The following is a 72,089-nucleotide window of genomic DNA, read 5'->3' on the forward strand; positions in this document are numbered from 1 at the left end:
AACAGTGTGGGCACGGCAGAACCCATGCTGTCGATGACCGTGGAGGGTACAGAACTACCCTTCCTGGTGGACACTGGAGCAACCTATTCTACATTGAGAGACACACCTGACTGTGCAACACTCTCAAGTAGCACAGTTAATGTTGTGGGTTTTTCCGGGATTCCAATGACTCTGCCGCTGACTGATCTAGCCTTGACGCAGCTGGGAAAACAGACTTTGAAACACCAATTTGTGGTGTCACCACAGGTGCCTGTAAATCTCATGGGCAGGGATCTGCTTGTGAAACTGGGAGCAACTATTATGTGTTCGGCAGACGGCCTGACGGTCACTCTGCCAGGAGGAAAAGAATTCCCGTGCCTGGGATCGCCTTCAAAGACTCAATATCTGGTCAGAGACTCTGAGCAGTCCACAGCAGACATATACTGGGGACGGCTGGTGGAGGAAGGCATTCTGAGAGCATACCAGCAATGGAGACCCTGGATAATGAGCTTGGCCGTCTACTCTGAGCCTAGAGATCCTTACCACGTCACCCTTTTTTATGATAAGGAAGAAGACGACACCTATAGGGAGCAATTTGAGAGTGATCTAAAGGGAGAAACGTGGAATGTGAAAACACACAATATTTATATTGGACCAGAAGGTGTCGCCACGGCTGTCAAATTAACGGATGAACAATTGCCCTGGTACAATGTGGGAGAGGATTCAGCCCCTCACATTACTTTGGCGGTCCATGTTGGTCATGAGGCATGAGAATTAGGGCCAAAGGTCAAGCGGGCGCTGGACAACTCTTGGTGGCAAGGTACGCAAATTCCAAATGTTTGGTATGCTCCTAAATGTAAAATCTATCGTATACTTTGTTGTTCTAACGATGCTGTGATTTTAGAGAATAAAGAAATTTCCAGAACACATGGCAGGGAGAAAACAGATCATCCAGACGCGGTGGCTGAACTCCCTAAACTGCCTGACACATTGTGGTCCAGAGGGCCAACGGATGTGGGTTTGGCTTCCTGTTCGCCGGTTCTTTTCAAGCTGAAATCGGATGCACCCATTAATAAACCACAGTACAGGCACAAACCGGAGGCTGACGCAGGTATTGCAGAAACCATTGAAGGGCTGTTGCAGGTAGGGGTGTTAGAGCCATCACACTCATACTGGAACACACCTATTTTACCAGTTGAGAAGCAGGGCACAGGGAAATACAGAATGGCACATGACTTGAGAGCTATTAATGCCATACTACGTACTGAAACTGTTCCTGTGCCTAATCCTTACACAGCCCTCACGGCAATTACATGGGACCAGAAATGGTTCACGTGCATTGATTTGGCTAATGCATTCTTTTGTCTTCCACTGCACGAGTCACTCAGAGACATTTTTTCATTCACATACAGAGGCAGACAGTTCAGATACACACTGTTGCCACAGGGCTTTGCACTGTCACCAGGCATTTTTAATCAGGTGCTGAAAGAAGCCCTGTCACCATGTCAACTGCCTGAGGGCTGCACACTAATTCAGTATGTTGATGACCTCCTAGTTGCAGCTCCTTCCGTGGCGGTGTGTACGGCAGCCTCGCTCGCAGTGTTGAACCGACTGGCAGAATGCGGCTTCAAGGTCAGTAAGGAAAAACTCCAGCTGGTCCGACCAGAGGTAACTTTTCTGGGCCGGGTGATTGCACACAGATCCGTGGGGTTAATGAACACACACAGAGACCAAATTCTCACACATCCTAAACTACGAACTGTGAAAGAATTGCTTTCTTTTCTAGGTTTGACAGGTTACAGCAGACAGTTCATTCCGAACTACGCAGGTAAAACCGCCCCTTTAAGGGACCTGATTAAGAAAGTCGGCGCTCGAAACCTGAAGGCTGAGTTGTCTTGGACGCCGGCCACGGAGTCCTCGTTCATTTCGTTGAAGCAGGATTTGTCAAGAGCCACTGATTTGGCCACCCCAAATTACGACGAACCGTTTTACCTAGATGTTTCTGAAACAAATGACATTGTAAATGGTGTATTGTTTCAGAAAAAAGGGGGGAGTAGAGATGTGCTCATGTATGTCAGCATAAAACTGGGCCCAATAGAAGCAAGACACCCAACATGCACACAACATGCAGCAGGGGTCGCAAAAATCATCCAGAAAACAGCACACATAGTAAGGGAACACCCACTGAAAGTGCTCACCACACATAGTGTAGTGGCTTATGTGAACTCACAGGCGTTCACAATGACCCCACTGAAACAACAGAGGTTGAGCAAAATTCTAGATGCACCCAATCTGACATTCACACATGAAGGGATTAACATGGCAGATTTAATGGGGTCAGGGGAACCACATGACTGTGTGAAAAGAGCCCAGGTTGAATAGAAAGTCAGAGAGGATCTAAAAGCAGAACCCATAGCAGGAGCAGAGGAGTGGTTCACAGATGGATGCTGCCACAGAGATTAAGAGGGACTTAAAGCAGGGTATGCTGTAGTTCGCAGAGTAGGACAAAAGTACCAGGTAATAGAGGCAGGAAGGATTGAGGGACAGCAGTCAGCCCAGAGAGCTGAAGTGATAGCTCTGATCCGAGCTCTGCGGTTGGCCAAGAACCTGAAAGTGAACATTTACACGGACTCAGCATATGCGTTTGGAGCCGCACATGTGGAACTGGCTCAGTGGAAGAGAGCCGGATACAGAACTGTGACCAACGCACCTATCTGCCACAAAAAGGAGATGGAGGAACTGGAGAAGGCCCTGGAGGATCCGGATGAGGTAAGTATTGTAAAATGCAAAGGACATTCACAGGGAGACAACCCGGTGGTAAGAGGAAACCGGACAGCTGATGAAGCTGCAAAAAAGGCCGCAGGCTACAAAGGACAGAGACAAATGGTGCAGGTAACGGCAGAAGAGGAGGTCAACACCAACACTTTGGAGGAAGTCAGACAGGCTCAGAAGGAAGCAGCCCCAGAGGAAAAGGGGGTGTGGCAGGCTAAAGGAGCCTGGCAGGAGGAAGGTCTGTGGAGGAGCCCGGACGGGCGTCCAGTCCTGACGACCAAAATGGCAAAGCAAAAGGTAAGTGAAGCTCACGGACTGGGCCACGTGGGTATAAAACAAATGGAGAAAAACTTGTGTCGGTGGTGGCACCCGGAGTTAAGGAATATGGTACAGGAAAAGGCCAGAACATGTTTAATCTGTGGAGCACACAATCCCAAACCAGCAGTGAAACCAGAGCCGGGTAAGTTTCTGACGCCTGAGAGACCGGGAGAAGAGATTGTTATTGATTTCACTGACATGATTGAGACAGGCCCCGGTGGTGTGAGGTATCTGTTGGTGTGTGTTGATGCCTTGACCGGCTGGCCAGAGGCTTGGCCAACCCGGAAGGAAGACGCAAAAAGTGTAATAAAGTGTTTGATCAACCATTACATTCCGCGACACGGGTTTCCTCAAAGGATTAGATCAGATAATGGTACTCACTTTAAAAACCAGGATCTGCAAGAGGTAGAGAGAATGTTGGGAGTGCAGCACAAATTTGGGACAGTGTATCATCCCCAGTCTCAAGGAAAAGTAGAAAGAATGAATCTGAATTTAAAAAATAAGATAGCTAAAATATGCGCACAAACAGGGTTAGGTTGGGTAGCTGCACTCCCCATTGCTTTGATGACCATACGATGTTCTGTGACTCAGTCAACAGGCTTTACCCCGTACGAGCTGCTGACCGGGAGACAGTTTCCAGCCCCTTGGACAGTGGTCTCGACGGAGCAGCCCCAGAAAAGGAACAGGTCTCATGCTGAATATTTTAACGAGTTGAAAGCCCTTGTGTCCAGTTTCACAAAACAGGTGACGTGTGAGAACCCCAGAGAGAAAGGAGAGGTCCCTGACGCCAAGGCGGTGTGGCTAAAGGTCATCAAACGCAAGTGGAAGGAACCCCGTTGGACCGGTCCATACGAGGTGACAGCCCGGACGGCTACAGCGGTCCAGCTGAAAGGAAAAGGCGACACCTGGTTCCATTGGACGCAGTGTGCGGCAGCAGACGAGAGCCTAGTGGACGAGGATCCGACTCTGCCGGACACGGGGGGCAACGAATCTAAGAGGCAGAATAAATCCTCTCCCCTGTGCAACGGGCCGACTGGTAGTCCACCCAGAAGGCCGAAGAAAGAAGAACCGCTGAAGAGGAGATCGCCGCGCCTGCAGAAAGGAGGGACCACAGACTGAGTGGCCAGAAGAGGGTGGCTGAAAAAGAGAAAAAAGCAAGCAGCAAAAGAGACACAGGAAAATAACGCTTGGCATTCTTTTTATTCCTTAGTCATTAAATACACGCTGAAAATGCCACGTCATGAATTAGAACCTCGTGAAGAGAGGGCACAAATTAAAATGTTACTTGTTATAGTGAGTTTGATGTCTGTGATGATATTAATTATGGCCGTATGTTTGCTCGTTTATACTTTGCAGAAAAACCCAAGTGAACTGTCCGGAACCGGAGGCCAGCCCACTCCAGCACCACAAGAGGGATCGTTCACCGAAACGGGGCCGAGGGTGAGAATAAAGCGTGAGATCTCGGTCACAAAGGATGGGTGTCTCAGCAGATATAAGGGGCTAGAGTTGGACTACGTTAAAGGGTCCACAAGTGCATATACGTTTGACTTATGTGAAGTGATAGATTGCGAAGGGGTAAATAGCACCTGGAGGGGATATGATGTGTGGATTTGTAGTCACTCTTACATATGCACGCGGAAAGGGAGCCCTCACTCTAGCCGGGGAAGTCACGCTGTGCTGGGGTCTTATACTGCAGGGCAGTGGTGTATTCCTGGTTGGGGGAATGTGGTAGGATGGACCGGAGTAGGGTGGCAGCCGCAAGTGCCTGAGGGGTTAAAGGGGATAGCAATTCAGAGGGATTTTTCTACTTCTCAGAACCCCATCACCCTTTCCTTGGGTCCCTGGAATGCTCTCCCTAGGTCAGAGAGTCCGGGGGGGGGGGGTGTTCTACCTGGTAATCGGAGTAGATATGGTAGGAACAGATCCCACAGGGGTAATTAAAATAAACCTTGTCGACCCAAAACCCAAGCCAATAGGAAACGAGTCGCCTACCGCAGCAACAGAGGAACGGGAACCAAAAGCCAGGCAAGTCCTCACGGTAGATTATACGAGGTTAAAACCGAAGGATTTGATAGAACGCGGCACCGGGTTCAGTGACAGCAACCTGTGGCTGGACTGGATGGCACAAAATGCCAGGGAACAGCAAGTGTCAGATTGTGTGGCTTGTGCGTCAGCTAGACCACGTTTGTTCACAGAACCTGCACCACTACATCCAGAGGATCAGTGGGGCTATGACTGTATGCTGCAACTGACTAGAGAAGCAGTGAGCACTGGAAACTGCACGGTTTTGTCCAGTTTATTTCCCCCGACCGATAAACAGACGAGGGCAGGACCATTTATGCCAAAAAAAGATAATTATACGTGTTTTAAGTTCTCCACAGATCACGTGAAATATAAGGTGGGAGAAATTGACCCAAGTTGGTGTTCAGTTACCAAAACGGGGAGGACCACAAACAATGTAGGTGATGCAAACACGTTAATTGGGACCTGGGCTAGAAGTGGGCTTTATTATTACTGCGGACACAAAACTCTTTTGGCTCGTGTTCCTCTGGGAAGTGTGGGGACGTGCGCAATGGTAAGGCTAGGGGCGTCACTTATGCTAATTGGAAACCGGGTAAAGGCAATCCCACAGCACGACACACGCACACTGACAGCTAGGCGCAAGAGACACGTTTTGGTGAAGAGAGGGTCTGAGGGAACACATGCTTATGATCCTAGGATGGACTCGCCGACCTGGATTGACTAAATAGGAGTGCCCAGGGGAGTTCCAAATGAGTATAAGCTTGTGGATCAAATAGCAGCAGGGTTTGAAAATCTACCAATAATCGCTGCTCTCTTTCCAGTGACCCCAAATAAGAATGTGGATAGGATTAATTATGTTCACTATAATCTGCTGAGACTCTCTAACCTTACCCGAGATGGGATGGAAGGGCTAGTGGAGCAAGTGGGTCTGACCTCGTTGATGGGGGTGCAGAATAGAATGGCTCTAGACATGCTGTTGGCAGAACGAGGCGGTGTATGTGCTATGTTCGGTGATCAGTGCTGTACTTTTATTCCTAATAACACGGCTCCAGATGGGTCAGTCACCCGAGCTTTGGAGGGACTGAAAACGCTCTCTAAGACCATGCACGAACACTCGGGAATTGATAATCCGCTGGAGGGCTGGATGACCTTGGTCTTCGGACAGTGGAAAGGGGTTGTACTTTCAATTATGCTTTCATTAGCTGTGCTGGTGGGTATTTTGGTGACCTGTGGCTGTTGTCTCATTCCTTGTGCCTGAGCTTTGTTAGAAAAGGTGATCACGAAGGCGGTGGATTCGGGAGCAGAAGCCCACATGCCCATGATGCCCTTGAGGGACATGGGAGTCGCTGTGTGGAACGAGGAGTGATGCACCTGAGAGTATGGTGACCTCTGGTCAGCCAGAGGTCAAAAGGGGGAATGAGGGGTCTGACAGAATGTTTTTGCCATTATGTAATCTGTAACTTCCACATTGTATGCTGATCAGTGTAATTTTCACTGATTAAACTGTAGTAGAGACGAGCAAACAGATTGGCAGATCTGAGAAGGAAAACCTGTGTTATGAGAATGATTTTAACCTTTTATACATGATTGCATTTGAGCATATTAAAGAGCTGTGGCTCCTGGTCAAGTGAAGGTCAGAAACTCTTGGCGGGCGTTATGATCTGCCAATACACGGTGAGGAGGACAGGAGCTCTGAAAGGAATTGCAACACACCTGCTTACATGACATACGCCTGGAGTTATTTTTATCTTTTATTACTTACATTCTTTAGAGCTAAGATTTAAGTTTGTATCATTTATCACTTATATCCTTTGAAGTAAGTTTTAAGTTTCATTTATGTTTATTTTAAGTAAGTTCCTTCATGGTTTGAGTATCATCATTTGAGTGTGACATTTAGTCTAGAAGCCACACATAGTTCAGCTGTGTATGAGCGCAGGCCTTATGTCTGGGTTGGGCGAGAGGTGTGAGGTGAGCCGGGGAGCAGGAGAGGTCATGACACATACATAGCACACACACACACTCACGCACACACATATACACCATAGTAGATTCACTTTAGTAGGTAAAAAGTTAAGATGTGTTTTTGCTGCAAGTGCAGAATTGTGCCGGCGTACTGTCAGATGCTTAGAGGAAGTGCACCTGATGTTCTGGGAGATAAGAAGGCGTACGTGGTGCGACACCGGGATGGAGATGAGACGTAATGTTCTTTAAACTATGTTAGAAAAAGTTAACGGAACATTTTGTGGTTTGGGTTGACGTAAGCTGTACCTTTGTCTGTTTTTGCAAAAGAGGGGGCTTTGTTGTCTTACCCCTATAAAACCTTTGTCTAATTATTTTAAGTTCAGTTCAATCGCTGACCTTGCCCAGCGTTGAGCTCCACGCGTGTAAACAATAAATCTTCGCTTTGATCATACCTTCTCGACCAGTGTCATCATTTGATGTTGAGAACCTCCGTACTCTTTTCTCCAATTTTTGAACCTTAACATGTCTCACACCCAAGGCTTTTCCCGAAGTTTTAGGTTAAGGTTTCACGGCCGAAACCCGGTTTCTTTCAGTCAAACAAGTGCATAAAATCGTCCCGGACGTAAGAAGTGATCCTGGACCACTGGCTATTAACGAATGTCCCCAGTTTTCGCGGTTGCCAACTGAACTATTCTTCTCGCCAGAGGACAATGTCCCGCGTCCGGGAACAGAGTGGAGGCATAACCCTCTGAAAAATTGCACTTCTTAGGGGTCCCCGCCCCAGTTCTAAAACAATTTAATGTCTTTAAAAACAGCACACAAAACCCCACAAACAGTTTTGTTGATGTTCGAGCCCGGCTCTATACTCAATCAGGACTTAAAGCCCACAACCAGAAGACGAATTACCTATTATCCTATGTTTCTTCAAACACAAAACTTTTTCATTTCATTTCTCTCTTTAATTCAGTACTTTCATTCTCGAAGATTTCTTCTTATTACTTCAAACCTTTACTTTATTCTCATCAATTAACCAAAATCAACACAAACATTCACCAGCAATCTACTGAGCAGACATTTAATTTTGTTTTCCAATCCAGCACATTTCGGATATTAGTCAACAGGTATGTGCTTACCTTTTCTCTCAGGGCTCAGTACACTCAGTCGAACCACTGGATCGTGTCCGTCCATCTGACCACCCTCGGGCCTCGGATTTCTCCGTCCGAACCTCCAAAAACTCTTTCCTCAATATCCCGGACGAGCTCCCAAAATCTGTCCCGAATTCCAAATATTGAGGATGGAGGACAGAGGACCTCAATTTCTCAAGGAAGAGCCCTCACACACTTTCAAGACTGTGAAGGTTAGCATTGTTTCTTTTAGTACATTTAATAATTACAGCACCACAGTGGATTTTAAATGAAAAAATCAAATGGTGATTGAAGTGCAGACTTTCAGCTTCAACTCAAAGGGTTAACTCCCTTCTCCCTGTAGATGCTAACGTGTACTTTTTCCTCACCAGATGTATTATTACAAGATCTTTGACACTAGATTTGGTCTGGGGTTCAGAGAAACTAACTGGCAAGCTAGCATTGATATTGTTAGTTTCTTGTGTTTATTCATGTCTTCACCAGGGTCTTTGACATTTCACTGCTGTACTGTTCACTACAGCTTTAAGTTTGATTTCTCACATTGTATATTGTAATGGCAGAGATATTAGGATATTTAACACTAGAATTACTGAGCCTTTTTTCCCTGGTGCAAGTCCCTACTACTAGATTTACTGGCCTGCGCAGATTTGCGTAAATTCCCCCCGACCTTAACACCTCTTGGCACCCCGCTGAGATTTTCACAGGTCGTCAGCTCCATTGTTCTCCTGCTTTTGTTGTGCAAACACACACTCCCCCAACCCCTAACCATGAGAGATTCAAGTTTTTCCTTCCCTGCAAGGCTACTTTCCTTCCTTACCTGCCTGCATGCCTGTCCATAAACATATATACACAGAGTTGTACATATATTTATATATTTATATAGCCACACCTTATATAATATGCATAAAGTCTAGTTATACACACAGACACATCTATATCATATATACACACACACACATATATATATATATATACATACACATATATGTGTGTGTGTGTATATATGATATAGATGTGTCTGTGTGTATAACTATGTATGTATGTATATATATATGTATATATATGTATATATATATATATATATATATATATATATATATATATATATATATATATATATATATAAAATGTTTGTATAGTGCACTTTCTATACTGTGCTCTGTCCACTTTTTTGCAATGACAATGCAGATTTTCCACTTGTGGGACAAATAAATGCAGATTTGCTGTGTGTGTGTGTGTGTGTGTGTGTGTGTGTGTGCGCAACATTGGCATTTGTTTACTCAGATCCAAGGCAGGCCAAACCTCTGTGTTACAACCTACATACAAAAGACAGACATTCACAATATATGGGTACACAAGTCTGTTTTATTTCAAAGTGTTTCAAACTTTACAGCGTTTGCAGACCCAGTGTCCATCATCCCTGCATTTGGCACAGGTGAATTTCTTACATGTTGCACAGGTAAATCTGCTGCGATTCCTGTTGTAGCTCTCTTGCACCTGGCACTGTGTTGTCTTTACAGTCCCTGGCACAGCACCTGCCTCTGTGCTAAGATTTCCTTGTGCTGCATGAATCGGCAACGAAGTTGCTGAGCTAGAAGACGCAGAAACAATCTTCTTTTGCCTGTCCACCCTGTACATGCCTTGTACAAAATGTAGGCATTCACTGCCGCCAGGTCCAGCATATTGTAGAAAACCGCTACTGGCCACCTGCGTGTTGCTGATTTTACAGAATACATCCGTGCCATTTGGTCCAACACGTCTACACCACACTGTAAAAGCAGAGCGAGAGAGTCATGAGTATATGTTTTTTTCTATAGGCCTGTATAGCACACATCAGAAAACATTGTAGCACTGGTGTAAAATTGTACAGACATTCACATACCTTCATGTGGTTGTAGTCTGTGATCGTGTTGGGTTTCCTCTTTCTGCCGTCACCGATCGTCACGTCTTGGTGCATGGAACTTAGAACACACACAGTCTTGGTTTTTTTAGGTGCATAAATTGTCAAGGAGACACTGCCACTTCTAAGCACTGAAGTGGAGAATACCTCTCGCTTTGCAGTATCTTTTGCAAGTTGAGGAAGTTCACGCCGGACTTTATTCACCATGCCCAGTAATGTTGTTTTGTGCTGCAGCAGTCTGTGCGACAGTGACAGTGAAGTAAAGAAATTGTCCGTTGTGACATTTCTTCCATCATCCAAAAACGGCTCCATCAGTTTCATGACCACGTTCTCTGCCAGCCTCTCTCCCTTCTGACGACTGGGGTCCTTTCCCAAGTAAGGAGATGCACTGCAGACATATTTGGTGTCCAAATCCGTGGCCATCCAGAACTTGATCCCAAATTTGTCTGGCTTGGTTGCAATATACTGGGTGAATGGACAACGAACCTTGGTAGGGAACAGCTGTTCATCTATGGTCATGTGTTCCCCTGGAGTGAAACTCTTAGCACAGTTCTCGTTGAAGCGTGTCCAGATGTCGGAGATCGCTGCAAATTTGCCTGTTTTCACCCGTTCTGCCCGCGTGTCCCTGTCATCAAATCGAAGGTGTTGCATAATTGAAATGAATCTATCTCGGGGCATTGTCTCTTTGATTAGTGGCACCAGAAAACTTTCTGACCAGCAATCCACAATGGCACCAACAGGACACATGATTGCTCTTACAAACAGGATTGAAATGAATGCCATAAGTTCATGAACTTAAAGCATAAAGTCTAGTTATACACACAGACACATCTATATCATATATATATATATATATATATATATATATATATGTGTGTGTGTGTGTGTGTATGTATATATATATATACATACACACACACACACACACACACACACGTAGATAGATATGTGTGTGTGTGTGTGTGTGTGTGTGTATACATACACCAATATTTTTGAATACACGTGTCCATATTTATGTTTCCAGATTGTTTGTATAGTGCACTTTCTATACTGTGCTCTGTCCACTTTTTTGCAATGACAATGCAGATTTTCCACTTGTGGGACAAATAAATGCAGATTTGCTGTGTGTGTGTGTGTGTGTGTGTGTGTGTGTGTTTGTGCAACATTGGCATTTGTTTACTTAGATCCAAGGCAGGCCAAACCTCTGTGTTACAACCTACATACAAAAGACAGACATTCACAATATATGGGTACACAAGTCTGTTTTATTTCAAAGTCTTTCAAACTTTGAAACGAACCTTGGTAGGGAACAGCTGTTCCCTACCAAGCATTTCTTGCAGCTGGCAACAACGGTCGTGCATTCAGTATAGTTGTGACTTCCGCAAAAAATGTGGTCAAAATCTCATGAGTAAGTTGAAGCATTTCTATCAGGCATTTCTGAAAGTTGTAACACAGAGGTTTGGCCTGCCTTGGATCTGAGCAACTCTGAGTGAGCAAATGCAAATGTGCCAGGCCTCAAGGACAATGGGTGGTTTGCACAACAAAAGCTGTAGGAGAAACAAGCTGACGACCTGTGAAAATCTCAGCAGGGGTGCTTAACACCTCGGGACTTGCACCAGAAAATAAAAAAGCCAGTAATTCTAGGGGGTATTGGGTTTAGGGAAGTTACGCAAATTTGCGCAGGATAGTAAATCTAGTGTTAAGGGGTTGCAGTGGCTACTACAGCTGTGGGGGGCAATACTTTGGTGAAATGTCCTGGACCCTGGAAAAGAGACTGTGTAGACTGCGTAAGCAATTAAAGGTTACTGGCCCAGAATCATTGGGCAGCTGGGTAAAGGTGGATGTTGATATTCAGTGCCAATTATGCAACCTGTTCAGCCATGTCTATATGCTCTTTTTTCATGCTGTTAATATAGGGGGAAAAATAAACTCTTACTGATTAAAGAAGCATTGTCTGTGGAGCCACAATCCGATCCTGTAGTGTAGCTCCAGTTTGCATATTTCATGTATTCACAGCCACATTTGGTTTAGAGCACAGCCAATATTTAGCATAAGTAAATTTAAATTGAAATGTTTGTTTGCATTTTGCAATTGAAGACATGCTCAGTTATTTATGAACAAGGTCTTTGTTTAAAGCAATACCTGGATTGGTAACATGGGGGTGCATATCTCATTCTGAAAAAACTTTAACAACTAATAAGTATGGAAGAAATATAGTATCATCAGAATCCAACTATTTTTAGACATTGAATTTATAACACTGAATTTTTATCCTCATAATTTCCCTGCAAAAATATTCACCTGCAAAAATTCACCTGCAAAAAATTCAACTGCAAAAATTCACCTGCAAAAATTCACCTGCAAAAAATTCACCTGCAAAAATTCACCTGCAAAAAATTCACCTGCAAAAATTCACCTGCAAAAAATTCACCATCAAATATTCACCAGCAAAAAATTCACCTGCAAAAAATTCACCATCAAATATTCGCCTGCAAAAAATTCACCATCAAAAATTCGCCTGCAAAAAATTCACCTGCAAAAATTCGCCTGCAAAAACTTCACCTGCAAAAATTCAACTGCAAAAATGATGAACTTAAATGACCCAAGCCAGAGCAATCAGCACTAGATCGAGTCGAGCGGCTCTCAGCCAATTAAATTACGCTGTTTGATCACATGACATCGTTAGCCGGCAGTGTGTCTCGTAGAAGAGAGCTGTTTAGAGGTGAGTGATTAAGGCTGTATCCCAATTCAGGGTCTGCAGCCTTAAAGTACGCAGCCTCAACGATCCTCAAGGGCCGCGTACTCAAAGACCGCTAAGGCCGGAAGTGCGAGGCTCGTGAAATGGGACAGTCTAGCTTCCGTCGCGCTTCCCAGGTTGCCTAGCAACCATAACACCAACCGCTGGAAACATTTCATACAGCTTTGTTTAACAGAAATGAAGGAGAACATATTTTGTTCGCGTGTTTGTTTCTACACGAGCTTTGTGTGATTTAATAAGTATCTGAGGCTGAGACCACAGGACTGTAAAACATGATTGTTGGCCTTCATATCTGTACTGAACAGTCATTTAAGATTAGCTAGTAAATAACAATTAGCTAATGTTGTTCATGAGACTAAAGTCAGTGTAAATATGATATGGCCAATATTATAGTTATTATATTAATTATAAGTTATTACAGCAGTGAGTTTGAACTCTCAAATCAAATCACTTCTATTGTCACATCACATGTGCAGGTACACTGGTACAGCACATGTGAGTGAAATTCATGTGAATGAACTCTGTGTCTAATACTGAGCTTCAGTAAAGATTCAAGTTGCAGTTATTTATATGTCCTATCACCTTAAATCTTCACTCAAAGACAAATATCTTTGACAGTACATATGTAGATGTATTATATAAAAGAGACAAATGTTGTTCGTTTAATATGTTGGCATTATTACATTTGGCTCAGTGCTTACATATATGTGTAAAAACAAAATGTACGAGCTGTGATAACCGTTTCTGATAGAATGAAGAGTAGACTGATATATGAAATATTCCTTTATTGGGTGAGAAAATCAGACCATGTCATAACTGCTTTAAGTCACACAGAATAGATATCAGAGCCTTAAACAGGCTGACTTCTGCTAAATGGGTCAAACTGGGCAGAAAGTCTACAAACACATAACATCCTTATAGAATATGATGTAACACTATAGATCAACTTACCTCAGAATATATAAAGCATATAAACAATTACAGCAATATGATGCAACAAACACAGCAGTACTACTAATCCAAAATACTCAAAGCTTCATAGAACTGAAACAAACATTTATTTTTAGCTCCATTCTGCTGCTGATACATACTTTAGGTTTCTGAATATTAAACTTGTTGCTGCCTTTCATAGTGTGTAACTTGAAGGCCCTGAGTACTTTCTCCCACACTGAAAACACTGGAATGATACATTATTTGAACATTACCTAATAAGACTGATTCAGGACAAACAATTAGTGATTTTAAATTTTTCTAGCAGTCCTTCATAAACAGGGAACAGTCTGTCTATTCTCTCCATCTGTCAGCTGCTGCTGGCTCTTCCTCCTCCTCTTCCTCACACACTGCTGAGTTTGTCCTGGTGGATCATCAGGGGTGCAAAGCCTCACAGATGATGTGCAGCAGTGGGTCCCTCAGTCTGTCCTCACTCTGGACACTTGCAGTTGTCACACATGGAAATCAAATGTGTGATAAGCTGCAGGATTCAAACACAAGTGTAACTTATAAATACATGTTCATACTTTTATTCCACAATCAGAGAGAAAGAAACAGAGAGAGAGTGCAGGACAGACAGACAGGTGACAGTCTCAGGTGTATACACTGCTACAAAACAGCACAGAGAAGGAGGATTTAGTGTTTGTGTTATTACGAGTGCTAAACAGATGGTACAGTGGACACATGTGTGACTCCTGTGATTAAAGCATCTTTCTTTCAGCTTAACGAGTGAACCGTCAGCTCGTTCAAACACACGTTAAAGTCCGTTTGGCTCGACACCACCGAACAGAGGCAGCCATATAACGTAGCTAACATTAACAGTGCAGTGAATTCTGCTTGTGCCGTGATATTCAGGACTGCAAACCGAGCAGCATCACTGACTTTCAGCTTGTTGTGTTTGTGGATTTATGACTGACTTTAATTATCCACAAAATCATCACATTCTCTGTAAGAGAATCAATGAGTACTAAAAATGTGCACCTTTACCTGTGTGTTTTCTGGAACAGGAACAGGGTGACCCAACTCCCACAGCTGGTTGCGACTCATGTTGTCCCATCCACTGCAAAATGTATTAAAAATCATCCTCCAGTCGAGGAAGAAAGACGTAATGGCAGCAAAAGAGGTGTGCAGCATTTGAAATGTCAAGAAGGCCTTCTTCCTCAAGGTTCAATTCAATTCAATTCAATTTTATTTATATAGCGCCAAATCACAACAAAAGTCGCCTCAAGGCGCTTTATATTGTACAGTAGATAGCACAATAATAAATACAGAGAAAAACCCAACAATCATATGACCCCCTATGAGCAAGCACTTTGGCGACAGTGGGAAGGAAAAACTCCCTTTTAACAGGAAGAAACCTCCGGCAGAACCAGGCTCAGGGAGGGGCGGCCATCTGCTGCGACCGGTTGGGGTCGCAGCAGATGGAGAATGAAGAACATCGTAGTAAATGCATGTAACGGCCACCCAGAGGTCTCTCCACAGTCGCTCTATTCTGAAATAATATATAAAAAATATTTAATTAGGTATGGCCTTTCTTTGGTGTGTATGAGAAATTCCCTGCTTGTTTCTAACCCTACATGAAATGTGTGCATGACAACAGTAATAATACATTATTAGGGCATGTAGGAAGGACCCAGGCATATCACTTAAAAGGTGCCAAAAGGGTTGCAATGATCAGTGGCAACACATGAGATGACAACCAGACCATTAACACAGAATGAACATTCAGGGAAGGAAGTAACAGACTGGAAAAGGTGTGTGAATAACTAAAAATAGGGCAGAGTCCTGAAGGCTCTTTGGGGTTTGTAGGACCTGTCCAATATTTTCTTCCTTGAGGGGTAAATAATGGAAATTGAAAGAAAAAACAACAACTACAAAAAACACCTGACACATATCAGACAATATATCCTGCTGGATAGGGCACTGTTCTCTAAAGACATTTTACTATAAAACTTTTTTCAGAAAACTATACCCTTTAAATGTTTATGTATTTTTAAATAATTGAAATAAAGCTGCAACACCTTCCATCTTATGTTAGAAACATTTGAGGTTGACAGTATTTTATGAGAACAAACCTTTGATTGTGCACACTCATTCGTGAAATGAAGCTGCCTCTTCCTGTGCCACGAACAGTAAACATCAGCCGTGCAACCTCCACATTTTCCCATCCGTGGTTGCCACGAACCCTGAAAACAAAGAAAATTACCCCAAAACATTCAAAGCTTTAAACAAACTTAGATCTGATAATAAAGAACAACATATGCCTTAATCAAAGTGTTTTTTTTTAAAAAAATGTAAAAGAATCCTTAAAATCTTTGATTGCTACTGCTCTAGAAGGCATTAAAAAAAAAATTGTCTCATGAATGCACTTTCCAGCATGTGTCAGTATGAAGTTTAATTTAACACAGCTGTTAAAACATTTTTCAGGATTTAACAGGATAGTAACAATTATTTAGATTTATTGAATTTGTAGGAAATTACACAAGTGCCATCTTGTATCATTATGATCTGTGTAAAGAGACAATTTTAAGAATATTTTTGATAAAAATACGTTTAAGTTGGAAGTAACTGGCCGATGTTCCACTCTTGAAGATCAGCTGTGCCCATTTGTTGCACATTGTGGGAATGGAGAAGTTGAGGCCCTTGCAGGCTGCCCACAGTTTTCCCTAAACTGAGCGACCCAGCTATTTCAACACCTTTACCAAGCAGTGCTGTTATGTAATTGGATACAAGGGGTGAGATAGTAATATTTTCCCTCCTTGGTTGTAGCTCCCTGACATTACAAGGGTAATCATTTTATGATGTTGGGTTCAGTGTTACACCAGGATTTCAAATACAATATCATCATCAATAAGAATTAGTATTATCATTTCAGAATTGTAGGTAACCACTTTTAAATGCCATAGACTACTTATTTGTTTAATTTGATGTATTCTCTCTAGGAGAACGCAGAGGGAATATCCCGTTTAACTTATGCTATCTGTTTAAGTTTAGATAGTATTTGTAAAGATATTGACCATATCCTTTTATGAAAGTGTGGATATATTGGATGGGGTAAGGTACTGGCATGCCACAACTTTATAGTTGTTAAATTCTGGGTACAAGTATACATGCCCATCTTGTACATGTTTTTTAATATTATTATTATTATCATCATCATCATCAACATCGTACCCAATTACATGTTTCTTTTAATCAGGTTATGCTGTTTTAATGACTTTACAGTATAATTTACATTGTGTTCCTTCAATTTTCCCTAATTGTATGTTATATTAATCCTATATTTCCGTTTTAATATTTCTAATGTTTGTCTTGCTTTCTTCACTGCCTGTTCTGCCTGTCTCGCCTGTATGGATGCATTTACACCTAAATTTCCCCAACAAATGATGTTTTAATTCACCACTATTCCAGTAAAACACGAGTCTCCCATCTTTCTGCTACCGGTCTCGAGTTTTTGTTCACCAAAGCACACACCAACTTCATACTGACGGACATATCACTGCCCTATTCCCGCCTTGTCTGACCGTGTTTTGTGGCTTTGGTTCACTTCACCTCACACTTCCCCATTCTTGTCATTAAATCAGGCCGTTCTGCAACCATGGCAGCCATTCACTCTATGGCTTTATTCATGGTGTATTTTACCCCTTCACCAAATGCCGTTCTCGTTTCACACATTATATTTGCACTGTTCGTCTATCTATCAATATCTGCGGAGTATGGTTTTGTACCGAGTATCCTATTTTGTAGAGCACAGCATGTAAAGGTTAGCTCGGTTAGCAGGATGCTAGCACGTAGCGCTTAGTGAGACACGCCTCAGACGAGTTGAGCAAAGACCCCGTCTGTGTACTTTATACGTGACCAACGGATTTAAATAAAATTAACGTTTCAAAAGACAAACTTGAAGATAAAACACAATATACTTACCGGAGAACCGCCGGGGTTTGCCGCTGCCATCTTGCCGCTCCTAAATTCAAAACTGCCTCTGCAGACAGGCAGGGGAGGCGCGGAAATTTTCTTTGAGTTAGTCAAACGTTTTCCTCAGTTCGAGTAGATGATAAAATAAAAGAAGAATGAATGCGATTTTAAGTAGGACTAGGCGTTCTGTAATGATCTCTATTTAGGAGAAAAACTTCATCACCTCTAAACAGATCTCTTTTCAGGAGACACTGCTGGCTAACGGTGTCATGTGATCAAACAGCGTAATTTAATTGGCTGAGAGCCGCTCGACTCGATCTAGTGCTGATTGCTCTGGCTTGGGTCATTAAAGTTCATCACTTTTGCAGTTGAATTTTTGCAGGTGAATTTTTTGCAGGCGAATATTTGATGGTGAATTTTTTGCAGGTGAATTTTTGCAGGTGAATTTTTTGCAGGTGAATTTTTGCAGGTGAATTTTTTGCAGGTGAATTTTTTGCAGGTGAATTTTTGCAGGTGAATTTTTTGCAGGTGAATTTTTGCAGGTGAATTTTTGCAGTTGAATTTTTTGCAGGTGAATTTTTGCAGGTGAATATTTTTGCAGGGAAATTTGTTGGATAAAAATTCAGTGTTATAAATTCAATGTCTAAAAATAGTTGGATTCTGATGATACTATATTTCTTCCATACTGAGGGATGTCTCAAGTGCCATTTCCATGCTGATGGGTCTTCTTTTTGCCCTCAACATAGACTATCCAAAGGAATTTAAGTACACCTTTGAAGTCATTCAGAACTTCTGTCCTGATTCGTGTTTGAGGTGAGAGACAAAAGACTACAGTCCAAGTGGGTCAAAACAATGATTTTATTAAACACACACGTGTGTGGGGAAGATGAGCTCTGGCATACAAATAGCGTCGATCTCCCCCGAACAATAAATGAGCAGTTGTATTTATAATATCAGGATATCAGGAAACATAACGACCCTTGTGCGTCAAAGCAGATAGATAACATGCATCAGTTACAGTAATCCCAACCTTGGACACATTCAAGAAGAATAGTTCCTTCCTCCGCCAGATGCTTCCTGTTATTTCACTTATTGCACTTCACTTATTTGTGGAACTAAACTATCACTTATGCAGGTACAACATGCCGTTTACAAGCAAAACAAGTCTATATACTGTGTATGTGTGTGTGCAGGCAAACTATGTGTGTCTTGACCTCAGTGCATGACCTCACTCGACAAACAAAGACATTTCAGAAGTATACTTCCTGACTTATTCTGAGTCATCTGTTACCAGGCAAACTCCAATGCAGCAGGCTGCTGAACACACAGGCCTCTATTCTGTTTCTATATTATATGTGGTGCATTGTAAGCATGTATGCAATTCTTCCATCACTCAAGGTCACTTTACTCAATAGATCGGCCGGACATCGCGCCGCCCGAAGCTTCCGACCATCAATTAACTGACCGAGCTTCAACTTTTAATAAGCACAAAAATGCAATGTGTATAACATGATTACATCAACAGCTTCAATAAATGCTTTGATGAAATGATAATTAATGCAATATGAATAGTAACAGCAAAATAATTTCTAATCTCCACACTTCCTAATGAACATTGGTGGAAGGCAGTGCGTCTCACTAGTGCATGGTCTAAGAAACAGACTCTTGCGGAAAGCCATGCAGAACTGCAATTGTATGCTCACAGCATACAATTCCCTTAGCATTAAGGACAGTTTTTATTTTACTGTTTGTTTTTTGATACTTGCAAGTTCTCATGTTTCACTTTTGTATGTCACTAAATGACTACACTTTACATTCCAGATTAGACAATTACTCATTTGTTCATGGTTTAAGAAACTTATGTGAACAACAATATAATGGTGGACTCTGCAGATGCTTATCTCATGCAAGTCAGTAGTTTTTCCTTTGTTTTGCAGTTGAGCAGACTCAAACTAATGTTTCTGAAATATCCATCTTATCAAATGTTTCAGAAGCATGCACTCATTTTCAGAGATATTGGTTCTGTGGAATTTGTTGCAATTGTAAATGAAGACAAATACAAGAGTTTGAAGCCTTTGTTGTTATGAACTGATCTTTACTGTCACTCAGTAAAGGTTTTGTACTATTTTAATATTTCAAGTTTTATGCTAACAGGTGTGACTGAGCACAATGAAGTTTAAAATTTTGCAAATGTAATGAATAACTTTTCTAAAATAGCAAGTGTCCCGTTGATACATTACATTAATGCAGACTTTATATTGTCAATTTTAACACAGCAGTTTTTATCTCATCCTGTTAAAGTCTGATAAACACATGCCATGGTGACGGTTGACCAGCTGTCCACAATTCACAAGAATCACTACGGCTCCTAGAGTATTGGTCAGAATTTAATCTTCACCCAAACTGGGCTCAAGACCAAGTTCAAATTTATTGTTTCACATGGAGCAACTATGAGTTTTGATGGATTATGAGCCTGATGAGCTACATCACTGATTTGTCTGTTTCTCAGATGACTAAGATTGCACAATAAATGGTGAATGTTGGGTGCTCGTGAGTAATTGTCTTGTCATGTTCTTGAAACAAACTTTCTGCCTGAAATGATCAGATAGACTTTAATGGAATCTGTGGGGTTTTATTTTTTTCTGTAAACAACAGAAAATTAATTTAAAGGAATGTAGATATTTAAACCTGAGATCTCAGATAAACCTAACAGGTAGTTTTGCTGAAATGGATGTTAGAAAGCTCAAAATAAATACTTAAGATAATCAATACCCATTTTTTTTTTACATCCAGTCAATCAACTCTGATAATTAAAATGAAACTGATTTATGGGTTCACACAGCTACCTTAAGGAGCTCATTTAATTAATGAACTTAAATCAACTTAGCTAACAGATTATGTTAGTTAAGCTAAAATAGATTCCTAAGTTAAAAGAACGACTAAAGTATTTGACTTATCTAAAAAACCCAAGTTAACTGAACTAGGACGAGTTTAAACAATAGATTATTTAAATTTAGCTGAAAGAGTTTTCCCAAGTAAAAATGACTATTAAAGCAGTTGAACTGACTAACAAATCTCAGTCAACTAGACTAAGACAAAAGTTTAGAGAACATGTGATTTTTCATCAACATAACATTTGGTTGTGTTACAAGAATAAACTCTATTTCTTGACTTAACTTAAAATTTTAAGGCAGCCCTTTACCTCATATTTTTAAGTTGAAACAAGTTATATTTTACAGTGTGGGTTAACTTAGCAAGTTGATAATTGTTTATCCTGATCATCAGTGTTAGGGTAACTCCAGATAATCCAGAATTAACTGTGTACATCAACTTTCAGTGTTGCAACGTTGGAGTTTGTCATGCTGGATTTAACAGTAACATCATTGACTGTGTAAGTCAGATCATTAACATCAGCTTTTCCTCTGACAAACCCTCTCTCATCACTGTAATACATCTTTACATAAAGATCATAATCACATTTTGTTTGCCTGTCAAAGCCTCCGACTGCGTACCAGTTAGAGTACAGGCTATAGTCAAAAGGTACCGAGAACATGACGGCTATTTTCTTATCAGCTGTGTTTTTAGATTCATCGTAGAGATCGTAGGTGAAGACTCCAACAGAGCCACACGCTGTGCCTTCAGTCTTACAGAACAGAGCGACGTCACATTCAGAAGGCCCAAGTGATGTTGGCAAAGGAGTTAGGCAATATCCACTGAAAAAATAACATCTAGTCAGAAAAATAGAAAAGTATGAATTAATATTAAATTGATTATAAATTATAAATGAATATTCTTATTCAAATAAGATCTGTACTCCTCATAATGAGTGGAATAAAAAATATGCACAGAGGTATTGCTGCTGTTAGGGTTGAAATTGATTAAATAACGCTTTTTTAATTATGTTTTGTATACACAATGCAGTGTGCTCATAACCGAGTTGGCGTTCCGTGTTTGAGGGTCAAAAGCTTCGTCCAGCGCTATGTCTGGGCTGAAATATTGAAGGGTAGACGTAGTAGCGCAGAGGGATTGGCCGCATGGTTACACATCACTCGATGATGGTTATAAGGATATTGTCTGGGCCAAAGGGAGTGCGAACAGAATGTCCTAAACTTGTTATATAGAATCAGTAATATTAAAATGATCAAGGCTTAGGCCGGGGTTGTTTGTGTCTGTCTTTGTAATTCCAGGAAAAAGGAGCAGAGAGGAGGTCAAATGGAGACATCAGGATGGTTTCCGGAAGAAGACGGACATAATAATCATTTGTTAATGTCCCAGTATAAAAACTGTATGACCCGTGTTATCCTTTGTGTGAAGACTGTTGTGTTCATTTCAAGGTCAAGTGCTTTAACTTGTAATTTCAACTGCTGAAGCAAATTAAATCTTTTTAAATTACAGATATTTCTTCTGTACTTCTTCAGAAAAAATTGAACATGAAAGTGCTGAGATCATCATGTCTGGAGTTCAGAAGAAATTTACTAAACTGATCATCTGATTCCTTCTCTTACTTTTATTAATGATATCAGCGAGGTGTCAGGTGACCTGCAGGCAGCATCTCGGTCACAGTAAAAACTGATTCACAGAGAAAAGTGCAACTTAAGATAAACAAATCTAACTTCACCTGCAGATGTGTTAAATGTGTGTAATTATTACAGCTTCCTGTGTGTTCACTGCCCACAAACACAGGTGTGATGCTGCTGAACTCACTTATGTTTCATTTTCGATACATTTTTCTTATTTTTATTCATCAGCTCTCTTCAGCAGCACTGACATGCATGAAAGGTCAATATGGATGAGTTTGTAAAATAAAGTGAAAAAAAATATGCTTTAAGATTCATGCAGTATAAATTTGCAATGCGTGGAAACTTGCTGTACAGTTAGAGATAAATCCCACCCACTTTAGAAACCACCGAACACTGAAGAGCAAAAGTGTGGTCACCTGGGGTTACGAAGGATGTAGCCTTTGGTCCTGTTTGTAATATGAATGGTGGCCAGCCGAGTAACCATGGTGTCTGCAAACTGAAGAACAAAAAGAGAGAGAAGAATGTGTTTCTGTCTGTGGAAGCATCTCTGTTTGTACATCAGTGAGCAAAGCTAAAGAAAGTAAACATGATGCAAACGCCATCACAGTGTCCACTGATCATGTTAAAGTCCCTGCGCTCGGTCCTGTGGGATGTTTCCAATTAGACACTTTTATCTAACAGTTTTCTTTTAAACGGCTCTGCAGATTTTTTTTCTACTCAAACTTCCCTTTTCTCATTTCATGCCTCAAACCTTTTAAAAAATGTTTTAAACATGGACCCTCAGTTTGTGTGAGCAGCTGTGACATCACTCATGTTTCCACGGTGAGCGCTCCAAACACAGTGAGCAGAGAGTCAGGCTGAGGGTCAATCACAGCCTGGCCTTGTATTAAAATGTTTTTTACAGAATTTTTTATTAATTTCAAACTTACTTTCACACTTGCAGAAATAAAAATTCATCCTTTAACCTTCATCAGGAAGTAGGTCCACAGTAAAAATTCTGCTACTCACTCTCATTTATCTTATTCTGATCACACACACACACACACACACACACACACAATGAACTATGGAGGGTTAGGGTTAGCCCTCAAAGGGCTTCCACACTATTGAGTTCCTGTTTCTCTTTATTCTTTATTCTTGTTATTATTGTGTGGATGCCCTCAAAGGGCATGGAAGAAGTGGAAAAGAGGGCTTTGCTATCCTACCCTGGAAAACCACCAAGCCATTGGTTCAGATATGTGGATGACACCTGGGTGAAAATCAAATCTCAGGACGTACTACATTTCACGGATCACATCAACTCGGTGGACCGACACATCAAATTCACCAGGGAGGATATAAAAAGTGGCAGGTTAGCCTTCTTAGACTGTGAGATTTCCATCAGTAATGGGGGACATCTAAAAGCTGACGTGTACCGTAAACCTACGCATACGGATCAGTATCTAAGATTTGACTCTCATCATCCACTGGAGCACAAAGTGGGTGTCATCAGGATGCTACAACACAGAGCGAACACCATCCCCACTGACACAGCAGCCAGGGAAGCAGAAGAACATCTTGGAACGCTGGTTTGAGCACGGAGTCAAGGAGGCAATTTACGTGAAAAGGGAAAGACCATCTCTGAATCGAGGAGGGGGCCTAAGGGTTCATCTTTCGCCATCTTACAATGCTGTGATTGCAGCCATTCCCCAACTCTCTGTGAATGGTACTCATGGCCATTGATCAGTGGTCTTTGATCAGTGGGTTTTGGTAAGTGGTTGTTGATCAATGGTCATGAGAATTTGCATAATTATGATTAAGGAACTGACCTCCCAGCCCATTGTTCCTTCAGTGGGCTGGTTTCAGTCATTATGCAAATGTACTGTTTATAAGATTGGGGAAACCTGCAGTCAGCTGAGACTGAAGAAGTCACTTGGATAAATGACGAAACATTTCACCCATCAAACGCTACGTCCAGATGAACAGAGTCAACTTTTGGAGATAAAACCAAGAGTGTCTCATGACAATGACGTAAGCGACAGCTGTGTGTAGATCAACAATAGATAATATATCGAGTGTGGGAGAGAGTATGAACGTGCAGTGTTTAAAGCATGGAAGTACTGACCTTACATAGAGTTTGATTCCGTAAAAAGTGCGGCACACCTTCACCAGGGCAAACATCCGCCTTGCCCACTCCTGCTATACAGGTGAAAATAGAGCAACAGGACCGCTAGTCTTTGATTTCATTTATTTTCTGCTGTGTTTCACTTGCATCTATTTGAAAGAATGAGTGTAAACACAAAAACCTATTTTATTTTATATGTGGGAATGTGCAGAAAATAGGTTTAAGTGTTAAACAAATTTCATCCAGTCAGAGAATGTTGCATATAATTTAATGTTTGCTTGATGCATGAAGTTAAAAGATTAAAACTAACAAAACAAGTTTTAAAAAGAGACTTTTTTCCATTTGATTACATTTTATATGATAGATTATGCAGAAAAAGTAGAATTGGGCTGAAAGATCTATCGCTTTAAGGCCTATTCAGGTTGTAAATCATGTTTTTAAAATGTAACTAAGTAAATATGTAACTAAGTACCTAATTACTTTTGAAAATAAAGTAACTGGATTACTTTATGGGGAAGTAATTAGTTACTGATTACTTTTTTCAAGTAACTTGACCAACACTGGTTGACATTGACCAAATATAAAGCTGATCAAATCCCTAGGAGTAGTTTGCAAAAGTACAAGGTGTCACAATACAGCTGTGTGCAGGCGAGAGTAGGACCCAAACGCAAACTCGCAGAGACAAAAAGTAAACTCAAAAAACACAGCTTTATTGCTGGCGTGGAGTGGGACACAAAAAACAATACAAAACTAAACTAAACTGGTAAAACTAAAGCACAAGGAGCCACAGGGGAAAATCACACAGCTATGAGGGAGGATGCAACACTGACAAAGAGAAACACGGGGCTTAAATACACAGCGGGATAACGAGGGGGAATGAGCCACAGGAGGAGAGCACAGCTGCGAGTAATTACACAGGACGAGACAAGGGAAGCAAAACTAGAAACATTAACATAGGACACAGACTGTGAAAGTAAAACAGGAAACACACAGACTGACTCAAGACATGTAAACTTAACAGACTGGGGAGACAGAACATAGGGACCTGAAACATGGGACAGAAAGGCACAGTAGACACAGCATGAACATAACAACGTCACAGGGGAAGAGTGAACAAAATGCAGGAACACAGGACCTCTTTCAAAATAAAATGGGAAGTATAATGAAACGCAAACATGACAACATAAGAAACACAGACATGAAACAAATGAAGGACAAGGGAGACTTAACAGGGGTTGGATACACAAGGGGAATCTAATAAACAAATGAACTTAGATAACCTAATGAACAAAATAAACTCAAACTTAAAACACTGGGTCAAAAGACCCAGGATGTTCGCACTAAGTACCGCAGCAATTTCCTAATGTTGTTAACCTGCTCAACATTTGGCAATAAAACCCTTTCTGATTCTGATTCTGATTCTGATCATGACACAAGGCCTGGAAATGGCAAAATAGGAGCCAAAATATTAACTTCAATTAAAAGTGCCAGACTTTGTTAAGGTTCAAAATATATTGAGGAGGAATTCAAAATAACCACCACTGATCCGGCCGGTGCAATTAGACGGCATTTTAATGAATTACACGCGCGGAGTCCAACAGCCCAATGAGCGTTGAACTACCTTACAATAGTCAGACAAAGGTTTTATAGGGTCGGGGGTGATACTGCTCCCCCCCCTCTCAGACACAATACAGCATACGTCAATCCAAAACCACAAATGTTCTGTCAACAACTTTTAACATAGTTTTTAAAAAGAACATCGTCTTCGGCTCGGTGCTTCCCCTCAGCTCGTCTTCGCTGTCGCTTATCTCTGGGACATCTGGTGTACTTCCTGGAACAGACTAACACGTACGCACCCCAACTTTGCAGTCGCAAGCAAAACATGATTAAACTCTTACCTACTCAAAGGAGTCTATCTAATATGTGTGTATGTATATGTCAGCTTCTGCTGCCCTTTGTTTCACCCTTCACTTCATCAGCTACACCTTGTAACCTTTCCACTAGACAGAAGGCCAGCACAACTGAAACTATGTGTGTGTGTATGTGGGTGTATGTCTGTCTGTGCGTGCACAGAGTGTGCATCTGCTCTCTGCACCTTAGTTGACCTCAACTTAGGCAGCCAGGCTAAGGCCATCCTGTGTGTACTGATCTTGACTTATATGTAAAATATATAAAACAAATGTTTCAATCTAATACAACTACTTAAAGTTTAATCAAAGATATTAATGCATAATAAAACACCCTACTCTTGGCTTGCACTCAGACTCTGCTTTCAGTTTCACTTTTGCAAAGTCTGCAACTTCAAAAGCCTATAACTTCCTGTCTCATTTTGGAGTTACTCTACGTGGGGCCTTTTCTTTCACCATGCAGTCTGCATACAAACATTTAAGATTATAAATTCAACTCAACAGCTTAAAGTGGTTATAACTGCTCCTGTAATAAAGACTGATATGATACCAATATATTTGAACATCTGAATGCATCTGAATGCAACATCACTCTTAATAATGAAATGATAATGATGATTATAAAAATAGCAGCAAACAATAGCAGCAAAACATTTCACCACTCTGGACAACTTCCTGTTGGGTTTCCGTCGAACACTGACTTTTGTGTTTGTCTTGGCATGTTGCACTTGTGTGTCAGATTTCATAAATGTAGCTCAAACTAAAAAATGAGTTTTTGAGCATGTTAAAGGCAGAGGTGGGTAGTAACGAGTTACATTTACTCCGTTACATTTACTTGAGTAAGTTTTTGAAAAAAATGTACTTTTAAAGTACCTTTTTACTTTTACTTGAGTACATTTTTGAAGAAGAAACGGTACTTTTACTCCGCTACATTTGCAAAATTCAACTCGTTACTTTTTAAAAAAATAATTAGTTTAACACATTAGATAACATGCCGCCAGTGGAGTTTCCGGTTATTTTTTTACCAATGAGATGTGGCCATGCAGTCACATGACCAGTTTGAAACTGTGGCAGGCAGAGCGGCCCGAGCGTTTCAAAGTAGCGGACACACGGAACGATGTGAAAACATGGCAGAGCCAATTGTCTACGCTAGAGCTGAAGAGGATGAACAGCCTTGGCCTCATATACAAAGAATGTTTCGTTTAAAATCAGCACAAAAGAACAGCTATGTCTGCAGTGTCGGTGTCTTCAGTCAGAGCCAAAACAAACCAACTTTTCAGCTTGAAAAAAACTCAACTCGTGTAACCTGAGGAAATGGTAATTTTTCTGTAAATACCTTTTTAGCTGTGGTTAGCTGGATATCAGTCTTATGTTACAGCAGCTGTGTCGAGCTGCGAGTCATATTTCCGGCGCTACGCTGTAGTGAGATAAGTTTGTGGGTGTTTTGTGCAGCTTCAGCTGTCTTTTTAACTGCTCGCTGGTTAGCTAGCGTGAGCTATAAGCTAACAGCTAGCCTGGTTAATGACGCTAGAGTTCCACAAACATGCAAACAGCTCGTCTTTACTGCTTTAACTGTTAAACACAAGGCAATACTGCGGCTGACAGGGTTTATTATGTGAAACAGCAGCTTGTTTAGTTTAAACAGTCTGCATTAAGCTGGGCAAACACTGCAATTTTTTTCAGTCACGTTATTCAGCTCCTGCTCAGACTGTACAATTGAATCTCAGGGGTTAGAAGTTCATAGGTCACGATGCAGGGTCTCACACTTTACGGCCTGATGCTCTGATGCGACCTGAATGCTCAAACTGTGCGTCCATAACATGAAGCTTATCATACAAAATCTGTCCCTCGCTCTCCCTCTTTGTCTTTCACTCACACAGACACACACCATCAACTTTGCTAAATTACTAATGAAAAACATTGAGCAGCAATGTCCATCCAGCTCTTTCCATGGTTGTTGTAGTCGTGATAATTTTGTGAGGCCACATTGAAAAGCCTCGGATACGTATTGTTCTAACAATATGCCTTTCATGTTTGAACAATATAATATCACGTTATTACAATATACATAATTATCACGTTCGTACAATATAAATATTATATTGTACAAACGTGAAAGGTATATTGTTAGAACAATAAACTGTTTACGTTATAACGTGATATAGCTCTATTTTTCTTTTGCCCCGGTGGCAGCTCTACGCTTACGTACTCAGATGAGCTTGCCTCATCCTACAAGTTGTGCCTCCATCTCTTGTGTCCGGATCACACGCTGCACTGCCGTGCTGCTCCACCTTTTCACTTTCATTTCTGTGTTTGTGCGTTCACAGTGTTGCGTTGAGGGGCGACAGGATTTCAAACAGGTTTGATTATCTTGCGACCAAACAATTGATGATTGGGAGCTGGTCGTGAGGTGTTAACTGCTTTTCGTTACCCCATGTATACTACACGATGCACACACGATTAAGGCAAAGCTCGGGCCGATCCCCAAAATGGTTGGACTGAAAAATTGTTTCAAAATGGGCCAAAAATCGCACAGTGTATGGGCAGCTTTTGGAGGCTAGCTCCAAACAAACATCTGCAGCTTGGCAGTGTATACAGCACTATAATGACCAGACCTAATTCTTTTGAAAACCATACATCTTTCCACAGATCTCCACTTCATCAGACATCACCTAGACACAGAGCTGGATGAGACCAGCAAAAACAGCAGCCTAGACGACGAAGATGATGGATCCATGGGGTCAGGAAAGCCAGAAGCAGGGGAACTGGAGAGGTACCTTTCATGTCCATTCACTGGAGGTGTGGAGCTATTGCATGGCTTTCCTCACATCAAGAACCTGTCGATCAAAGTCAATACAGCTCTTCCTGCATCTGGAGTTTGTGAAGGACTTCTCAGTCATGCAGGACTCCTGTTCACTGCTGAACAGTTACAGCTTCACAGAAAGAACCTTGAGAGCAAACTGCTGCTGAAGCTTAACCATCACCTCACTGACTGAAGAAATGGCACATTTTTGCTAAATATGCAGAAATAAATGCACACTTATACAACTTCTGGTAAACTGAGCTGCCTTGTATTTACATATGTTGAAGATGCCTCGTTCTAATGTTTTCTCTGAGGCTGCTGTGCCATTTGGAGCAAAAATGAATGTAAAGTTTACAGCATATCTTGTCACTGGAAATTGTTTGCACTGTTTATATATTTATATTATTTACTGTAGGTATTGGTGAAATAGGCTTTATGTTGCGAAAAACTGAAATCTGGAAATTAGAATTGTTGTGCCTTATTTTGTTGATGCTTTTACATGTATTTTCCTTTTGAAAATACTAAAATTTGTATATTTATTTATTTTTGTTTCTGATAGCATTTATTTATAAAATAAATCGGACATTTCAAACAGTTACTCGCTACTTGAGTAGTCTTTTCGCCAAGTACTTTTTTACTCATACTTGAGTAACTTTTTTGACGACTACTTTTCACTTTTACTTGAGTAATAATATTTTAAAGTAATTGCTACTCTTACAATTTTTGGATACTCGACCCACCTCTGGTTAAAGGCCTCAAAAACCCACTTGTTTTGACTGAATAATTGTAGTGGAGATATCAAAGATAGGCACGGCTGTGGCACTGTTTCAGTCTTTGAGCACTACGGTCACCCCGGTGTGTCGGCCAGAACACCGCTTAAGGCCAAATTGTCCCAGAGTATGAAATAAGAAGGGAGCTTGAGGTTCCATTTGAGGCACTTTATTGTCACCACTCAATTTCTGGGGCTGTAAACACAGCGGGTGTACATATGTGTGTGTGGTTTTCTACAAAGGAAATAAACAATACAAATAAAGGATAAATAAAGAAAATAGACAAGTGACATACTCAAATATAGAAATAATACAATATAGTTAACATAATCATATATAGAGATCAGAACAATCTATTACACTTCAAACTGCTCACACTATGCAACTAAACAGCATTAGTGCGAGGCTAAGTTACCGTGGGGACATAGGAGACTTCCGGTAGTTGTACAAAATAAAAGCTTCCCCATTATAATCAGCCGTAATGCCCTTATTGTGAAGGGCAAGCGGGAACGCGATCCTTTCGGTCAAACTACGATCCCTATTTTATTAATCCTCGTACCTAATTGTACACTTCAAATTCCGTACTTTAACGTAACAATCGCAAGCATCACATACAACATACAGAGAAGGTTTGATACCACAGGAATGACATTATGGACATACGAGCGACCGTACATGTGTCAACAAAGCTAAACCGGGGTAAGCTAGCAACATAAATTAGCATATGAAATGAGGGTGAACTCACACGTTGCATGCGTGGCCTACCGCTCCAACTATAGACTACATTAGCTCCTAAATGGTAAACACATTACAGTACCAACACAAACAAACGCAAAATACAACACAGGTCAATACTTACTTGTCATTTATTCATTTATACATAACATTCCCCAGGAATCAGTGAATCCCCCCCCCAGACCAACACTGCTTATCCGACATTAAACCTTACTAACCGGATGATGTCACCAGAAGGGGGGCTGGCCCAAACTGACAGAAGACTATATTAAATGAACTTATATAAACTTATAAACACCAATAAAACTATATTATGAACTTTAGGGCCTTTTATACAATAATAATAATAATAACAATAATAATAATAATAATAATAAGCGGAGGGATTCCAATAGGGCCTTCACACACTTTAGTGCTTGGGCCCTAATAAAAAGAGTGTGAAACTTAAGTTGGGCTTGTGTTTGTAAATGAACTGTCCCTTGATGTATAGTTTTCTTGAGTTTATACTTACTGGGCTACATACTTGTTTATTACCCAATTTCCTTTGGGGTCAAAGTTCAGGATCAATAAAATTAAATTGAATTATTTAGGCTATACAGTACATAAAAAGACAATTCACATGTTTTATCTAATTGAAATTTTTAATTATGTGGGATAAAGAAAATACAGTTATAGACTATATTTATATGAAACGCGTACACTTACTGTATTTTATGTAATTTAACCATATATAGTGCAAAATTAGGCATGGAACACCAGCACAGCTGTAAAGAAATGCTTTTGATTTTACCACCCCATTTTATTTCCATGCCACTGTAAGAGCATTTCTCTAGATCTGCCACCGGTCCCTTTGGCATGTTTTCCTTCTCTCACTGATTTAGTGAAATATTAGGAGAATTAACAAAACCAGGTTCTTCATTTTCAGTACAAAAATTTTTCTCTCTCTAATTTTAAATCTCTGCATATAACGTGATCTTACCTTTGTTGTTAACTTCAAGACGTTCTGTGATACTCAGGAAGCAGAAAGAACAAAGAGAACCCAGAGCTCTGCAGTTTTATATCCACCAGAGGTGGGACTATTAAGTCACATGATTTCTAAGAAATCACAGACTTAGGAGGAACTCTGACAAAAAGCCATGGTACTTTCCAATGTGAGTTTGCAGTTTTGGTTTCGGTTTGAGTTTCAGTTTTTGTCCTTACGGTTTACAATAGTTTCTTTTCACTATTACAAATTTTTTTTGTTTCATTTTATTATTTCTGTGATAATGCCATGTGTGCATGTAAGTGGAAAAAATCTTTGAGAGACATTTTTCTGTGCATTGTGAAACAATGAAGTCAATGACTGTTGAACATTTTCATACCCGAAAGCACAACTGCGTTTAGATAAGTAAAGTAATATTCATACTAGTGGTGTCCAAAGATGACATCTTAGTCAATAAGTAAATCTAAAGAATGTTTGAATTACTTTTGTGTGGTTATCTTTTGTACAATATTTGAACATTTTTATTCAGTCAAACCAACAGTTTCAAAGACTAATAGACCTGCTGTGTTCTGTCGCTGCTCCTGCGTCAGTGTATCAAAGTTGCACAGAAGGCTCAAGATCTCCTAAATGTGATGCAATGTGCATAAACTGAAACCTTGCCATGTATGGAGGGACAGGAGTGACAAAATGATTGTTTTAAATATACAATTAAATAAATATTAAAATGTTTCATTAATTAATCAAATATTAATTAATTGAATGATTAATAAATATTTAAATGTCCATTCACTGCACTTAAAAAATTATTATTATTATTATTATTTTGGCCCTGCGGCTGTCTTCATGAATTTATTCTATCTGTCAGCCTCATCCATTAATGTTGTTTGAGGGGGGTTGGGGGGTGTCTCATGTCTCAGCCAACATGTCTCAGCGCCAACAACAGACATGTGGAAACTAACTACACTTTACTTTTAAAAACCCTGTTTGTGCTTCACCGACTCTATAGCTATCACAATTACTGTCTGAAGGCCAAGGCAAATGCCCAACAGATTTACTTTCCCAAGTGGACCTTTTGCTATACTGGTCTGCTTGATTGTCATAATTTATTCGATTTTTATCAGTATTTTGTATAATTTTTTATTTTAAATTATTACAATCAGAACGGGCAGGACCAGGGGATGGGAAAGAGAAATAAGAAGAAAAGAAAAGTTGAGAAGAGAATTAACAGAAAGAGAGGGAAAGAAAAATAGAGGAGAAGAGGGATAAAGAGGAAAGACACTGAAAATCTGTTTGATTGCCTTGTGAATAAAAAACAAACAAAGAGAGAACAACACAGTATGGAAAGCTGAGTAACAACCAACATATGCATAAGTAACAGCATGTAATAAATATTGAATGTTACTGAGCAGCAAACAGGACGGCAACAGCCAACCAAGATAGTTTGTGTCTATGAGTACCTGTTTGTACACCTGTGTGTGTGAGTGCGCTTCTATTCAAAAGGTTCAAAAAGTTCCTCCATGTAAGTGTCTATTAGTGGGTGTGGGGATCTATAGCTCCGCCCCCCAGTACATGAAGCATGCAATGGAGGAGATCCAGGCAGGTCACTCAGCAGCCACGGTGCAGTCGCCAGGGTGGGCTGCAGGAGGGTTAGGTGGTTAGGGTTGAGGAAATAGAGCCTGTCCCACCCGAAGGAGGAAAAGGGAGTGCACCGTCCATCAACCTCAATGGCCCCAAGCTTCACGTCCCTCTCCAATTCAGGTCAGTCCCCCAGTAAGTATGAATGTCTTTTATTCTATTTCAAAAGGTAAGTTTTTATTTTCTATGTTGTTTCCAGGTTACAATTGTTACTAGGTAAGTATTATTGGTTTTCTTTTATTTTTGAAAGGTAAGCATATCTTTTGCTGGTTGTCATTTTTTTGTGTCTGCTACTTTTGACTTGTTTCTAATCTATTGTTTTCAATCTGTTTCCAATGAACTGTTTTTAATCCCAATTTGTTTTCTGTGTGTAATTTTTCAAGTTTAGTTTTAGATTTATCTCTGATTAGAGTTTTTGAGGAAACTCAATAAAATATGAATTAAAACAAAATAAAATAACTAACCAACACAAAGTAAAAAAAAAAAAAAAGCCCTTGTCGCAGCGTTTCAAAGGTGTTGCTTCTTCCTCAGGTGCCGGCATACTGAAGAGCTCCGTGTCTGCAGCTCCTATTTATACTCTCCCTGTCATGATTCGACTGCGTAACAGAAGCAGGTGAGGACCCAAATGCAAACTCACGGAGACATGAGGGATAAACTGAAAAGCACTGCTTTATTGCAGGAGTACAGGGACAACAGAGAACTAAAATAAAGTGGGAAATGTTTAACTGAACAATGAGGAAACAGGGAAACACAGCCATGAGGAAGGACACGACACGGAATGAAGGGAGATGCTGACTGAGCTGAAATGACTGAAGTGAACACACGTACAGAGTCGAGCACATTAACATCAACAATGACGCTGAGCAGAGAGAAACTGAGGGTTTAAATACTCTGGCTGATGATGATGATTAGGGACACACAGCTGAACAGAACTGAACTAATAACACACAGGAAGCAAACATGGAAACAGGAAATGTGAACAGGTGAATAAACATGAAACAAGTGCAAACACTGGGCGAACACCAGGAACCCTGATGGAGGCCAGAGGCTGAACTTTTCCTCTTTCAGCACATTCAGCTCTCTGAAAGTGAATGGAAATATGAACTGGATGTCCTGGTTGGCTTTGTCTTCAGCCCAGTCCAGGCTGTATTTCTGTGTTAAGACTGTTTTCCCAATGCCAGCCACTCCCTTTGTCAGCACTGTTCTGATTGGTTCGTCTCTTCCAGGTGAGGCTTTAAAGATGTCTTCTTGTCTGATGGTTGTTTCTGGTCTGTCTGGTTTCCTGGATGCTGTTTCAATCTGTCTGACCTCATGTTCATCATTGACCTCTGCAGTCCCTCCCTCTGTGATGTAGAGCTCTGTGTAGATCTGATTCAGAAGGGTTGGGTTTCCTGCTTTAGCGATGCCCTCAAACACACACTGGAACTTCTTCTTCAGGGCAGATTTAAGGTTACGATGACAAACAGCAGCAATGTGCTCTGAAAGAGAAGAAATATGTAGAACATCATTTGAAAGTGGAATCAAACACTTAATTCCAAAATGAATCTTTAAAACATGTTGCTCCATCTCATAAGACATTAGAAAATATTCATTTATCCAAACCTTAGATAAATCCTCTTACTGCTCTGCAGACGGTCAGCCAGCTCCTCCTGCTTCATTCTCCTCAGGAAGTCCACTGTGATCTTCACAAATGCCTCTCTGCTGCTGCTCCTCTGACTCTCTAAGCATTCTGGGTAATCTGGACTCAGAGCCTTCTGGATCTTCTTCAGCTCGTTCTTCACAAAAGTGAAGATGTTGTCCTCCAGCAGCTGGAACAGAATATTTATGAATGAGCCAATCAGACTGAAATCATGGAGCCAAACATCAGATCCATGTTGGACACACTGACAATCCACTGGTCTACAAAGAGCAGCATGGAGATGACTGTGAACAGAATAGATGTAACAGTAGTTGTTGTTCATGTACAGACCATAAATATGGAGTCCAGCTGTGTTTGATGCTGCTGGGCAGCAGACTGACCACTGGGAGCCTCTGAGCTCTGCTGGTCCACTCTGTGGAGGAACCATGAAGAATTAGACCAAGCACAGGATAAAGATCCAGGAGTTTCTGCTCAAATAACTTCATCTGAATCAAGTCTGTCAAGTTTTAAACTCTCAGATTGTGAACATATCAGTAATTTTCAGTCTGTTTTCATGGACGTCCTTTCAGTGGTGATGTCAGGGATGATTTTGAAGAAGCTCATTAAACTGAACCATCAGCAGATGACTGCTCCAAAACCAGAACATGATCCGAGGTCTCTCCACCACCAGAACACCAGCTTTACTAACGTGGTAGATCAGTGTAGTACAGATCAATAACTGATGAGTCATTTGATCAAAATCACTGAGTGCTTCACATCTGACCCTCTGATGCTTCTGTAGACATTTTGCATATTTAATGAATGTCTGACAGTTTTACATTCATTCTATGAACACAGTGAAATGTTGTATTGTAGTCATCATGTTTTTTCCAGCATCATAAATTCTTAAGTTCAGAAAATTAGATTCTTTTTCACAGCTGAAAAACAACAACATTTATTCTCTATTGAAATCTGCATCGTCCACTCCAAAGGTCACAATCTGAAGGTAACATCTGGTTTTGTTCCCTGTGATTAACTCTGAGCATCAGTATGGTGGGATTTATCCACTACATCCACACCACTGTGGTTCAGTGTTGTCCTGATGGAGTAACAGCAGCCAGTATGATCCAGGCTTTAGCTGCTGGGTCTCTGTGTGACCTCTCAGACTGTTTCACAGATCAGACACAAAGAGAATCAGAGCAGCTCTTTAAAGACAAACATGAACCCACTCAGGTCACACTTTCCCCACAGATATGAGCATCACTGTCCTCAAACAGCAAATGACCAAGTCTAACATTTGGATCTTTTCTCTTTCATTGTTTTCTTTTTAATGAATCTTTGTAACTATCTGAGGATGTTTCAGGTCAGATTTATCCAGGAAACACAAACATGTAAAGGAGTCATCACAGCTCTCTGACCTCATTGGTCCAGGTTCAGCACTGAAACGTAGAGGTGGATCTTTGGACCGGTCACTCCTCACAGACGGACAGCTACATGCACTCTTAGAAAAACAAACATTAGCAACACACATGGACAATCCTGGAGGTCAGGCACAAATTGACAGGGTCCAGAGGTGCTATAAAAAGACCATAAAGTTAGCCATCCATAGCTGTGGAAAGAAGTGACACTATCAACCAGCTATCCTGGTATAAATCACATGATCAAATCACATGAAAAACTGTAATGCTGTAGAAATGTTAGCGCTGCGCAGGTGTATACACACTTTCTCACAGTTACCTCTGTGAGCAACACAAAGTAGTGAATAACACCCCTGGTAGATGCACAGACACAGAGAGTGGCATTTAAAAGGTTAAATCATCATGCAACCTCAAATGTTGTTGTCCTCTTTCTGCTCCTGTAAAAAGAAACACACATAGATTCGTCTGCACCTTTGTCAGGTGGGGGTTAACTTCGCACAGTGATGTCAGTCAGTCTGTCAGCTTCTGTCTGCTTTTACCAGTCAGTCAGTTTTATTTTCTCTCACTCATTCATTCATGCATTCATTCATTCTTTCTTTGCTGATAGTGGAAATTAACGTCGCATTTTCATTTCCACTTCTCAGCAAAATGACGTCATTTCAAAAAGAAAAGAAGAACTTTATATTGGATTTTCTCGCTTAATCCTTTTTTGGGTAGGGACCTATTTTCTAATTGTCCCATATAAGTGGCTTTCTCCAGAGCCCATTGTAATGTGGAGAAACTCACTTGCAACAATTTTCTCGACATGTCGTATAGCGCTTCTGTTCTAATCGTGCAGATCTGCTCAAACAGAGATCATCAATAAAACTTTCAGTGCACTGTGAAAGTATCAAAATAAAAAGGCCTCGTTAAGTCATGACACATGCTCCTCATCTCAGGAGGGTAAATCACACCATTAGCATGATTTATCAAACCATCATACTAATTGGCAGGCTCAACTTCACAACAAAAGAAAAATCATCAGCTAGATTAATTCAAAACCAACCATCAGCCGCACAACACACAACATAAGCCTCATGTCTCATTAGCTATGAATTTTAATCCCCGGGACTGTCCTTTTTTCCCCGTCATCATAAAACATGTGACATGTTGTCATGCATTTCGCAAAAGAAGTTTGTTCTTATGTATTCAGAGTTGTGTATTTGGATGCAGGAGTCACTTGCACATCACAACAGGAAACTCAGTGTTTTAGAGTCTCCACTCTAACAAACTCCAACACGTCTCATTCACTCGTACTAGAATTCAGTCACCTTTCATTAATCTAAGAACCATCAACCAATTTGCATATCAGCTATCAACCCACTAAGTTGACAGGACAACAAAAATGCATGTTCAAAATATTATCACAAAAATAGAATTTCCCTCATTCAGTAAAATATTTTGTGCTGCATCAATCAGGCAGAAAGCATCTCCCAATTTACTATATTAACAACTAAATTTATTGTCTGATCACTGGTTGGTCAAACCAGAATCTTTTTTTTCCCATAAAAATTAAACTGTTGTCCTGCAACCCAGAGAGTTAACTGTCAGCATTGGATAAATTCAGCATTTGATAGCAAGTGTCTGTTAAACTGACACTATTTTAACACTGATGAGAGATAACAAGCTGATTTTCATTGCATGTGTGTTTGTGTTCTTAGGCAGGTTCAATCAATGTCTGTGGAGCTGCATCTCCAGCAGGGCATGTTCTTAAAGCTGCCTTTCCTACACAATTCTCTGCTATTAATTGATCATCATTTTCAACTAATGTGCTATGAGTCCACTGATCTTTGCATCACACGAGGTGATAAACAGACTCACATGCTCAAGATGGTGCCTAATCTTCATGAGCTCTCTTGTGTTTGTGTTAGTAGGGTTAATGCATGTTCTGCTTGTGTGTGTGATTTTGTATATGTTTCTTTTTGCAGTGTTTCAGATTCCTTCACAATTTTCCACTTAAGCAGTCAGTTTTCTTTTCCCCAGGTTTGCTAACCCAAATTTTGATTTCCCACATTAAACAACAGCAATTCCTCTGTGTTCTTACCTACTGCTCTCACTCTGTTGTTCTCTCCCACTTCAACAGTCCAACAGCCGGCAGTTCTTCTTCAGCTTTGTCCTGTGTTCCACTGTCTCTTCTTGCCATCTTGCTCCGAAAGTGGCAAATGTCAAACTCCAACAGTTTCCTCAAACGTTCTTTTCACAAGCACAGCGACTTTGCAGCTTGCTGGAAACACAGTGTCATTCAGTCAGGATGATGGTTTGCTCTTCTTCTCCACTGCTGTTTGTCCCCACTGCTGCTGCTTGCTGGGTCTCTTTGCCCAGGACTTTGCTGCTGTCTCTTTATCTGCCATGTTATTGCTCTTTGGAACTGCATTCCTTGTCTTCAGGGAGGAGTGAGAGCTCGCTTGTGAGGTCGAGGGACACATGGTGCTGTAAATAAGTTAGCCAGAAATTGCAGAAATTGGCCTGAATGTTTCCAATGATGTCAAACTATAACTTTCTTCCGACTGCTGCATGTGGAAAACTGATCCAGGTCTGCTTTTCATGTGAAAGTGACAAAACTAAGACATTTCCATTATTATTATCACTGCTTAACCAACACACATCTCTCCTTTCTTAAAAGCAGAAAATGAGATTGTAGTTGTTCTTGGCTAATAAACACAAAACCTTTTTCCTATGATTTTTCCATCTACAATGTAGATTTTGTCTCTTTTTTACTCTTTCTTTCTTTACACTAGCTGGTGACCTGCAGAATCACCGCTCTCACAATTTGTGACAATTACTTTTACACAGCGCACACACACACTGCGACGTCAGACACATTCACACTCACTTTTTCATCTGCATAAATAAATCATATGGCTGATGATATGTGCCATGGTGATCCATAAGTATGATCACAAGTTTATTTAATTATTTTTCAACCCAACAAAACAAATAAACAAAAACATGATGCTGATGCTATGAACACTCTACACACATGAATCAAGATCCAGGAAAACTGCTGCGCGTCTGAAAGAAGAAGCTGAACTCACGGATACGCTACATACTCGAGTTATCATAGTTCTGTTTCTCTTTCTTTGATGAGTTCTCAGCCAGCTCCTGATCTGATAATGTGTAGCTTGCTCATCAGCTCAGAATAGACAGCAACACAACCGCACACAGTGGCTGCGTGCTTTGCCCACAGTGGCAAAGACTTACATTTTCATATTCAACTCAGCTTCTCCATCATGTAGTTTTCAGCTGTTTCATACAGGGTTCAGCATACTAGTTGTTTTCACAGGTGTGCTCTATATCTCAACAATGGCTCATATTAGGATGACAGTTTTCAAACAGGTCAAGTGCCTCTATGCATGTAATTAGGTAAAATATTTGCCTATTGTACTTCATCTCATATGTCTTGTACTGAATTTGAGCAACCTTAAGCTTAATGCAGATTACTTTTAACACTTATCCACCTCAATCAAATCTGTGGTCTGGAGCACGGCTGTTGTTGATCAGGGCAAGCTAAAAAAATAATCTAAACATGTGTGTGTATTGGCAGTTTTGACGGGTACTAATCATTTATTACAGGTGGGGTTACTCAGGCTTGCGTTTAGGACACTCTCTAGCCTAGTGACCCTTTTTCTCTACATGCATAGCATTTCTCCTTCCTTCTGTCGCGTTCCCACCTAAATCCCCGCGGGCCTTCACCTCTCTTATTCCTGCCCCTATTCAGCCCTCTTCCAGTCTGTCCCTGGAAAAGGATTTTATCTGCTAGGGAAGCAGCGACTGCAGAGTTTTTTGACATCTTCTGTGTTCCTTTAATTCCTTCCTGTGCACAGCGGGTGCAGTTAATGCATGTGAAGGACCGGTCAGAGTTATGATTAACATTTTGCTTCCTAATGAAATCAGCAATGGGTGGGTGAAAGCCATTCACCAGAGCATAGCTTAACTGCTGCTGATGTGGGCTGGCCTTCTCTGCATGCTCTTCAAGGCGGCTGTGTTTTCTAAAAACTTCCAACATTTGAATCTCTTCCGCGACCAGTTTACGCTCATGACAATTATGAGAATATAAATGGCTCGCGCTGCCGGGAGTGAATTCTTGCATGAATGTGTCATCTCCCTGTGAGGCAGTCTTACTTGCTCGGGAACCCATGATAACAACAACAACCGTGTCACAGACCACGCCTGCTCCGCAGTCATTCACGCAAACACAGCAACACTCTTTTGGGACCCTAACCCAGTCGTGCGACTCAAAACCCAGTGAAGGGACGCTCGGGACACAAACCCAGGGCGATTTCAAAACCGGACACTCACCGGACGCTTGGGCCCTTGGGCGATTTTACCAAAACCTCTCTCTCGGGACCCCGACCCAGTTCTGGGACACTAACCCAGTCAACTCTTCCAACTTACTCGGTGTTGCTTAGAGTGTAATATCAGCCTCGGATCCCGCCGATCGTCATTCGTCGGGGAGAGAAAACAGACAGCTAATCCACCGGCCCGATGACAAATTCTCACGTCTCGCTGACGTCAGGGTTCTCTCCTCGGTGAATGCCGACTCCAGGGATCCGGCTCGAAGGACCAATTAATGATAGGTTTGTAGCTTAAACCTATTCGCTGGAACGTTGAAGGCAATGTAATTACACAGCAAGCAAGACACGAGTAGGCAACATTCTTTATGTTTCACGTGCACGGGAGAGAACTGGACAGGCGCCGTTCCTTCACTTGACCCCAGTTGCTCTCGTCCGCTCCCCCGTAACACTGCTCTTTTATTGTGGTTACATGAATATGCATAGATTCATTAACATATGACCTCTTATATAGGTATGCATGTGAACAAAGAATACCCCACCTTTATTTTGTAAGAGCGTGTGTGTGTGTGTGTGTGTGTGTGTGTGTGTGTGTGTGCTGCTGACCAAAAGGGTCATAAAGCAGGAACAACATCCTAGGTCATAAAGAGGGTAACCTCCCCACACCCAATCTATGGTTCACCCTAGATAACACAGTGAAGCCATACAAAGGGCAGGAAGTTTTACCACATCAAAAGAAGCAGATCTTCCAGATAGGATGTATCTGCAATAAAACACTATAGCCCCTCACCCAGAACCTCGAGAATCTGGGGAGGGGAGAACAAAAGAATTCCTTTCAACACACAGTTAAAGTACAAATGGTAAGAATAAAAATGACAAACATTTAACAGTTCACTCTAACAATGAACATCAGCAGGATTCTAATGCAGGACTTTTACTGCAGTAAATACTCTGAATACTACAGACAGGCTGATCCCAACAACAGCAATAACACCAGAAAATACATGAAACTAACAATAAAGCAGCGTTTCATCCTCACTGTGTGTACACTGATGAGGCATTCAGGGTCCTACAGCAGTCTGTCAGCTCTACGGTACAAGGGGGTTTTATCCAGAAAAATCTGCAAATTTAAGAATTAGATCTAATATCCCAATACTACAATACCATCATAGAATAACCATCATAAATCTTAGTTTACACTCATGAATCATGTTGTACAGTTTGTTGTGCTATTCAAAAATCTGTGAAGAAGAGATGAGTGTCTGACAGAGCAGAGCCAGTTTAAAGGAGCCATTATGGATCAATAGAAGCTCCTATGTCACCCTGTCACCATGTCAGCACACGAGCTCACACATGACAGCTTCATCAACATGGAGATCTGAGTGTTTAAAGGATCATTGTGTGAAAGACCCTCTAACACAGCTGACTGCAGCCTTTACACAGTGTCTCACATTTACATTCACTTTACTGTCAAATACACTCAGTAACTTTAAACAGCAGCTGTGGTTCCAGGCCTGAGCCCCCAATGTTTCAGGATCATGTGACACCCCTGATCAGGTCTAAGATATCTGCCTGCACTGACTGCAGGGCCCAGCTACAGGATCATGTTCAGCTATAAATAGACTGCATGTTTTACAGGGACTGTTGGCACTAAAGGAGGCTGAGGACAAGCTAAACAGGAGACGAACAAACACACACATTTCCTCTTTTGTTTATGTAGAAATCAGTCAGAATGCCGATCAATAATCTATAATCGTGGATTTGTCTTCAAACATGAGAGTGATCAAAGTTTGTCCTGAAATAAGAGCTGAACATTTGCTCCAAACATCACAGGAACAGTCAAACTGTTAAAGGAGGAAACAAAGCATGCTGTATGAAGACTGGAAAATATAGATGATACAAATATGCAGCCAAACATTTGTGGACATGGATAAACTCTCTGATCCAAAAAGCAGGAAGTGACACAGCTAGAAAATGAAAGTGTGTAACAGCTGAAGTCAAATGTAATGCAGAGTTGAATCTGCACTTGGATCCATGTGTGAAAGGTCCACATGTAGGGATCACATGAGTCCTGATGTTTGTCAGTGCAGCTTGATAACTCCATCTACTGTGGGCTACATATACTGGGCTGGTAGCTCCATAGTGTTGGAAAGAAACTATTCAATGTGCAAAGTTTAAAATCAGAGGCTCTTCTAACACAGGAGCCATGTTGAGTTTAGATCACAGCGACCACCGGCAGTCTGAAATGGAATGAAGCCCATTGACAGCCAGCAGGTCTAAACAGGAACGCAGCCATTTGTATGCGTGGCAATGATGTGGCTGCAGCTGACACAGGATTGGTTCAAACTAAACATCATTTCACAGAGTTCACAAATAAACTCACGTTTTTATCTTTGAAGATCATCATAAAGTAGAATTGATGGTCCAGCAGACAACAGCAGGAGGTTTGAGCCCTTCTGATGCAGCAGAAACAGGATTTGGAGGAAGATGTTAATAGATTAGAAAGAATTGTACACTGTGAATCAATGCAAGTCTTTCTAGATAGACAGATCTTTAATAATCCCTCAGGTAGGTTCCTCTGTCACAGATAGAGACACCAATTCTGACGTCCTTTGAAAGTTTTCATCACTCGTCATGTACACAGATATTAATTCTACATATTCCTAGTACTGAACTCTAAATCAATATGAAGAAAATGCTCCTACTAATCTGCATATATGTTGATATCAAATCCTTTTCCAGCACATGGATAAATCTCTATAAATCTTTCAGTCTGATCAGAATGGGCACAGTGTTGTTATTGCAGCACTCCCTGATGTTTGAAAAGCTAAATGTCCATTTTAAAGTGCTCGTGTGTAGGATTGTGTTTCCTTCCTTTGTGCAGTTCTTACAGTAAACATGTTTGAATGTTTCCTGTTCCCCTGATGCTTCTTCCTGTTGGATAAAGTTGGTTTGAATAACATGTTCTTATAGGTTTCAATGAACTTCAAACTGGGATCCACTTACAAAACTGTCTCATTTTATTGGAACGATCCACATTTGCATCCATTCACGGTACATTTGACATCTGAACACGTTTGTACACATGATGAAAGGACAGATGGTGTTTGTGTGTCCTTCTTAAACTTAGTGTGAATGTTTCATCATGTAGAACTACTTAGAACAAAGTCTTTGGGAACATTTGGAGAACACGTTTAGGAAAGTAACATCCTGGTAGAACATTTTCTTAAAGCAAAGCAGAGCTGCAACATGACTGTGAGGATTCACAATAATAAAGTCACAATACTTTATTATTATGAAGACTAAAGTGCACCTTAATGCTGCCAATGAATACACATGTTCTTTGTGAAAGCATGAGCACAGCTGACATGCACCACACTGACCCCACTCGCCCCATTTCTTCATCCACTTCTTGCTCTTGTGCTTGAAATGAGACGCAGACGCAGCAAAAGTCAGAGGCTCTAAAATCCACAAAAAGGGGGCTTGTTAGATCAGGATATTGATGTGATCCATAGAAAACATGGATAATACACCACTTTATTTGAAGACATCTGTAGCACTGCCTCAGTTCTGGATGTTTCCACAGACTCCTCTGTGCACCTAAAGAAAAGGTCAAAGGTCAGCAGCACATGTAGTTGGGACAATTCTTCATTTACAAACAACAGTCGCACAAACTACACAATGATTTTCCTCCAATTAGGACTTTTCCCTTGCAGAAATGGTCCTGTGTGATTTGTAGGCTGTGATATAAAAACTAGTTCCTAATGGCAGCGATTCACTCAGTAAACATGTGTTTCCTTCACCAACCTCACACACAGATCCAATAAGATCAGGAAGTGGGCAGTATAGTACAATATGTGTTATTTTGTACTGTGCTGCCCAAACTAAAGATCTGCTGAAGTGTTGGAAATGATTCAGATGTTTATTTTGGACGATACAGCAGAAGATCAGACATGAAAGTGGAGATAACACAGAAGACCTGCAGCAAAGGGTCAGAGGTCAGACTGGGCCACTGGATTCAACAATGAGCCAATGATCATCAAGTAGTGACTAAAGCAGAGCCCTGACGTTCTGACATTTATCACACAGTTAGAACAAATGTCTGCTGATGACTTCATCTCATGAAATGACTGATAGATGTCAATTCATTGATCAGCTGAGCTGCTGATCTTCATCGTGCACAGAAACATTCAGCTTGTTTCAATCAGTAAATAACTCCCACTACTCCCAGTTTGAACTGTTCCCACTCAAAATGCTGTCAGAACAATGATCATTGTAGAACTTCACAAACATCACGTGTTGTTTTCCACATGGAAGATCAGCAAACATACAGAAACTTCCTGTTGCCACACACGGCCTCTAAAATCTCTTCCACGCTTTCTGTCTGAAGTCCACTCTCTGTGTCGGATCCACAGGAAACAACAAGATCTTATTAACATGGTTTTCAATGCGTCTCCTTCCAAAAAGTCCAACCAATGAACAAATGTGTATATTTGTGGAGGCCCAACAAAAGCATGACACATTTGTCTGTTTCTATAAACTGGTGTCAAACACAAATATGAAGAGTTTCACTGACAGACTCCAAAATGCCCCCGCAGTGAATCACAGGGAAATCCTACAGTGTGCAGAGAATCTTAATGGCTCCAACATCAACACATCCACAATGTTGGATCCAGTTCTACCTCACAGAGTTACTAAGACACACCCTCTGCCAGCATTACAACAGCTCCACCTGCTTCACCTGCCTCCTCAGCCTCTGTACACCTGAAGAGAAAAGAAAGGCTCCAAAAGCTCAAATCTACAAAGGATTAATGAAGTTTCATCCAACAAGAACATGTTTGCCTTCCACAGTGTGCTGTTAGACACCACTGTACCTCTGCCATTTCAAAAAGAGCAGCTTGGGAACATTTTGGCTCCAAACACTTTGTGTTTAAGTTCCTAATCTTTGTTTTCTTTGTGAACAACATCTGGAGCTTTTTGACTTATAGAAACATCATTTTGTTCTTTAGATGACAGCAGATTGGGACTGAATAATCAATCACTATCAAACCAATAAAGATGCTGATTTTACAGGAACTTTGTTGGAGAAGCTGTAAAGACATGAAACTGGTGGAGATCCCAAACCAGTTGATAGTGCTGATTATTCCAAATAAAGCTGTTTTCCATTTGAGATGAAATGACTTTCTGTCCTGATATATAATAAAGATGTTAGTTGTTTTTGAGCCCCTGTATTAAAAGTAGATCCAGTTTAAAGTCAGCTTGAGTTTGATGTCTTTATGTCAAAGCTGCTCATGATGTTGAGCTGCTGATGGAATAAAAACAGGTAAAAATCTGCCTCAATATAAAAGCATGTAGTCCAGACTTAAATGTAGCCTATTGTTAGCTGAGGTCCACACACAGTGTTTGACAGTGTAAACTGTGTGAAAGGGCTGCTGGTGGAGCTCACTAGGATGAGCAGGTGACCATGTGCCACGAGGTGGAGAGCAGCTGGCCTGGGTTTGATTCTGACCACGCCCCCTTTCTCTCTCCCTCTGCTTTGCTGTCACTTATCTTCACTGCTCTGTCCAATAAAGCTGAAAAAGGCCCCAAATCAAAGAAATCTGCTGCAGCCTCTGAAATGTCTTCTGTTTCCTTCCCGACGGCTTTTTCACCGTCAGCCCATCAGACAGTCCAGCAGCATTTATGATGATGTCATGATGTTGAAGAGACTGCTATGGTGGCCTCCCATGACCCCCAGCCTCATCTACACTGAGATGCAGACATTTGAAAACAACTGAATAATAGTCCAACACAACAGTCTGTGTACAGACACACACTGAGCTTTCATAGAGTCAAAGGAGTCAATCAAACACAGCTAGTTGAGTCATTTCTTATGTAAGTCTAAAGTGAATCTAGTATTTGAAAGTCCACTTCCTGTATTTGTTGTTGAAGACTTCTTCAGCTTCTTCTCAAGGACATCAGCTGCTTGTTTGGCAGCAGAGGCAGTTAAGAAGCTTCCTGAAAAACACTGAACAGTGAGTTCACTGTGGCATATGACAAATTCAGCTTTCTATGTGCAAATGTGTCTGTGTCAACCTTTCAAATGCTGTTGAATCCAAAACATCAGCGGCTCCTTGGCTGCTCACTTCATGCACTTCTGTCTTTGTGACAGTCCAATGACATCACAGCTGTTTCCACCCCCAGTGTCTCAGGACTGGACACCTTTAAACATGTGGAGGATCAAACAGCCGTCCAGCTAAACATACATGAAACTATCAAAGCTGACAATCATTCCAATAACATCTAATGGTTCATATATATAGACACAGGACTACAAGGAAATGGCTCTCAGCATCTGGCTGTGGGAACAAATGAGTCCCTGTTTGTCTTCAAATTGTGTGCATGTTTTAGACGTGTGTCACATGTAGAAACACAAAAATCCCACAATGACACAAAGATGTGTTTGACACAACTGTGCAGCTGTAAGTTGTTTCTAATGATTCATTGAAGCTCTTCTAACATTCTGGAGACAATCAGTCCATGAATCTGTTCAACACCACAACAATTTGACTTCAATGTGAACGTTTGCCATTAAATAACCTTCTTCATCCAGCTGACAAGCATCCTTCATTCTATGATATGAACAGTTCCTCCTGTTGATGACAAACCTCTGACATGATCTGCTTGAGGAGCTTTTTCATGTGAAGCTCTCTGAGCTCAGGGCTAAGTTGCTGTGTTTCATCTTTAAGAGCTGCTGCCTCCTCGCCGTTCTTCTTCTCCTAATGACACCATTTCTGCTTCAGATCTTTCACTGGGCCTGAAACAGATGAAGAGTAAATCTACTGCTGTTCACTGTTTGTGTCAATATGGAGAAATATGAAAGACAAACACAGCACATACAGAGAAATGTAGACAGAATGTGCAGCCAGTGCAGTAAATGGTCTAAATATCAGCTCTTTAGAAAATGATCCTGATGAACATGAAACTAACATCCAATGAGAAACACAGCTTCCTTGTTTCATGTCCAATAACAATAAATGAAGAGCTAATAAAGAGCTATTCTATTGTAAAATGCTGAGATGATTATTAGACAGAACCCAGCGGCTCACCAAAAGCCTGCATTGAAAATCTATATGAAAGTAATCTATGCTCATATATGGCAAAATCCTTTAAGTGTCACTGTGTTTTTCATCTGTGCTCTTGTTGGTTGGACAAGTTTGTAAATGACAAAGAGCTCAGTGGACTTTGCATCCATCAAATCCTGTTAGATGTTTGTTTTTCCTTCACAGCTTTGTGATGAAGGCTAAAGAACAGAGATATGAACTATTGCCAATATGAATCCTGATGCATGACGTGGGCACAGACCCACCAAAGCAACACTCAGCTCACCTCATTCCAGGCGCTTGTCTGCTGGAGACCATGAGCCTTGTTAGTCACACATTAGCACCGTGGTAGGAAACAGCCTCCATCATTTCATTAGATCTGAATTTGGACTGTTTCCCTCTGGATGAGAACCAAGTCTGTCAAATCTATTGATCCAACACAAACTATCAAACACATTGGCTCACAGTCAGATTGGCTTTGTATGGATGGTGTAACAGGGGCTGGGAAAGGATGCTGAAAGCTGAATATAATACAGAACAATAACAGGACATATAATCATGTAGAAACATGATCTTCAACAGGCACACTTCTATTATTCATGATCACAAAGAACTTGTGCAGCCCTGATATCAGCCCTAATATATGAGTGTGTTTGCCCAAAGATTGAAACAGCATCAACATGACAGCTGTAAGAAATCTTCTCTCAGCCTTGTTTGGCAGAAGATCCCTGCAACAAAGATTGTAGCTGAAAGATGACGTGTGTAAAGTTTGTCTTTGGGAGGGTTGAGGCTGTTTTTAGACCTTTGATAGTTTCCAATCCAGTTCTGAAAGACAGAAATAAAAACAACATCATTAAGATCAGATCATGGAGCTGTTTCCTGCCTTGTTTCTAGCTTCACATTACAAGACTTTACTACAATAAAGATGCTAACATGTATCTGTAGCAACAACATCATTGGATCTATAACAACTGGAGCCAAACCAGTGGCTCTGCTGGGATCACTGGTGAGCCAACACTTCCTTGTTGATGCAGATTTCAGGGCTTCCTGTTGCTCCTCCGTTATAACTGTTCTCTTTTCTCAACACATGATGACACAAAGGAATCAGCAGTGACGAAGATGATGCTGAAGAGAAGCACACATGTCACACATATAACAGAGCAGTCCAGTTACACACACCTCTGCTTGACATTAGGCCTCAAACAAAGACACAAAACACTAACTTGACTCTAAATAGAAGAAACTGGCAGCTTTTTCTGTTCTGTGCTTATTTATATTTGACACACATGCTTCTCTTTGTGCAAACACACATTGCACTATAAGGGTAACCTAGCACACAATGATTGGACAGCACAGTGATGATGCTGGGAGATCCTATACGAAGCAACACAGAAACACTGAGAACTTTAAACATTGATTATATTGAGATAAGCAGCCGACCCAGTCTAGATAAAGGCGAGCAGCTGGGACCGCTGCTGCACCAAAAACAGGTTTCAGTGTTTCCATGTGTGTGTGTGTGTGATGTCTTTACTTATACTGGTCAATAGACTTTAGTCAACACATGATTGAAAGGTGTTACACATGAAATAAAAACAGTGTTTCATCTTTATTCCTCTGAAGCAGCTGCATTATAACCAATCTGCTCCTTTGTGGCCTTTAAAACAGCTTAAATAACTGTTGTTATATTTGTTTCTGCTCCTCTTGGACAGACGACTCTTGAAAAGACATTTTTGAATTTCAATGTGACTTTAACTGGATAAATATGGGATATATAAACGTCCCTCTGCAACAAACTGATTCCAGCTTCTACCTCATGATAGGAATGTTTTTGTGGCTCAAGATGACCTGATATCTTTAATGATGGATACATTTGACACATGTTTCACATCAAATCAAATCAAATCAAAGTTTATTTATATAGCACATATTAAAACAACAGTGTTGACCATAGTGCTTCACAGTCAGTCAAGACACAAGACAATTAAAACAAACAATAAAATAGGACAACAAACAATAGGTAACAACACAATAAGCTAAAATCAGCCAACTAGTTAGAATCAAAGGCCAAAGTAAACAGATAAGTTTTAAGACGAGATCTAAAAGACTGGATGGACTCAGCCATACGAATATGTACAGGGAGGTTATTCCAGAGTCTAGGTGCCACGATCGCAAAGGCCCGGTCTCCTCTCGACTTCATTCGAGACCTAGGTTGTGCAAGGAGCAAGTGATTGGATGATCTAAGCGCTCTGTTGGGATTATATAGGTGGAGTAGGTCAGAGAGATAGGTGGGCGCTAAATTATTCAGAATTTGAAAAGTGAACAAAAGAATTTTAAAATCTATGCGATATTTAACAGGGAGCCAATGTAGTTTGGCTAAAATAGGAGTTATGTGTTCATGGATTCTTGTACCTGTTAAAAGACGCGCAGCTGCATTTTGAATTAACTGAAGCCGATAAAGAGAAGAGTGTTGGAGGCCCGAGTAGAGGGAGTTACAGTAGTCCAATCTGGATGTGATAAATGCGTGAACAAGCTTTTCAAGTTCCTTTAAAGGAAGGAACAACTTTGCTTTGGAAATCTGACGCAACTGGTAAAAGCTGTTTTTCACCACAGTGGACACCTGTTTCTCAAGTTTAAAAGAGCCATCCAGGAACACTCCGAGGTTTCTTACAGTGGGCGAGAGATGGCTAGCGAGAGGGCCTAGGGCATCAGTCAACTGGTCTAGCGGGGTGTGACTACCAAAGACTATGATTTCGGTCTTATTCTTGTTTAATGTAAGAAAATTATGTGATAACCAAATTTTTACTTCATGCAAACAGTTGAACAGAGGTTGCAAAGAAGCAGACACATCGGATTTCAGAGGTGAATGAATAATATTATAGACCAGGGGTAGGCAACCTTTCTGATGGCAAAAGCCATTTAAAATTTCCTCAGAAGTCAGTGTGCCATATGATTGTATTAGCAATAAATTTTATAACGCTCTATATTAACAGTTACACACTATATAGAACCACTTTATAGAATTATATTTGTTTGCAGATGTTGGCAGCTATCAGCGAGTAGTTATCAGCTATTTTGAAACAAACAAAAAAAAGACACTTTTTATCCATAACAAGAACTCCATAACAGCAAATACAGAAAATAAAATGCTATTTATGGTCTCCTCACAACATTGATAAGAAAAATAAACTGGGCCAATATGGCATGTCTGTTAATACAGAGATACACATGTTAATGTGATCTCTGGTCTCCCACTCAGAGACACAGGTCTCCTAGCGTCCAGCATTCAGACGGCTACCCGAGGACACTCATGTGAGAGAAAATCTGCTCACACAGACATGTAGAGCCAAATACTGTCAATAAGGCCTCTGCAATGTTCTGAAGACAGTTAAACTTGTCAGGTAGTGATGTCCAGCAGGTGAAAATGCAGCTCCATGAACACGCAAATCTATGGATTCCAGCTATTTCGATGTTATATGTATGATTTCTATACATTTTATGTCAGATAAAAACTTTGGTTGTAAGCTTCAGATAATTATTTAATAACAGCCAGACATTTTAAATGAGAATAAGAAAGTATTTCTTTGTGCCCCCCTCTCCCTGTTAATGACCTACCTGGGCCCCTGGCAACACTTTGCTAGATCCGCCCCTGCACAGTTACCAGCTGTCAGCTACATAAAAAAAGGATCCTGGTGTTATTTCTCAGAAACAGTTCATAACTTCCCTTCAACTCATTCCTGTCACCTAAAAGGTAAACCTGTTTCTCCATCACCTGTTCAGCTCTGATGATTCAGTAAGGACATTTCCTGGTTTTATCTTCATGTTTCCCTCTCACCAGATATACAAACCATCATGACCAGCAGCTTTTACAGTTGTGGCTCCAGCAAACATCAGCTGATACTAGAAAATAATATTAAATAAATTCTAACAACAGCTGATCAAGCTTAAACGTGCTGCTGTTGTTTAGCGCGACATCTGCTGGTTTCCTCTTTCTGGCGTAAAGTGGGAGATAAACAAACACGAGAGAAAAGCCGATCAGCTGATCATTGATCGTTTCATGATTGAGCAACAGGAGAGGGAGGGGAGAGAATGAGAGAAGAAGAAACAGCTGACAGCGTAACGACAGAATAACTCCAGCTTTTTGTCTTTTTCCATTGTAGCTGAAGTCCGGGACAAACTGTGTTCCTTTTCACCTCAATACGAAACGCATAATATTTTCTCTGAATACGAGACCATTCCGTCTTTTTACAGGTAACTCTACTAACTAACCTTATGAATAAAATACAGTTCACTATGGTATCACTAACATCATAGCACCCACCCAGCTGTATAGAAACTCCGTCATGCTAGCTGGCACGCAGTACGGGTTATTGTAACTGACTGTAAAAAGTCAGCACAACGAAAATAAACTCCACCTAAATTTGGTTTATATCTGACCCAGATAGACTGCAGGTCATAACTTCTTACCTGAAGTTCAGTTCACCTGACACTCGGACCGGCGGCTGCCTCGGGTCTCTCCTCCTCCTGCCTCCCCTTTCTCTCATCCACCTGCTGGCCTCCACCATTTGCTAATTTTACTGAATCTGAGGAAGCACCGCTATAGCCACCACCAAACAACTGAGTTATTTTTACACACCGACCAGCATCTGGCCAATCCACCACCTTTCATTGTTTACACCGTTACAAAGGAAAAAAAAGTCACCCGGCCACCGAGCAAATGCCCAATGGCCAGCCCAGCATTGGTCGTGCCATCAGTTAACCCTTCGCGTGCCAACTGTGGCACGCGTGCCTAGGGTTGCCGACCCTATACTACTTTGTACTGGTCTTTCACGTGGAATTCCAATAAAATTGATTCATGTTTGCGGGCTGTAAAGTGACAAAATGTGAAAAAGTTCAAGGGGGGCGAATACTTTTGCAAGCCACTGTACATAGAGAGGAAAATTGGAGCGCACCACCATTTCTTGCTGAAGGGGGAGAATGTGTACTGTATTTTTTGCACTATAAGGCGCACTTAAAATCCTTTAATTTCCTCAAAAATCATCAGTGTGCCTTATAATCTGGTGCGTCTTATGTATGAATTCTGGTTGTGCTTACTGACCTTGAACCGATTTTTTGTGGTACACGGTGCTCAAAACTCTGCCAAAAATGTTTTAGTATGACTTTGGTATGCTACGAAGCCGCACCGCTTGATGGATTGCTGGAGCCTTACGGCTAGCGTAGTCAGGAGCCTCGTGGAGTAATCTGGGTCCAAAACTCCGTCCGCTTCAGGTCCCAAAGTCAAACGAACACTGCGGCATCACTGAAAGTTAAAAACTGTCTAAATTCTTTCATCTTTAATAAAATGATCAGCGTTGCTGCTTTACCAGGTGTAGCAATTAAGTCTAACATCGAGGCATCCATGAAAACAGAATTTATTAAATTTAATGGAGTTAGAAGATAGCAGGAAGTTAGCTCACTAGTGTTAGGGGTTATATTTTTGGATTGTCATTTATGCTTAGAAACATATACTCATATATGCTTAGAGTTATCGATTGCATATTGATAATGTCTCATCCTTAGTAGTCTGCAAAGGCTCTGTGTGCCTTCCAAAGCACTCTGGCATACACACACACATCCTATGGTCATGAGAGAGGTCGTACCTTCTCTTTCTGATTTATAGTATAGGAGGACACCTACTCTGTGTCTGTTTAAGTATAAGTGCCTTTTGTTAAGGTGGTCCGCTGGGTTCCTAGCACCAGCTTTGGGGAGTCGTTCGCAGGGTCATATTTTGACCCACATACACACACATGCACACCTACACGTACACACAGACGGTACTCTTTGTTCACAATATATGCCTATTTGAAATGTCCCATGTTAATGAACCTATGCATATTCATGTAACCACAATAAAGAGCAGTGCTACGAGGGAGCTGACTGAGAGTGACTGGGGTTTGAGCGGCAGGAACAGCGTCCGTCTCGGTCATCTCCCTCGTGCACGAGATCACACAAAGAGCTCTGGTGACTTGTGTCTTGCTTTTGCCATTGTAGTAGAATTGTCTCGGCTGTTCCAGCAATAGCTTTGTGCCAACATAAACCTAAAAGCTAGTTTCCACCTAAACATGATATAGCATGTTCTGACTGAGAGATTTCTTATACTCTGGTGGGCCTTATGGTCCGAAAAATATGGTATTTTCTTTATTTAAACATTTTTGTATTTAACTAAATGTTTGAGTTTAGTGGTTTTGATTTTCTTCTTTGGCATTTATGTTATTAACAAACTGGACTGTAGTGCATTGTTTTGTTGTTTAGAATTGTGTTTAGTTAGCCCGTTGTGTGTCATTTCCTCTTTAGGTCAGTTATGTTTGTTTGGACAGCTGTTTCATTTGATAAGTTCACAGTTCCTTGCCCGAGTTTAGTTTTGTTTCTTTGACCTCTTGTCAAAGGAAAATTGTGTATATATGATCAGCTACATGAAATGTGCTTTTTTATAATTCATAAGCAAATGTCTACGTGACTTCTGTCATGAACTCTTCTGTGATAAACAACTTAGAGCTTCCTCTTTTAGTAAGAACATGCAGATTTAGAAAAAGGGGAACCTCAGCTCTGAGTTCTTAGAATAACTCAGTTTTATTTGTACACACACACACAGACACACAGAAAAGTATAAATAAAGCACGCAGACAGTGATGAGACGCAGGTCTTGTGTTCCATGACTGCCCTCGTGAGTGAAAGACAGCTGCAGTGTTTGTGTTTTCTAACTCAGGTGTCTTAGCTGACGAACTACGGGGTGATTTAAAGAAATCCCCTGTCATTTAAATTGGTCCTTCGAGCTTTGCGCTGGAAACAACTGACACATTTCTGTGACTCCAATGTAAGGTCTGACTGCTGTATCCTGACGTCGTGGGAAGCCAGCACCGAAGTCTGTCGACAGCCCTCTTCAGGTAGAGGTGAAAAACCTGGGACGTGAATTCGGGTCCAGGCCGGTGAGCTATTTCTGGTCCACGACGCTGGGATTCAGCCAGACGACCTGAACAACCAGCAAAAGACGACTGAGGGTGAGAAAACACTGTTTAGGTCTAACCCGGCGCAAGGGTCTAAAGAAATAAACACGTGAAACAGGTTGAGTTCACCGAAAGGAATTATATTTAGACTGGTTTCAGAAGTAGCCGAAAGTACCTCGTGACAAATTATAAAAGCGTGCAAATGTCTTATGTGTGTATGTGTTTTGGAAGTAAGTTGATTTTACAGCACAATACGCTGCTGAACTACTTCCATTTTTTTTTTTATTGTTTTCTTTGTGTATCCTGCAAAAGCCCACGTACTGGTGACAAAGCGGAAAGGTTGAGTTCCGCCTCATAAAACTGACACCGCTCCGTGAATAGCGCGGAGTAGAAGGGCGTGTCAGCCACCACCCCCGAGTCTAGTACCAGAGAAGGCTCTGCAGTTCGGTGATAATGGGGAATCAGCCCACCAAACTCACTGCTGACGAGCAGTGGCTAGAAAAGAAATGTCCAGGCGCCGGACGAATCAGTGCTTGTAGATGGAGAAATCCTAAGAAAACAAAATGTCTCACTTGGGAAGGAAAATGCAGCCCTTCAGCGCTAACACATCTGAAGGAGGCTCTTTAAAAGAAGAAGCAGTTAGGCGAGACGAAAACAAAAAGGAAAAACAAGAGAAAAAAGAGATGAACAGTCAGAAAAAACAGAACTTAACTGCCAGTTTAGTAAAACCAGAAGACACAGACACTGTGCAGTCCTCGCAATTCTTTTATTAATCCACCACCCGTTCCTGTAGCCGCAGCTGCAGCACCACTCATTATACACTCACCCATATCAGGAAGAACATAATAATCCCTTATCAAGTGAAAAATTAGAGATCAAAGTAGAAGTTTAAAAAGGACTGGATACAGCCCCAACTGAATACATATAAATACAAGAGGAATAAAGTGGAATAAACAAAAGGCTAAATTAAATTAGAGCTTATCTTTAATGTATTCAAACTAATAATAGGAAGGATAACAACCTGTAAACTGGTATTAACAATGAAACATAGTTGGGATGACGACCATGCCCAGAATGAATAGAATGAATGAAAGCAGATAATTTACACGAAAACATATTAAATGAAATAGAGAGATGCATAAGGTATATTAAGGTTGTGTCATTGTTCAGCCAAGGAAAGTGTGTGAAAAGGTAAATGTCTCCAGCTTGGGACGGGGTGAAACTGCAGATCACCCGCAGCCCTTGATGGATACATAATAAAATATAAATAAAATATTATAATAAACTGTTTTATATTAGTAGTATAGTAGTATATTGTAATATACTAATAAAATATTGTAATATACTATTGCTGTTATATCAAATAAAAAAAGATTATAACATTAATAATGACGTAATATTAATAAGAAGAGGCACCTCAGTCAGTTATGATGTGAGGTGGATAATTGTTAAAAGTAGTCTGCATCAAGCTTCAAGTTTGCTCAAACTCAGTACAATGATGTATGAGATGAAGAAAATAAAGAAAATACCTGAACTAATCAGGTGCATAGAGGCACTTGACCTGCTTGAAAACCTGTCATGACTTTGCTGAGATGTACAGGGAGTGCAGAATTATTAGGCAAGTTGTATTTTTGAGGAATAATTTTATTATTGAACAACAACCATGTTCTCAATGAACCCAAAAAACACATTAATATCAAAGCTGAATGTTTTTGGAAGTAGTTTTTAGTTTGTTTTTAGTTTTAGCTATTTTAGGGGGATATCTGTGTGTGCAGGTGACTATTACTGTGCATAATTATTAGGCAACTTAACAAAAAACAAATATATACCCATTTCAATTATTTATTTTTACCAGTGAAACCAATATAACATCTCCACATTCACAAATATACATTTCTGACATTCAAAAACAAAACAAAAACAAATCAGCGACCAATATAGCCACCTTTCTTTGCAAGGACACTCAAAAGCCTGCCATCCATGGATTCCGTCAGTGTTTTGATCTGTTCACCATCAACATTGCGTGCAGCAGCCTCCCAGACACTGTTCAGAGAGGTGTACTGTTTTCCCTCCTTGTAAATCTCACATTTGATGATGGACCACAGGTTCTCAATGGGGTTCAGATCAGGTGAACAAGGAGGCCATGTCACTAGTTTTTCTTCTTTTATACCCTTTCTTTTCAGATCAGGTGAACAAGGAGGCCATGTCACTAGTTTTTCTTCTTTTATACCCTTTCTTGCCAGCCACGCTGTGGAGTACTTGGACGCGTGTGATGGAGCATTGTCCTGCATGAAAATCATGTTTTTCTTGAAGGATGCAGACTTCTTCCTGTACGACTGCTTGAAGAAGGTGTCTTCCAGAAACTGGCAGTAGGACTGGGAGTTGAGCTTGACTCCATCCTCAACCCGTATTACAAATTTAAAGATAAAAAATAAAAATCTTTCTAAAAACCTGTTATTGATAGTGAGGAGTGTTCAAAGAATACATTTGGCAAAAAGTTAGTCACGAGGAAGACGAGAGAGTTACATGAAAGAAACAAAAATAGAAAACAAATTTGAAAGAAAAGATCTCACAGAGATGAAACAAACAAAAAACAAAGAGATAAACAAAGAAAGTCATGAAAAAATGGAAAGGACCAAACCAAAATATTTACAATGTAATTGAGATTTGAGATGTAATGCTAACTGATGTATGCTCAATCATCCAGGTAAGTAATTCTGGAAAAGTTGATTCTGTTCATCTGAAAAGAATCAACTTTTGGAGAATGCTAACTGAGCTGACCGCTGCAGCTGCCCTAGGGTCTCCCGGGTATAACACAGTTGTCCTTTGACTTGTAGTACTCAAACTGGACCTTACACGCACCAGTCCTCCTCTTGCGGACACGACACCCCTCTCCCCCATCTCGCATGGGATTGTCCTCTTCCCTCTTCCCTTTTGGTCCTCTTCATGTGGCCTTGGGTGAGGGGCAGGACTGGGACAACAGGGAATGCCTAATTGGGAGCAACTTTGGTGTGAGATGTAGATACACCTACCATTGTCGATCCCTACCCTGAGTAGACCCCAAGTCCATCAATCCTCGGCGGATTGGTGGTCGGAATGGAATCGGAATGTAGTTTTAACTACACTTACTTAGCAGACAGGAGGGGAACTGCATACTGGTAGGCTGACCCCTAAGCGACAAGTGTCAGCCAGTGCATTACTTGGAGGCCCTCCATTCCAAACCAATCTCCAGCTACTATGCTGAATTGGGGAGGGTCACTGAGAATTTCTCACATCTAACCCTGGAAGGAGCCCAAAAGAGCTGGGGGAAGCCCCACCAATCCAACCCAGTGTTTGAGCTCTTATACAACCAAGTGCCCAGCCCAGCCCCCTAGAACCACCAATACACTGGCGGGAAGGGGCACCAGCCACTGTCATGAAATGTGAAATGTGCTGAAATGTTGCGATAGAGTAAGTAAAGACTAAGTAAGTTAGTAAAGACTAACAGACATTAGAAGTTTGAGTTACTTTTTAATCCAGATCATATATTAGATTTATCTAATGTAATACAAATACAAATGTCTCACTTTCTGTTCTTCTTTATCAGTTCCATCAGGTTTGATGACATCTCAATCATCAGCTGTCAGCAGAAGAATGTTTATCTGAACACTTCCTCATATTGAGTGTGTCACGCTACGTGTGTCTAGATAATAACCAGGTTATTAAAACATTCCTCTGCTGACAGCTGATGATTGAGGATTCACAGAAACAGATGGAAGTGACAAAGAAGAACAGAAAGTGAGACATTTGTATTTGTATCACATTAGATAAATGTAATATATGATCCCCATTAAACAGCAACTCAAACATCTAGTGTGTGTTAATCTTTATGAAATTCTGTTAAAAAATGTGCCGTTACCATACATATTCACAAACATCGGTTGTGCTGCAAACAGAAACTATACTGTGTGGATTCACTTGTTTTTCTAGTTTGGTGGAAACTTCCATGGAAGAATACTTCCTTGTTTGGAAATGCCCAACTTTATCAAAAAGCACCTCTGTTTCTCACGAATACAATGTAAGAAAGAGAAGAGAGCAATGAATATGAAGAACTTCCCACAGTCGAGTTGTAAAGGAAATAAACACTTGAAGCATATTATGGAACATATTCGAGGGAACACAGTTCATTCGGTTTGATAGATTAGTTATAGAATACTGTATTAAAAAAACTAGATTTTTAGAATATCAAAAAAAATAAAAATAAACCTATAGTAAAAAAATAGATTCAACCTAATGAAGTCAAATTACAAACACCACTCTAAATGATCTATGGCAGACCTGACAACATATTCATGCTTTCCAGAGGTGGGTAGTAACGAGCTACATTTACTCCGTTACATTTACTTGAGTAAGTTTTTGAAAAAAATGTACTTTTTAAGTACCTTTTTTGCACGATACTTTTTACTTTTACTTGAGTACATTTGTGAAGAAGAAACGGTACTTTTACTCCGCTACATTTGCAAAATTCGACTCGTTACTTAAAAAAAAAAAATTAGTTTAACACATTAGATAACATGCCGTCAGTGGAGTTTCCGGTAACTTTTTTACCAATGAGACGTGGCCACGCAGTCACATGACCAGTTTGAAACAGTGGCGGGAAAAGCGGCCGAAGCGTTTCAAAGTAGCGGACACAGGGAAAGAAGAAATACGATGGCAGAGTCTACGCTAGAGCTGAAGAGGATGCACACTAGTGATGGGTCGTTCGCGAACGAAATGGCTCTTAGAGCCGGATCTTTGAAGTGAACGACGCGAGCCGGCTCCTCATCGCGAGCCGTGGGTTTTTTTTTCTTTCTCTCACCCTCTCTCTCTCTCGCACTTTTTTTCCGCTGCACTCCGCATGCGAGCCTTGTGTTTTGCGCTGGGAGGAGGGGGGAGGGGCGGTAGTTACAGTCGCAGTAGCACAGGGACAGAGCAGGAGGGAGAGAGAGAGAAACAGAGCCAGGGACAACAACGTCACATTAAAAAGGTATAGTAATCATCCACAACTATTTTCAGTTGCAGATGATAAAGGATTCAGAAAGTTTATTCATGCAGGCCCATATGACAGAGAATATGCATCTTCTTTTTCATATCTTAATTTATATTTAATTGTGTTGTGGTTTGCAGTGTTTTGTGTTGTTTCATTTTAAATTTGTTTAAAAGGAAAAGCTGAAAATTTAAATAGTTAAAAGTTGAACAGTGACTAGTTGGTTTTTGTATTATATGATTTATTTATTACATTTTATGTGGAGTGACTAAATAAAAGTATATTTACGGTGGCCCCTAGAGACAAAGCAGCACGTACAAACTTCAAAACATGTACAAACCCTGAAGCACGTACATACTCCAAAACACGTAAAAACTCAGAAGCACGTGAAAACTCCAAAACACATAAAAACTCAGGCTACGTCCACACGTACCCGGGTATTTTTGAAAACGGAGATTTCTAAAAAATGCCTGTCAGGGTGGATATTTTCTAAAACTCCGTTTTTGCATTTACGCGTGGATGAGGAAAACGGAGAAAACACAGCGTCAAAGATGTGCGCCTTTTTTGACATCACACTGTGCGCCACGTTTTGTTTCGGTGAAATGAATTTCTACAATACTGCTACTGTTAATTGTACTCTCTGCAGTGTTTAAATGCTTACATATACACACACAGTTACTGTCCCTCCACACATACGACTCGGTTCTGCTTCTACGTCCCATCTTTGTTTACTATTTCCCACCGAGGCTTCTAGACTTCTGGTTGGCCAACATTTCTACACGTTTAGGAATATATCGGCACCTGTTGCTTTGGCATGCTCCTAGCAGCGTTTTCCTTCATTTCTGCATTTACATGTGGATGGGATTATTTTTTAAAAGGAAAACGGAAAATCTCTGTTTTCAAAAATACCCGTGTACGTGTGGACGTAGCCTCAGAAGTACGTAAAAACTCCAAAACATGTATAAAAGACAACAGAAGTGCTCCAGAATGCTAGGCGCAGTGTTGAGCTATTGTTACCTAGAGGCTACACAAGCCAGCAAGTGCCAACGACCGGTGTGTGGTAGTAAGAGGTAAATGAACTTTTTTTTTTTAATTATTATTTGAATATATATGAGTGCTTGTGTATAAATACACAAACAATATACATATGCTTTCAATTGTGTAATTTAAGTGATCTAGGTAGCTCTGTTTTGGAAGTTCAGTTAACGCTAGAAATGCGTTTTAGAGTTTGTACGTGCTTTTTGGAGTTTGTACGTGTCTCTAGGGGCCACTGTATGTATTTATATATAAACATATACAAATAAAACCACTTTTTTTACATTAGTAATTCCTTTTGTGCATAATTTTATATTATTGTAATAATAAATTAATTAAAGCAACAAAACAACCTGAAGAGCCGGTTCGGAGCCGAAAGAGCCGGCTCTTTTTAGTGAGTCGAGCCGAAAGAGCCGGCTCTCTAAAAAGAGCCGGAAATCCCATCACTAATGCACACCTTTGGCCTCAAATACAAAGAATGTTTCGCTTAAAAGCAGCACAAAAGAACAGCTATGTCTGCAGTGTCGGTGTCTTCAGTGAGAGCCAAAACAAACCAACTTTTCAGCGTGAAACAACTGAGGAAACGGTAAGTTTTCTCTAAATATCTTTTTAGCTGTGGTTAGCTGGATGTCAGACTTATGTGTCGAGCTCGAGCTCGAGCTGCGAGTCATATTTCCGGCGCTACGTTGTACTGAGATAAGTTTGTGGGTGTTTTGTGCCGCTTTAGCTGTGTTTTTAACTTGTCGCTGGTTAGCTAGCGTGAGCTATAAGCTAACAGCTAGCCTGGTTAATGACGCTAGAGTTCCACGCACATGCAAACAGCTCGTCTCTACTGCTTTAACTGTTAAAACAGAAGGCAATACTGCGGCTGACAGGGTTTATTATGTGAAACAGCAGCTTGTTTAGTTTAAACAGTCTGCATTAAGCTGGGCAAACACTGCGCGATTTTTTTCAGTCACGTTATTCCGCTCCTGCTCAAACTGTACAATTAAATCGCAGAGGTTAGAAGTTCATAGGTCACGATGCAGGGTCTCACACTATACGGCCTGATGCTCTGATGCGACCTGAGTGCTCAAACTGTGCGTCCATAACATGAAGCTTAACATACAAAATCTGTCCTTCGCTCTCCCTCTCTGTCTTTCACTCACACAGACACACACACCATCACCTTTGCTAAATTACTAATGAAAAACATTGACCAGGCAGCTGTGATTGAGCAGCAATGTCCATCCAACTCTTTTCATGGTTGTTGTAGTCGTGATAATTTTGTGAGGCCACATTGAAAAGCCTTGGATACGGAAGCGTAGAGCTGCCACCGGGGCAAAAGAAAAATAGAGCTATGTCACGTTATAACATGAAAGGTTTATTATTGCCGTGCCGCTCCACCTTTTCTTTCATTTCTGTGTTTGTGCTGCGCAGTGTGAGGGGCGACAGGATTTCAAACTGGTTTGATTATCATGCGACCATAAGATTGATGATTGGGAGCTGGTCGTGAGGTGTTAACTGCTTATTGTTACCCCATGTATACTACACAATGCACACACGATTAAAGCAAAACACAGCCAATCCCCAAAACGGTTGCGCGACTGAAAGATCCGCTCAAAATGGGCCAAATCGCACCGTGTATGGGCAGCTTTTGGAGGCTAGCTCCAAACAAACATCTGCAGCTTGGCAGTGTATACAGCACTATGATGACCAGACCTAATTCTTTTGAAAACCTTACGTCTTTCCACAGGTCTCCACTTCATCAGACATCACCTAGACACAGCTGGATGAGGCCAGGACAAACAGCAGCCTAACCGACGAAGATGATGGATTCATGGGGTCAGGAAAGCCAGAAGCAGAGGAACTGGAGAGGTACCTTTCATGTCCATTCACTGGAGGTGTGGATCTATTGCATGGCTTTCCTCAGATCAAGAAGCTGTCGATCAAAGTCAATACAGCTCTTCCTGCATCTGCAGCCTGTGAGAGACTTTTTAGTCATGCAGGACTCCTGTTCACTGCCAAACAGTCACAGCTTCACAGCAAGAACCTTGAGAGCCAACTGCTGTCTGATTTGATGTTACAATTAAAAATGTTTGTGTTTTTATCTGAAGAGTTTATAAATATCTGGTTTCCACTGTATATTTGATGAATGTCAGCACAAAGAGGGAGAGAGAGGAACAAGAGCAGGTGAGACAGACATGTTAGTCAAATGGTTGTTTACCAAAAGTATCACCGTATCATAGGAACTCATGTATCTCGTACCTAGTGTTTCTTTTTAGGTTTGTTATTTTTCAAATTCTATATTTATTAAGTTATGCAGGCTTGTTTGCACAACAAGGCTAAATAATTATATAAACTTTTCTGAATCTAAATTGTGGACTTTGGTAGAATTAAAAAATAAGTGTAGTGCAGGTCTATGATGGTTTTTAGTGCTACTATCATCTAGTTCTGGTTCTAGTTCTGTCTTGGTTAAGTCCTCAGTAGTCCTGATTTTGAACTGTTGTAGTCCTGTTTTAATTCCAGATCAGTTCTGGGTCTGGTTGAATTGGGGTTTAGTCACTGTGTCTTGATACAGCCCTGATTTTGCTCTGCCTTGCTGCTTAATTTAAAAACTAGTTTAAGGTGTCCTGCATATGTGATATATATTTTTCCCTATATGAAGTCATTCTTTTTTTGAACAAAACTCAAAACAGAGGCAATTTGATCTTTCAGCTGAAGCTGAACCACCATTTCACTGAAGAAACAATTTATGGTAAAGTGAGCCATACACATATGTACATCCACGTAGTGGAATTTTGTATTTGTCTTTTATAATTAGTTTAACTCTGATTTCAGTGTTTATTTGTGAGTGTAGTTTTTACATTTTTACATATTACATTGTGTTAATCCACTGTCTATACTTCAGGGTATTTTAGTATACAAATTAAGTTTTGTTAGAATGCCTATTCTTATAGAATTTTAGCACAGATGTGTTTTTTTTTTTTGTTTTGTTTGTTTGTTTTTATTCCTGCTGTCCGCCTTGGGAATAAACTTTTCCTGATTATATCTGTTGCATCTCTTTGTCATTTGTTTCTGATTTACTTAATCCCTCCTTGTATTTAAAAGAACCACCCCTAGTATGACATTCTGGCGCATCAGCTGTAGTCTGTTATGTTGAAGTTGCCTCGTTCTAATGTTTTCTCTGAGGCTGCTGTAAATGCGAATATATTTACTGTGGGTTTTGCTTGAAAAAGCTTTACGTTGTGAAAAACTGAAATCTTGAAATTAGAATTGTTGTGCCTTATTTTGTGGATCTTTTTACATATATTCCTTTTGAAAATACTAAAATTTGTATATTTATTTATTTTTGATTGTCTGATAGCATTTATTTATAAAATAAATCAGACATTTCAAACACTTACTCGCTAGATACTCTTACTTGAGTAGCCTTTTCACCAAGTACTTTTTTACTCTTACTCGAGTAACTTTTTTGACGACTACTTTTTACTTTTACTTGAGTAATAATATTTTAAAGTAATGATACTCTTACTTGAGTACAATTTTTGGATACTCGACCCACCTCTGATGCTTTTCAGCATAAAGTATATTAACACTCGCAGTTGGTGTGCTCAATCACACGGCTGCAGCTGTTTAACTCAACCAAACACTCCAACAATAACCACATACAGTCTGAGCACAGACAAGCCGATGATCTGTGATTGCAAATGTTGCTCAGTTGCACCTGTGGCCTGTTTATCTTACATGTTTTCTATGTTTTTCTTTCTTGTTTTCGCTCTTTTTCTTACTTGTCTTTCTCTTTTTTTTAATTGTTTTTTTATTCTAACTTATTCTTTGTTTGTTTTCATGGCACCCCCTACTTGGTTTGACATCCCGTCCTGTTTTGTGTATGTGTTTTCTATCTTTCTCTCTGTTTTTTTTTCTATTTCTCTTACTTGTTTTTTCTCCAACTTATTTTCTTTAGTGTTCTCTTTTTGTTTTCATGGCACCCCCTACTTGGTTTGACATCCCGCCCTGTTTGGTCTCTGTTTCTCTAAGTTGTTTTACTCTTTTCCACTGGTTTTCTTAAAAATTCTATGTTTGTTTTCATGGCACCCCCACTGTGGTTTGACGTCCCGTCCTTTGTTCTTTAGGTTTGTGTTCTTTATTTTGTATCACTTTTTGTCCTTTTTGTAATTTTAATAACTTTTGTTCTGTTTTGAATGTAAATTATGAAGTGATTAAAAGAGTTATTAAACAGAATCTCTTTTCGTTTTTTCACCTTCGTTTGTGATTGTAAATTCTTACACACTTATTTTATATAGCTAATTTGGATTAATAGCACGTTAAAACAATTATTAAATTAAGATGACAAAGTCGACATCAAAAGACACACAAGAGAAACAATAAAAAATTCATCCATGGGGTTCTGGATGGACTCTGATGGCTGGAAGGTGGTGAGTCATGGTAGAGGGCAGCTACCGTCCCGTTAACGTGTCCAGCAGGGGACAAGTGGCGGAGGCCGAGGGATGGGCAGGGCCCTGTCTGAGCCCTTAAGGGACCGGACTCAGGCCCACATCCCTAACCCCATAACCCCATAACCTTTTCAATATTTTTGCCTTAAACCTAATTAATAGGATTAATAATTATTAATTAATTCTTTTTCAATCTGGCCCTAATCCCAATCATAGAATGCAAATTAATTACAATTTCCATTTAACTTTGATCCTAATTGATACCGTATTACAAATTTAAAGATAAAAAATAAAAATCTTTCTAAAAACTTGTTATTGATAGTGAGGAGTGTTCAAAGAATACATTTGGAAAAAGTTCTAACCACAGAACTTTGCAAAACAGCAAAATACAAATTTGACTTTCTACAACTGAATTCGAACTGAAAAACACACGTAAAAGTGGGAGGGTATAAATAGAAGTGGAAGGCACTCTCTCCTTATTCCACCTCAAAACTTTGAGCAGGGCAGGTCAGTGCTGAACGCAAGCCACTCTTTTGCTTTTTGTTTTGTGCCTAGGCCTGAAGAAGACCTTAACAGGTCGAAGCATGACTGGATCCTTGTACGTCATGGCAGACGCCGTGAACAATGCAGGGTCCAGACACCCTACAAAGGGATGGCCCGTGCACCACCCGCCTTTTATTGGAGGAGTGGGCCGAACGCTCATTCTAACCCTAGCCCTTAACGCTAAGTCCCATTTAGTTGGGTTTTTTTTCGTAGCTACAGGGAACAATTAATAAACCAAATAAATACAAAAGATGACCACGACCCTCTAAGGACCCTAACTACCCCCCCCCATAGATTAAAAAAAACAAGGAAAAAAAAGACAGGAAAGTTAAAACATATTACATAAGCACAAAGACAAGAATGTCCCTAAAAATACACAAAGACAAAAAAACTTGAAGAACAAGAAAGTCACCATCCATCCATTCGCTTCCGCTTATCCTTTTCAGGTTCGCGGGGGGCGCTGGAGCCTATCCCAGCTGTCATAGGGCGAGAGGCGGGGTACACCCTGGACAGGTCGCCAGTCTGTCGCAGGGCCAACACACAAAGACAGACAACCATTCGCACTCACATTCACACCTAGTGGCAATTTTGTTTTTTTGTCCAATTGACCTATCCCCACAAGTTGCATGTCTTTGGACGGTGGGAGGAAGCCGGAGTACCCCACGCAAACAAGGGGAGAACATGCGAACTCCACACAGAAAGACCCCGGCCTGATGTTGGAATTGAACTCAGGACCTTCTTGCTGTGCGGCAACAGTGCTAACCACCGTGCCACCGTGCTGCCCTCAAGAAAGTCACGAAAAAAGAAAAAAAGGCAGAAAACAAGTTTAAGGACAATTAGGTCAAACAAAGAAAACAAGTTGAGGCAAAAGATAGTCACGAGGAAGACGAGAGAGTTACATGAAAGAAACAAAAATAGAAAACAAATTTGAAAGACAAGATCTCACAGAGACGAAACAAACAAAAAACAAAGAGATAAACAAAAAAAAGTCATGAAAAAATGGAAAGGACCTAACCAAAATATTTACAGTGTAATTGAGATTTGAGATGTAATGGTAACTGATGCATGCTCAATCATCCAGGTAAGTTATTCTCGAAAGTTGATTCTGTTCATCTGAAAAGAATCAACTTTTGGAGAATGCTAACTGAGCTGACCGCTGCAGCTGCCCTAGGGTTTCCCGGGTATTACACAGTTGTCCTTTGACTTGTAGTACTCAAACTGGACCTTAAACGCACCAGTCCTCCTCTTACGGACACGACACCCCTCTCTCCCATCTCGCATGGGGTTGTCCTCTTCCCTCTTCCCTTTTGGTCCTCTTCATGTGGCCTTGGGTGAGGGGCAGGACTGGGACAACAGGGAATGCCTAATTGGGAGCAACTTTGGTGTGAGATGTAGCTACACCTTCCAATGTCGATCCCTACCCTGAGTAGACCCCAAGACCATCAGTCCTCGGCGGATTGGTGGTCGGAATGAAATCGGAATGTAGTTTAATTACACTTACTTAGCAGACAGGAGGGGAACTGCATACTGGTAGGCTGACCCCTAAGCGACAAGTGTCAGCCAGTGCATTACTTGGAGGCCCTCCATTCCAAACCAATCTCCAGCTACTATGCTGAATTGGGGAGGGTCCCTGAGAATTTCTCACATCTAACCCTGGAAGGTGCCCAAAAGAGCTGGGGGGAGGGCAAGCCCCACCAATCCAACGCTGTGTTTGAGCTTACACAACCAAGTGCCCAGCCCAGGCCCCCTAGAACCACCAAGACAATGGCGGGAAGGGGCACCAGCCACTGTCTTGAAATGTGAAATGTACTGAAATATTGCTAAAGAGGTGGAATCTAAGACCTCACTTTACAAATAGACAAGCACACAGACATAAACGTGCATTTCCACATGCACACAATGTCACACAAGCCAGGAGGCTTGCATGTTGTTACGTCCCTCTGCAGCCCCTAATCATCTCAATGTGTTCAGCTGGTACTAATAGGCCACACCTAATCAGGTGTGGATAAAAGCATACCCGAGGCAAGCGTCCAGAGAGCTCACTTGTCTTTGCCTTGGTGGTACCAGCCATTTTAGCCAACCTGGTATTCCATTTTAAGATAAAACCTCTTCTCACCTACACTCTGGTATTCGTCTCCTTTTTTATGTTGGGGCTTTTGAGCCGGGTCATAACATAAGTGGGGGCTCGTCCGGGATATTTGGACATTTTAGTGGAGACTGAATATCAGTTTGTTTTACTTTTAAGTGGGTGAGTGATGGTGTTCATTATAATTGAGCAAACTCTCTTTAGTTAGTGTGTTTCAGCTGGGTGGCTGTGCTGTTTTAATTTGTTGTATTTGGCGGTTATCCTGGGTGGGGGTACGCTTCAGAGTTTGGTAGGAAACTATATCTCTGGTCTGCTGCCTGGTCTCGAGTTCGCTTTTAAAGTTGCCTCAAGCCCGTACACCACTGAAGACTAGAAAGGTCAAGTTTTGTTTTTAGCATTTTAGGCTGGGAGTTGTACATAGTAAATCAGTGGCACCAAACTTGGCAGGAGGTTTAAGACCATTCATTAATAATGGTCTGTAGCTGAGGGGGGTAGGTTGTTTTTAAGTTGGCATTATATGTACTGTGTGTGCATATGTCAGTGATGATGGATGCTAATGAGATCCTCATGAGGTGAGTGTTTTGTGCTGTGACCTTTAGTGTTGTGGGGAATATCACTACTTTTGTTGGATCACTTGTGAGGGTTGCTGGCCAGGTGATGGCAACAACACTGGGGGGTGCTGAGCCACCCTAGATGTGATTATTGTGTGGCTATAGCTCTTCATTTTGTGGTTGGTCACTAGTATGCTTGCTTTACTGAACCTTGTGGGTTAAAGTAACTTGTTGTGGTATAAGGCCACTTGTATGTGACCATTTGTGTAGCTGAGACAACAGTTCACTTGGTTGTGGTTATTTGTTGCTACTTTTGGTTTTGTGTTGTAGCAGGTCAGGTAATCATTTTGGGTTTGTGACTGTTGTGCTCCTTTGTGTTGGTCACATATTACTTTTTGTGTGTGTTCAGTGTGGCAACTTAAAAATCCTCATGCCCATCCATGCTTACAGATGCCAACTATAATGTGAACAATGTTCTTCTGTTAGCTTTTACTTTTATTTCAGCTTTGTGGGTCAAGGACCGGAAGGCTTCAGAGGGGCTTTTAATAAATTTAGGGGTCCTAGAGGAACCCTTTTAAGGGAGGAGGTGTTACGTCCCTCTGCAGCCCCTAATCATCTCAATGTGTTCAGCTGGTACTAATTGGCTACACCTAGTCAGGTGTGGATAAAAGCGTCCAGAGAGCTCACTTGTCTTTGCCTTGGTGGCACTAGCCATTTTAGCCAAACTGGTATTCCAGTTTAAGATAAAACCTCTTCTCACCTACACTCTGGTATTCGTCTCATTTTTATGTTGCGGCTTGAGCCGGGTCGTAATACATGTGAACTAAGACCCAAAAGTATTTTTAAACACATGAGTCAATGGTAAGGTTTCAACTAATTTATTTCACCAAGGCACAGGGGTATATGACAAAACAGGGATAGACTCTAGGAAAAAAGACAAGCAGGTCTGAGTAGTGGGCAGAGTGTGATTAGAGAGGTTTGTAGGGAGAAACCAGACGGGAGACAGGAGGAGTATATGAAAAGAGTCCTGCTCGCAAGGTGGAGAACCTGGTCAGGTGCATCACATGGCCAGGTGAGCTCCTTTAAGTCCTCAGGGAAGAAGCTGGCCGAAATGGTGCCTGAGCTGGCGGCTGCACAGTAGGAGCAAGCGGTGCTGTCACAACACCAGCAGGAAGAACTCCAGGTCTGAAGTGCGGGATGCAGGTGCGTGAAAAGCTCTCCCTTTCTCATCTCTTACGGCCTGTTTAACTCATACACACACTTTATGATTTTTTTATTAATCTTTTAGCAATGCAATGCATACATAACTTTTTTCATTTGATTCTATGCTTTAACAGACACAACAACTTTACTTATTCCATTTGTGATGAACATGCCAGAGATTCTCACACTCAGTTCCAGCTGGCAGGTTCATATGTCTATCGGGGATCATAGACATATGAACTTTCTCTCCTCTCATCCTAGGGTACCCCTGGTTCCATCGCCATCACCACCACATCTCATTGTCTTCCTGTCAGATCTTGGATTGGGGTCCGCAGTGTCCACACCGCTGCCTTCTCTCTAAGACCAAAATGCACTCCAGGTTAAAGAGGCCTCTCCCCCGGAGCCCATTGATCTGGATATGAACCCTCCGGCTTACAATGATCTATCTGAAATCTTTAAGTAAGAAGTGAGGCTCCACTCTTAACTCCTCATCGTTCTTACAACATGGCCATTGAGCTCCTTCCGGGAGCAGTACCCCCTTGTGGTTGGTTGTTCTCTCTGTCCCCCGAAGAGACTAAGGCCATGGTGGAGTATGTTGCTGAGGGTCTCCAGCAGGGCTTCATTCGGCCCTCCACCTCCCCTGCTGCTGCTGGATTCTTTTTTGTCAAGAAAAAGGATGGCGAGCTCTGCCCCTGTGTAGACTATCATGGCCTTAATAAAGTCACTATCAAGAACCTCCATCCTCTTGCCCTGCTCGTGACCACACTCAACACCCTCTCCCAGGCCTGCATCTTCACCAAACTGCACCTACGCAGCGCTTACAATTTGGTGTGCATCAGGGATGGGGATGAATGGAAGACTGCCTTCATCACCCATAACGGACATTGGGAGTACCTCGTGATGCCCTTAGGTCTGTGCAACAGTCCTGCCTTTTCCCATCATCTCATTAACGATGTCTTGCGCGATATGCTAGGCCGGTGGGTGTTTGCTTATCTATGTTTGCTGAGTATGGATGCCCTGGTACTTCAGTGCGTTACTTCTGTTTTGTTTTTGTGCATAACTTGTGTGTCTGGGCACTCTGGATATTCTTACACCAGAGAAGACCTTCTTAACTACAGGACTACAACACCTGTGGATTTACTTCCAATACTGGTCGCATCTGCGTCAGATTTACTGCAGACTTTGATCCGGAAAGTGAGATGCCGAAAGAGGAGGAGACACGGACTGCGAACTGCTCTTCATGGGATCTTCCTTTCGAACGTACGCTCACTCAGGAATAAGATGGACGAGCTGGCCCTGATGAGAAGCATGAACATAGACTTTGCCTCCTCCTGTGTCTTATGTTTTACAGAGTTGTGGTTCTGTGAGGACATCCCGGACTGCGCACTCAAGCTGGAGGGTTTTCATCTGGCCTCTCTCTTGGGTAAGACCACAGGTGGAGGTGTCTGCTTCTACATTAATAGTGGCTGGTGCACAGATGTAACAGTGATTGCTCAGCACTGCTCTTCTTCTCTGAAATACCTTTTTACTCACTGCAAACTGTTTAATTCTCCACGGAAGTTTGCTTCATTCATCCTGGCTGCTGTTTACAATCCGCCAGATGCGGATGTGCTGGTAGCTCAGTGCACCCTCGCGGAGCAGATACTGCACATGGAGTGGATATTCCCGGACTCTCTCATTATTGCTCTTGGGAACTTTAACAAAGCCAATCTGAGCCAGGAGCTCCCCAAATACAAGCAGTATATTAAATGCCCGACCAGAGAGATTTATAGTCAGGGCTGCACATAAGTGGCCCGCAGGTGGACATTCACTGTCAAAATAAAAGTATTCCCTGAAATTCAGAGAATACACACTTCTTTTGCGGTGGAGGAACACCAAAGTAATTGCTTACGGAGCTTGCTTATTCAACATCTTTAAGAGTTCTGAACAAATGTCTGTCCTCCTCCAGAACATCTAATGTACGCAAACAAGTGTTCCAACTTCTTATCTGGTACGCGTCTTTTATTTTGACAGCGAATGCACACCTGCGAACCAGCCCTGTTTATAGTGTCCTGTGCATTTCAAACATTGTCCTTTATGATGTTTTTTTTTTTTTTTTTTAATTTTTATTTAATTTATTTATTTTTTTATATTTAAAGTAACATGGCTGCTATGAGGGCAGCTAGGATTCCTGTGGACCTTGCCCTACAAATGATCCTGGACGGATGGGATGAAGAGCCCATCAGAGGCACTGACTCAGAATCTGACATCTAAGATATAGAGGACCCAGACTATTGTCCCCCCCACTAAACAAGGCCAGTCAGATACAAATGAGCCCCTCTTATTGCTCTAGCCACAATATTCTGAATTAGTCGGCCAGGGCTTGCACCTGGGTTTAGTATTGTCTCCCCAGTAAATGCATGGAAGATGTTCATGTCTGTGTGACAAAGTGGTTAGGCATGAACTCATTTACCACTTGTCCCTTAATTTATTTCTTTGTTATTTTACAGTCAGCTATAATGCTTTAATTTAGACATTGCTGGTGTGACTTCTCTTAACAAACAATATCCCGGGTTTTGTTTGTGGTAGCAGTAGTTGCATCCTT

The 72,089-nt window shown here is 41.1% G+C and overlaps 1 protein-coding gene across 1 annotated transcript; it reads right to left on the minus strand.

Annotated features, from left to right (window-relative positions):
• Positions 1-20,639: 20,639 nt before the first annotated feature.
• LOC102077419 (DELTA-sagatoxin-Srs1a) lies at positions 20,640-31,607 on the minus strand. The gene is made up of 3 exons (XM_013267747.2): positions 31,580-31,607; positions 22,698-22,777; positions 20,640-21,474 (listed from the first exon to the last, which is right to left on the minus strand). Exons 2-3 carry the CDS (start codon positions 22,763-22,765, stop codon positions 21,075-21,077), a joined length of 468 nt encoding a protein of 155 aa, XP_013123201.1. The 5' UTR covers positions 22,766-22,777; positions 31,580-31,607; the 3' UTR covers positions 20,640-21,074.
• Positions 31,608-72,089: the final 40,482 nt, after the last annotated feature.

This window comes from Oreochromis niloticus, unplaced genomic scaffold, assembly GCF_001858045.2.
Source record: "Oreochromis niloticus isolate F11D_XX unplaced genomic scaffold, O_niloticus_UMD_NMBU tig00002548_pilon, whole genome shotgun sequence".
Taxonomy (NCBI): Eukaryota; Metazoa; Chordata; class Actinopteri; order Cichliformes; family Cichlidae; genus Oreochromis; species Oreochromis niloticus.

Coding starts and splice junctions, on each gene's coding strand:
- LOC102077419 (XM_013267747.2), bottom strand. CDS start 22,765: ATGGTTACTCGGCTGGCCACCATTCATATTACAAACAGGACCAAAGGC. Junction 21,475..22,697: donor TACATCCTTCGTAACCCCAG/GTGACCACACTT, acceptor TTATTTTTTCAG/TGGATATTGCCTAACTCCTT.